At 42.6% G+C, this 72,089-nt stretch overlaps 1 protein-coding gene and 1 long non-coding RNA gene across 2 annotated transcripts; one reads left to right on the forward strand and one right to left on the reverse strand.

Moving 5' to 3' along the window:
- Window positions 1–4,755: 4,755 nt before the first annotated feature.
- Gna13 (G protein subunit alpha 13) lies at window positions 4,756–43,962 on the reverse strand. Its single transcript, XM_047544672.1, is given in 6 exon segments — window positions 4,756–5,013; window positions 5,016–5,087; window positions 5,090–5,390; window positions 10,476–10,526; window positions 40,926–41,152; window positions 43,416–43,962. Coding segments are annotated over 6 exon segments (1,128 nt in total). The 5' UTR covers window positions 43,699–43,962; the 3' UTR covers window positions 4,756–4,819.
- Window positions 43,071–50,749, forward strand: LOC124979865 (uncharacterized). The gene is made up of 2 exons (XR_007107702.1): window positions 43,071–43,566; window positions 49,389–50,749. It is a non-coding gene; the product is annotated as an uncharacterized LOC124979865 (long non-coding RNA).
- The last annotated feature ends 21,340 nt before the right edge of the window (window positions 50,750–72,089 follow it).

The raw sequence follows: 72,089 nt of genomic DNA on the forward strand, positions 1-72,089 counted from the left end.
AAAAATTTACAACAATATCAAATAATGTGCTTAGTTCTTGGAAGGTTATAAAAAATTCTATCAAAAACCCTAAGCCACAAATACTTTTATACAGAGCTAATACAAATTATGTTTTGTTAGGTACAGTATCTACGAGGTTGTTACAAAATAGACTTTTTGATAAGGCTTCTTGTGGTAAATGAGCTCTCCACAGCATGTCAGAGTAGCAGAGAAAACCATTTTAAACATTTTGCGATTCTGCTTTCAAGTAAGAGGTCAAGGGTAAATGGCATAGTTTGTTGCACTGTTATACATACTTAATGAGAATTAGTCCCTTCCCCCTCCCCTTTATTCCTGGTACCATCAGATAGCTTGCCTGAGGACAAATTCATCACTCACTAAAGGAATATCATAAACAAGCTTTCTAAATACAAACCAAAATCACATACCAAGTAAGTAGTTTATTACTATCACTGATACTCATCAACAGGAAATTCACGCCCAGTAGGTCCCAGTAGACTTCTATCCATCTGTAAATATCCATCATTTACAGATTTGTATAGGTCACAAAAATCTCTGATCAACCCAGAAAATACTGCTCTATCATTAATGCTTTGAAACAACAATCAATGTTGTGTAAAGTTCCAGCATTTAAAACCAGATGGTTAGACTTGAATGCCACCAGGGCGAACATATTAATTTAAATGCTGACCATAATTCACATACAGACATAAGAACGCTAGTGGTACAATGTACTTCAAATGATGTTAACAGTCACGGGCCAGTCCAAGGCTAATACCACTTGAAGGTACTGGAAAAAAGCCAAAGAAAAACTGGCTTACAATGTTCCGGTTTAGATGCAGACCTCAAGCTCTAGGGTAGATTGGTTAAGCCCTAACCTCGTACCATAACGCAAGGGGCATGTATGCAGCATCTGCTTCATGTGGAACACGAGGACACATCCACACCCACTCAACCTCGCCCTCATCTTTACTAGACCAAAAAGCCGACCTGTGTTCTAGCATTAGGAAAAACAAAACAACAAAACAAAACAAAACAAAAACAGTACTTTTAGTCAAGCAGCACAACGTGAAGATCATGTGATCTGCGGGACTGAACAAGCTGAAACAATGGTACAGAGGCCAGGTGACCAGCACAAGTCGGACTTCCAAGGGAAGAAAACGTGCAAAACCTTTGTTCTTGGTTCCTTTAGTAAAATTAAAAGAAATGAAAAGGTAACAGAGTGACTTTCTCTAGATTTATTAGGGAGTTCTGTTACAAATGTTTGACTGGACTTTACAGGCATGACTGTATGATTCCAACAAGAAATGAAGAGTTAACAGCTGATATTCAGCCTTCTCATTACATATACAGAAATAACATTGCTACAAATTGCAATGGAGGGTAACTTGTTTCAAAAGGCTCCTTTGGGATTTTGTCTAAATGTATCATTAAATAATGAAAGCACCAATTTGAGGGTTTCTGAAATAGTGATTTGAACTTCAAGATAAATAGCATAAGTTGCTAACTTCATTCTTCATATAAATAAGGCATAACCAGATTGAATACTAATGTTGAAAAATACATTTTCTCAAAAGCACAAGATACAAGTATTTGGGCACACACTGAAAGTTAAGATTTAACTATAGGGCACATGATTCCTACTGAATCTTATCAATACTTGTAATATCTTCTGGTATTAAGGTGGTCTTATTTCCTTCCACTTTTTTTGCTTTGTTTTTGGTACTGGATTAAATGTCAGGGGCACTTCACCGATGAACCACATCCCCAGCCCTTTCTATTTTTTATTTTGAGACAGGGTCCTGCTAGGGCCTTGCTTGGTTGCTGAGGCTGCCCTCGATCTTGCAATCCTCCTGCCTCAGCCTCCCAAGCTGCTGGGATTACCGGCGTGCGCCACCACATCTGGCCCATTTTCTTCCCCTTTAAACCAACCACTGCCAACAACCAAACAGATTTCCATCAAGGGTCTCCACTGGAGAGATTAACGAGAGAACCCTGTCTAGGTAAAGTACCCATCAATGCAACTTAAAAGAAAACAAAAACAAACGATCACTTTCATTCCACGCTGTCTTCTTTGGTTGCAGTAGCTCATTAGCTATCAAGAGCCCTTTTCAGATATAAAACTGAAATGAAGACTTCAACTTAATACAATATTTGGCAGGAAGCAACAATTCAGGCTATTAAAAATAATATTTAAGTGGCAGAGGCATGCCTTGGATTACTTAGATCTTGAATTACTTAGAACTTCAGAAAACATTTGACAAAACCCTTTCCCTATAAAAATTAAGGTCTAATTTGTGTTGTTCTATGATTTATAAGGCAACTCTGTATAATTTCTTCAAGGTCAACAAAGACACTTGGTGAGATTTCTTTAGATAAATGAGAAGGCATTCAGAGTGAAGAACAGAAAGTAATACAGAAGTAGGCACATTTTATTCCAAATCGTAACTAAAGATTTGGAAAATTGAATACACCAAAGAACTTTAAATCTGAGTTACTTTTTAGAGATTGGGGGAGGTTAGCATAGTGAAAAGAACACATTTTCAGTTCTGTTCATTAAATTTCGACTCCCTCTTCACATAGTGGTACTTTAACTCAAAGGGATGTGGCTTTCATGATATAGGTATAAGATTTCTTTCAAATGGTTTAAAAATACAGCACATAAGAACATGTGGACTGAAGCCTTTAGGTTGGACCTCACAGTTCTACTGAATGTCTAAGCAAGGCTGTATAAATTAAATAGAACTTACTGCCTCAAAATAGATTCTAAGTCCTATTTTAAAAGAACATTGATTCTGAGACATTGCACACATCAGAAGAAAACTGCAAATGACACCACATCTCATTGGTGTTTAATGTTTCTTGGTGGTAACTAAAATGGGGAAACTTGGTAATTTCTGCTTTGTCAGGCAATACTTATGCTTCTTATCAGATCTTAAAATAGCTTCAATAAGACTAAGTTGTCCACTTTCTATAGGGAACTGACTGCAGCCTTCACTGTAGTTAAATATTTGTCTTGGCCATTCAATAAAACTATCTGCTAAATTTACAGTAGGCTCTACTGAACAGACCAAATGTTACTGTGCACATACTCAGATATTTATTAGCACTGGGGTTATGCTAACCCTGTAAATTTAAACAATATATTCTATTCTTTTTGGCAAGAAGCACTAGTAGAACTATTAAAACATGCACAAATTATGCTACGAACACCTGCATTTACCATGTTGGGCTATGTGTCTGAAGCTCATGTATTACCAAGGCATGAGAACACTGGGATTCATATGGATATGACGACAGTGAAACTCCAAATGCAGGAAAAGTGAGGATGTCAAGAACAAATCCCTGGTTAGCACACTGCAAGGTCTACCTCTCCTACCCAACAGCAAGACAGAACAAGAGTCACCGTCTAGAAAAGGACAGGTGATCCACAATGTTGACCGATCTTTCAAGGACCAATAAAATACCTGAGAACACAGTCAGCTATACAGTAAAGTGACAGATATCACAGTCTTAATCACAATTTTTAGGAAAAGCAGAAAAGCTGTCAGACTTTGCAAACTGCTTCCAGCTTTGTACATCTGTATCTTGAGTCCAACTCAACACTACATACAACCGACAGGCAGCACTGCACACCAGCCACTCTGCTGATCCGTCCGAGATCAAAGCTACTCCACGGGAATGGCTGAACGGGTAAGCGAGTGGGAACTGAAGAAATTACTACTTATCCTTAGAAGCATTCTGAAAACTTTAAAATGTACCTCGATAAAGCTGGCATCTCAGAAACAATAATTACACAAACATGTAACACAGTGTATCTTTCAGAGACACACCAAGAATGAACAGGAATCTCAAATAATGCCTTCTTGAATAGTCCGACAGGAAAACACGGCCTTGGCAAGCTCCAAACAAACAGAAGGATCCCTTAAAAATGCCACAGTTTGTTGTTGCTGGGGATGGGACAGAGGAGCAAAAGAAAAAAGTGACCCACGTGGCATCCTGGACCAGGCATGTCGATTTGTTACCTAGTTGCTTGCAATCTTTATTCGTTGCTTTGGCCAAAACATATGGAACATTAATTACATGATTATGAAGTAGGAAAAAGGCAAACTGTATGCCACTCATTACTTTTGACACTATGACAGCACTTGCTTGACTTTTGCTCCCTGGTCCCATTCCCACCAGGCCAGAAATCCTTATGTAAACTTTAAACTCTCAGAACATTACCTTCAGAAATCATAGGAATTTTAAAACAGAACAACTGTGGTGTATATGGGCAACTGCAAACACATGAAGGTTAGACCTGCGTACATCGACAGATGCCACTCCTCAGATAAAACCCTTCCCCCAGTGCTTTCACAACAGGAGTGGCCCTCGGCGGGGCCCCAAGTGCCATGGCTCTGTGTGGGGCATACAGAAGATCTCGTCCCCGCACTGGAGCCTAAATTCCCAATGGCATTCCTGCAAGTATTCAAGGATGCCATCTACACTTGGCACCACAGAACTCTGTTGAAAAAGCGGAAGAATTTAAAGCCTGAAATAGACCTAGTCAGAGGTGGCCAGGAAGTTACAAGTGGACTTGAGTGGGTGCCATGGTGAGACCAATCAAAGCCTGAATCCCAGCAGACACTGGCAATGTGTGATTCTGCAGCGTTCAGCCACAAACCAAAGGCCGAAGGACTAAGATTTCCAAAATGTTAAACATAGAATCAAGACTTTTCTAATTCTTGTTGTAAACTGCTATTTAAAAAACAAGACAAGACAAACAGAAAAACAATCAAAAACACAAAAAGGTATTAAATAGCAAGTCTTTTGTACATCACTGTAGCATAAGCTGCTTGAGGTTGTCGTGAAGAATAGTATCCTTCACGTCACGGAAGACGAGGCGGATATTTTCCGTGTTGATAGCAGTGGTGAAGTGGTGGTACAAGGGCTTCTGTTGCTGGTCCCGGCGTTTGTTCCGGAAACATTCCACCAGGAATTTTTGGACGTCTCTTAAGCAGTGTGGATCCCTTCAAATTCTAGGAAATAGTCTTTGATGCTCACAATTTGCACCTTCTCCTCAAGCAAGTCTGTCTTGTTTAAGAGAGATTATGGGAGACATTGCTGAAAACCCGGTTATTGACAATTGTTTCGAAAATGTTCAGAGATTCTGTAAGGCGATTGGTCAGTCGATCTTCCATAAGCACCTGGTCAAATTCACTTGAGGAAACAAGAAAAAGTATTGATGTCACACTGTCAAAGCATTCAAACCAACGTTTCCTTTCTGATCTTTGACCACCTACATCAACCATTTTGAAAGGGGACATTTTTAATTTCAAAGTTGTACTCATGAATGCCTTGGTGGGTCTTCTGGCAAGCAGAATATCTTGCTGTGATGGAATGTAATCCTGGAAAAGAAAAAAACAGTTTTATACTCAGTAATCCAGAAGTAATTTTTAGATTTTTTAATGGACTACTAATGGATGGATATGCGAACAAAATGATCTTTAAAAGTCATTTTTTTGATACATGAAAGCATCAATGCTTAATAGTACTATTATTCTCATTAAAAAATGCCAAGAACTATTAAAACGTTAGTTGACAAAGACTGGTTCTAAATTCACTGCCAGGAGCAGCATCTACTATTTTTCCACCACTGCAAGACTGCTCAGGTTTCAGCTCAAGTCCTACCTGCAGGCTGCCCTCGGCTGCCCCCACTGCACATGCTCCTCCATCCCTCGAGGGCTCTCGATGCCCCCAGCCTTGCCATCTCCACACTGCTTCTTGCACCTCTATTAAAAGCAGTGGCGGGCTGGGGAGGTATCTCAGTCGGTAGAGTGCTTGCGCTGAAAGCAAAGTCCCTGAGTTCGATCCCCAGCACCACAAAAAAAAAAAAAAAAAAAAGCAGTGGCATCTGAATCCAATACACGCCTGGCTCTGGCCTGTCCGCCTCTCTAACCCACTCTAATGCTCCATTACTGTGCATTACCACTTCAAGATGCACAACGAGCCCCAAGTACTGCTGCCGCTGTATCACCTGTGTGGAAAACACTTCCACTACTCACACGTACTTAGAGCCACTTGCTAAGGTTGTTCCAGGGTATAGTCCAAGTAGTTGTGTTCCAATTTTCTCATTTACTGACCCAAGAACTCACAATAGTCACTTTGTGTGTCAACACCAGTGCCTGTGAATTGCAAGGAATCAGACCTGGTCTACGTGCCTTGGAGGGAAGGCTTTTGCAAAGATGGAGTGAGCTCTTCCTGGGCACTAAGATCTTGACCAACGGCAGCTTCACCCTGATGGCACACTTCCTGAGGCCGTGCGCGTAGTCCAGTACGCCTCTGCAACTCTGACACAGGTTTTTGGTAGTATGTTAGCAGGAAAGGTCTTTATGCTTATCACCACAGTCAAAATATCTTTAAAAATCAGGCAGAATTTAAAACAATGCTGCCATTCACAATGCTGCTTGCATTTTATGTCTTCCCAGGTAGTGTAATGATTTTGAAATTTCATTACAACATGACCACTCACTCCTCAAAAGATGCCAATAGAACTAAAGATTTTTAAAAAAGCAGTTCAGTTTTTGGTTATTGGCAATCCCAGCCCCTCATGAAATAACTCGAGGACTCCAATAAAAGTGTTAGCTTTTTCATGTATTATTCTAGCTATGGTCCACGTACACAGGTATTTTACTGATAATGAGCACATACACAGTTTTGAGCCTGCCTTCATATTTCTGCTTGACATTTTATTATGAACTGTTCCATATGTACATGCTGTCCTCTCATTTTTAAAAACTACAAATCACATCAAAAGCATTAATGTGCTATAATTTACATTAACATTCTTCTACTAGTGGGTTGTTGCCAATTTTTTGTTGTAAGTAACAGATATACTGCAATTAAAATTCTCACACATCATTTGGACTATTTCTTAAGATGAAAATAACCAGGGATAAGATTATGAGGGGTACATAATGATCCTGGATACTTAAAGTCCAATTGCTTCCAGAAGGTGGTCCTGGTTTACATGTTCTGTCTGTGCCGCCTACTTCAGGAATGTCAGTCCTGAGCATTCTGAAAACCTTCTAATTCCATAAAAATCAAAAGTTCTCTCTTATTGTCTTTATAATGAGCGAGCAATCTAGTCAGGAATGTAAAGTCTAATTTGCATGAAGCACAGAATGCAGGACAACAGAATCAAGTGCTAAATGGCAGAAAAGAGTAGGCTGATTAGGAATGAGACTCCTGCAGCCCGCTGGCCACACCTATGTGACCCTGGGCAAGTGTTTCAGTTTCTTGTTTGTAAAGTAGAGATGACAGGCAGATGGTCGCTTTAGGACCAAGGAAGTTAAAGGGGTGAAGTGCTTAAGAGCCATGTGTGGCAAGTAGTCTGTCAACTGTCACTGCTGTGTGGGCCACACTGGCATCACTGCCACTGCAGGAAAGGGGGAGTCAAGGAGGCTGGAGGCCTCGGGGCACCTGCATTGGAGTCTCTCATTTTTAGATGCTCGCCAGTCACTTACACTCGATGATCTTCACACATACTCACCAAGAAGCTCATTTCCTCCCTGGTCAGCTCCTCTCAGCCCCAATCGAGCGCTTCCCTTTCCACTTCTTGCCTTTCTGTCCTCCATCACTTGGACTCTCCCCATCATCTCCTATTTTGTATCAAATCTCGCAGTTCCTTCTTTGACTCTCTTAAGTGTTCCCTTTCTTCTCTATTTCCACTCCCCCATTTGTTATCATCTCAGGTATGGCCTGTCTTCTCAGCCCTGGTTTCTCTGCCTAGAATGCGCATCTCTTGCCCTGCCAGCCTCTCCCAAGAAACCTCCTGCATCACAACCGCAGACCTTATGATGGCCTCCTCACTGTGTCAGATCCAGACTCTGCTGACTGGCTTCAGGGCTCTCCATACCCTTTTTCTGCGATCAGCAGACTCTGTTCTGCACTGTTCAAGCTCAGCACAAAGCCTCACCTCGGTATCATTACATCTTAATCCATTTCAACAACAGTGCAAGTTCAGTGCAATGGATAAACACCGAAGTCAGTGTCTTCTGCAAACGTTTTCTCATGTTAGAACTGCACGCATCCTCCACCAGACAGATGTGCCTAAAACTAAACACACCCACCTGTCTCCTGCCTCATTGGGCCACATCTCCTTACCTGTCCAAATCCGCCCCACCCTTCAGGCAGTTAGGTTCACTTACACTAATGCACTAGCTCCAACTGTTTCAGAAAGACACTTTTCTTCAGCCTATAAGCTAATATTATCTTTGTGCTCAGTATCATTTAATGGTCTTTTACTTGTTTAAGTATATTAGTTCTGTCTCTGATTAGACTGAGCTCTTAAAATGTAGAGATTAAAAAACAAAATAGCAAACACAGTGCACCTGCCTCATTTCTACACCTTCCAGGCTTATTTTATGTAATATTCTATATCCCTACAAGCTGCATTCTCTTACAAACTCATGTTATGGACGAAGAAACTGCAGTTTAGAGAAGATCACATGGAGCCAGTACACAATGGAGCTGGGACCCAAGTCCTCATCCCCTGTGTTGTTCCACCTCTAAGAATGTCTTAGGGCTAAGTGCACAGCAGAGCTTCAATGGCCCTGGGACCTAAGTCAGTCAGTGCAATCCTGTGACTTGTCTGATAGGTACAAAATGGGTGACAGAAATACACCCAGGTTTATTTTCCCCCTCCTTTACAACTACTGCTAACCTCAACTCTTCTTTTTATTCCAGATGTGGCTTCAGAGTCATTGTCAACATAAGATTCTAAGTAGGCACTACCAATTGGTTAGAGTTGGCTTAGAGTATTCATTCAAAAGCTACGTGTTGGGCTGTGGTTGTGGCTCAGTGGGAGTGCTTGCCTATCATGTGCAAGGCCCTGTATTCCACTCCAGCACTGAAAAAAAAAAAAAAAAATTGAAGACTATTTGTGGAGTGTGTACTTCATGCCAGGCACTGACTCCAGATACCAGGGCTCAACTCTTCAGGATCAGGAGATGAGATCTTGGCCCTTATGGAAAGATATGGGTAAAAGGTAAACATAAAGTAGTTGTCCACATAATAATAATGCAAAGGAGGAAAAAATCAAGGCCTGACACTGAGAGTCAGGAAGAGGGACCCAGTGGAATGGTGGGCTCAGGGAAGGAAGGCCTATTGGAAAAGTAAACTGACAAGAGCAGGTCAAGTCGGCTCAGCTCTGTTTTGACAATATGAAATAACTCTTAATAAATAGGTCATTGACTAAGCCTTCTCTCTAGTTGATTTGTATTAAAAAAAAAGGTTTATACTCTGACCAGATAGAATGAGTTAAAAAAAACAAAACAATAAAAACAAAAATAAAAACAGACCTTAAAACAAAGTTTTACTGATGTACTGAATGAGTAAAAACATACATTTTGGAGATCTCAACTATGTGGGGACACCTGTGTCTAGGAAACTACAGGGGTAAAACATACTGGCTTAAAAGCAGACAAATGCAATTTAAAAAAATAAAGATGTGAAAATGAACCTGCTAGGAAAAAGAAGGTACAGCTTCACATGCCTACATACCCCAGCAGCATACTATCTTCTTACTTGCAACAGGTTCATTGTATGCTTTTCTTCAGTTATATTTCCAAAGGCAAAAGTCTCAAAGAACCCACAAAACCATATTAACATTTATAAAAGATAACTGCTTTAAAAGGAGGCAAATGAAGCTATACTAAATTTAATAAGTAACAAAGACTCTAGGACAATGGTCTTCAAACATTTTCTAAGCAACAGAAACCCTAATCCTAATGACCTCTTCTGCACTAGTCCAACAAGGAGGACAGCCAAGGGGTGCTCTGCCTGCCATGGCCCGGGAGCCAGAGGAAGCTCCAGCGCAGCCGAGTCGCTGCTCCAAGGAAGACCTGCCAGGAAGGTACAAGACTTTTCAGGTGCAACTTCTCCTCCTACCCTGTGGAGTCTCTTCAGCAGGCCCCAGGATCAAGCCTCCCATGCTGCAACTCAGCACAAGGGAGTCCTGAACTGGAAAGCAGACTTTGCTAATGTTCCAGAAACAAATCGGTCCACCGTGTTCTTCCTACTCTGCTTACAAATCCCCAAACCACACTGAAAGATAGTAGATAATGGCAATCTCATCTTCAAACATAAATCTCTTTCAACAGTTTTACTTCCATGAAACAGTGGGTAGGGCAATTCCTCAAGGAAACTGGCAGAGGGCTAGGTGGTAAAGGGAGAAAAAGTGTCACAATTGGAAAAATTTTTTTTTTTTCATTTTGAAAAATTACAAGTCATTCAATATTTTTAGCTACCAATCGCTCTGAAATAAGACAGGATGAGTCAGACCACTGCCACTAGGAAAAAAGGAAGAGGCAAATAGCTCAATACATATTTTTTCTAAATTTCTTAATAAGCTACACCAAAATAAAAACATTAATATCCTGAGTACTGCTTTTAGATATCAACAAACATAAACATCCAGTTTTAAAACTTACTGGTTCTCCAAGTTTATCCAAGTTATCCAGGAAATATTTTACAGATTCACCCTAAAAACAAGAAGAAAATAAATAGTTATGAAGGTTCAGAAATAGAAGATCTTGTCACAACAGTTTATATTGCACTGTCTGGTTGTACACTTAATCCAAACATACTCTGTTTAGTCACCAATTCACAATGAACTACAAACCCTTCTAAAAATGTGCAAGTCTGCTCTGTCAAAGCACTAAATCTGCAAAGGCTGATTAATTTCATAATTGCTCCGCAGAAATAATGCCCCAAATGATCATCTACTTGGATGGGATTACAGGTAAGAGTTTTTGATAGAACTAAGTCCCCCAAAGGGAAGATGTAATTAAAAGGTGAAAACCGCTTTTGAGATAAACACAAATCTACAACTAAAACTGAAATGAGATTCTTTTTGTCTACATTTTCTCTTTTGAGTTTATAGCAGTGGTGATTATCTTCAGGGATGAGAACAAACAGAGGCAAGGCAAGAACCCGTATAACATCTTCCTGAAGTAGGCGTATGCCTGGACAGACACAGATGCTCCCCACGATTCTGGGGGCTTTGTGGGTTTCACATCCCTGATGGGTCTTCTTTTCCTGAGTGGCCTACCCCTTCTGAGATCAGATTTTTATTAGACCTCCAAGGAATTTCAAACAGCTACCTAGGACTTCAGAAGGAGGGAATGTGTTTTGGGAAAGGAGGCTGCCCTGGGTCTGAGTCTCAGGCCCTCGCCCTCCATGTTTCAACCTGCCCTGCTGTGTGCAGCTGCCCTGTCCTGCCTGAAGCTGTGGCGGTCAGAGGCAGCACTCCTGTGCGCAGATCCTCAGGCTGCAGGGTCTCACTTAGCAGGTGAGGGTTAGGCTCCAATGCCTGCACTGCCAAGGACACCCAGGAACACGATGAGTCACAAGACTTTAAAGCAGCAGTTCTCAAAGTTTTTGGTTTCAGGAGCCCTTTATGTGTCTTAAGATTCTTGAGGAGTCCCAAAGCTTTTGTTTATGAAAGTCATAGCTATTGCTATTCACCATATTACAGAATAAACTGAGAAATTTTACCAAATACTTTATTTCATTTTAAAACACCAGTAAGTCCATTACATGTATGCTAAAATATTTTTGTATGACTTAACAGATGACAGTGAGACTCTCATTTGCTTCTGCATTTGAACTGCTATGAACAGGTTATTCTGGTTGAAAAAAATGCAGACATTCTGGCCCTATACAACAGTGGTATTGGAAAAAGATGAGTGTTCTAATAACTTTTCAGATAATTATAAATATTCTTCTTTGTTATCATACCAAAACTTGGTGAGTGGGAGTTTCATAAAGGTCAGCTCCCTGGGGAAACCTGACCCAGGAATTTTCACATTCCCTTAGGTCAAAGTTCACTGATCTATCCTGTGCTCTTTATGGATCTTTTATTTATCTACAATTCTGTAACATCAGATATTGGTCATGTGGAGCACAGAGTCACTAAGTTATGCAGATCTTCCAAATGTTTCATTACAAAGTATTTTAAAAATCATATTTGTTAATATCACCTCAATCTTATCACAAGTCTTTGGGAAGCTGCCAAGTTCACAGTGGCAGGCAGTACAAGTTCTCCTGAATTCTCACTTTCACTCAAAAGTTCAAGTTTTCTCACTGGTAACAGAAAATCACAGTTATTTTTCATGGAATGATGAGCTAATAACCTCTAAAAACCTCTTAAAAATGAATGTCAGTTGTTCTTCCAGGTAAAAATGGCACTCCACGAAAGGAAGCGAGCGCAGCACCCGCACCCGGCCACTCGCAGGCTCCTTCCCGGGCCCATCGGCCTGCTTCCCATTTCAACAGAAAATACTAGAGAGACAGGCAGTCAAGGTGAAGATTTAACCCACTAACAATCTTACAGTTCATTCAAGGGTAGTTTTAAATAAAACTGGTTTTGTTTGTTTGTTTCTGATTTTTTCACCTTGAAATAACATAGCGGTGAAGAACACAACCAGTCCAGCCTGAGACTGACACTGATCTGGTGCCACAGCGTGGGCGGTTTGGCCCACCGGGGCACTTCGCCCGCTGCTGTTCCTTACCACCAGGGTTAAGTGTCAACACACTGGAAAATGGAAAGGCATCTAGTGTCTAACTCAAAGTCTCCTGGAAAGGGTTCTGGTGACCCCCAGCACGGCCCGGACGAGGAGCATGTGTGCAGCAGGTAGGGACTGCGGGTGATCTCCTCAGGATCTTAAGCAAAGGTAATTAGTAATTATTTTTTTCTGGACCAGGAAAATTGGTTCAATATTTACAGCATCTAAAGATGATTTTTCAGAGAATGGAAAAATAAAAATGTCCACTGATTCACTTTGCATAAACAGATTATTTGGTCAAACCCATATGAATATTTTGGATTATGTCACTTGTTTTAATGAAAAAGTAGTATTTTCATTTAAAGAGTCCTCTGGGAGTCATCTTTAAGTAATAACATCACTGTTTACTTAGAGTTTTATTTGCACAACCCAAAGGAGGTTATAAGCTTTAAGTACTTAAGAAGGAAATAAGCAGTAACTTAACTTCATCACTCAGCAATAGCCAGTTAAACACAAGATGTTTCCTTCTGACCATTCTTAATGTACTTATCATCAAATAGTCGAAATAACAGAGGCAGCTCACACTCAGGTTTTCCACTTAAGCAGTTATTATTATTATTCTTTGGTGGCACTGGGGGCTGAACTGAGGAACATTCTACCACTGAGTACATCCCAGGCCTTTTTAATTTTTGAGACAAGAGCTTGTTAAGTTGCTCGGGCTGGCTTTGAGCTTGGATCCTCCTGCCTCGGCCTCCTGAGTTGCTGGGATTATAGGTATACACCACTGCACCTCATTATAAATAAATTTTAATAGTTATAATAATTTAAGTATATATATGCTAAAAAGCTAAATAAAACAATCTAATGTTAGATATTTGATTTATTTATTTTAATAAATAGTTTTTAATATTTTCAGAATAACACTGTGAGAAACAGTTTTGAGCGTACAGCTCTAAGGGCTTTTGGTGAACATCTATAGTAATCACAGGAGAGTGCCCACAGCACTGTTAAATACTGTCAAGGTGCCTGCCACCTGCTGCACAGGGCTCTCCCAGCCCCTCCTACCCCGACAGGTAAAACACTGAGCTGATTCTTCTCTTCGGTAGTGTGTCTGGGTGAAGGTAAATTAAGCCAAGATCATTTAAGAATGTTTGTACATGGTTCTATAATTTACTAAAGTGCAAACTCAGAGCAATTCCACATTACGGTGACTGATGTTTAGCATTTTAGGGACCCCAGAGCAAGGGAGCTCTATTTAAAAGAGAAAATAAGTCCTATGTCCAAATCAACAATAAAGTTCAACTATACAAAATGTCTTTCAATTAGCATTGTTGATCTTAACTAATAATCAGATAAATGAAAAGTTAAAGTAATCTTATGAATACATTGTTTGTGAGGATACAGAGAAACTTGTTCCCCAATGCTAGTGACCCTGCAAATCCACAGACCTTTTAGAAAGTTAAGAGTAGCATGATCCATAAAACTTTTAATGACTGTTGGTTCATTTTAAGGAACTTACTCGGCATAAACAAAATGATACATATGAAAGGATATTGACTCAGTGCTACTTATGATACTAAAATCTGGAAGTACACTTTCCTACTAACATTAGGGGAGCAACTTAATAAATCTTTGTATATTAATGCAACAAAATATTATAGTTAAAACAATTATATCTGACATAACTGTCACATGATTTATACTGCATACTAAATTAAAATAGTATATTACCAATTGTAGGTCTACAACCCTGATTCACAAACTTTTATTGCTTTTTGCTTCTACGACCTCATCTGAGAGCAAAACCTGCAATGAATTAACATTAGGCCCCTTGCAGTCTGTGTTTATCCTATCTATTCAAATATTCTTCTACACAAAAACTGGATATTACAATGTCAGCAAAGTCATATACTGGATTATCTTTCTGACATGAAAAGAAAATTTAACTCCATAACACATTGGACTCAAGGATTCATAAGACTATGGAATGAATTATGTACCATTTTATTTTAGCTATTTCAAATACAAGCAAAAGTAATTTTGTGGCATCTCTTTTCAAAATAAGAAAAGGGAAGAAAAATCACTCCTATTTGTTTTCTTGGTATTACAAATATTATTAAAATGATTTCCTAAGCAGGGATCTTGTCTTTGAGTCTGATTACTACATGACTTGTTTATTAGAATTCATAATATCACCAAATCAAATGGCAATAATTACAGAAAAATGTTTGTGTCTATGATTAAATCTCAACCTCTACCCAAAGTTGTATATCAGAATTTATCAAGTCCTTTGTGCACTCAAAGCTATAAAACTGAAATTAAAATATTATCTTTTCACATTTAAATATATGAATGAATTGTTTCTAATATTTCAAGTTCCAAGTAAGCCAGTTCTGCCAACTGACTTTAGTTTGCCTTCTCTCCCATCACTTATTCAGGGAGTACACACACTTAAATTTGTGTGTGTTGGGGGATCAGGGTGCTGGGACTGAACCCAGGGCTTCAAGCATGAGGTAAGCACTCTATCACCAAGCTACACCCCAGCCCACTTTTAAATACTATTCCTATGAAAAATATATTTTAGTTTAAAATAACACCCCAATCAAAAAAGACATACTAATTCACCATTTCATATCACAGGTGCTACTACAGACCTTCTATTAGTAAGCAGCATGGTGAGTGGAAGATATAAGTATGGGCTAACCTATTTTTAATGTGCATGACTGTAAACTGAAACCTCAGCACACTTAAGAACAATAAAGTTTAAATGTAGATTTTCTACAATGTATCAAAGTATCCAGATAAGATCAAATGCTGAAGAACAATAAAAGTTTAAATGTAGATTTTCTACAATTTATCATAACTATCCAGATAAGATCAAATGCTGATGTTCTTCCAAATTAAAATGCTCTGAAACAAAGATCTAAACACCTACCTGCACACGTGTGTGCACAGGCATGCTGTTATAAAGTGCTTTTTGAGTTAGGTAATTTGGGAGGTTTTATTGGAAAATTTTCATCATCAGCTTTTAAAAGTTTTACTGAAAAAAACAAAAGACAACAGAGATAAACTCAGCTTTCTGCTATCTCAAAAATCTGCAAATCAAAAAACACAAAATTTGTGTCACTTCCAATTTAACCTCAAAGGACTTGGACACAAATGATGGTGTGTCTGTACGCAGGAGGCCCAAGGTCTTCTCTCACTTCTTTTTTGTTTGTGCTTCGAGTCCTCATGCAAATTTATACTCATTCAGTGCCGGGCATCTGGCAGCCTCTCCTCCCTCCAGGAGTGTTGGTGAAAAAAGAATGACTTCTCCGGAAAAATTATCCACAATTATTTTTTCCTATCAATTGTAGAAGAAGTGATGAAGAGAGCTGATTTCCTAGTATCAGTATCAAGGAAAGGATGGGAATTTCTGTCCTTTCTCTAACACTGAGGAGAGCTGGCCAAGTCTCACCTTCACCAGGCCTTGATTTCCCCAACAGGATAATGAAGAGAATTACAGGGTTCAATGGTGGGAGAATCTTTTGCGTTCTACCCAAAGTAACAAGTTTGGTTTGTACAAATGTTTTAAAGTTAGATTCTTCCTTCCTTATTTGCCATGTGTCTATTTATCTGAAATTCACGTCACAGGTTCATTATTCAAATTATGTAGCTCAGTTTTTTGTTAAAACAAAAGTAAAGGCTTTCAAATATTAGGGAAGAATACTGTGGGTTTAAGACTCCAAGTTTAATGGTTATAACAAGAGTATTCAAACTTTTCCTGGTTCATTTTATGTTACTGAAGGGAATTTTCAAAAAAATTCTAAAGAAAATTCATTTCACAGGTAAGAATTTTAAAATTGAAGATATTTTATGCTACTTAGTTCTTCTCTCTGTCCAGGTTACTGTATCGGGCCTGAAAAAACCCAAAGCAGCACGGCACTGGGAAACACCTTCCAGTCATTGTTTAGTCTGTGGACATTGAGATTCCATCTAGACAATGGCACAGTGGCAGGCAGACCAGGTTCGAGCCATGAGATGGGCTGACTGTTGTCAAAATCCATGAAGACTGATACGCTTCAGTTATTGTTTGAGTTTAAATTCTAGGAGGGTCTATGAATTGTATTTCCTATGTGTTTTAACAAAATTGTGTCCAAGTGGGAATGGCCCAATGTTATATCCCCCATTCACAAGAACTATTTGTTACAACATTACTTCTTTGCTTGTAAAGACAAAATGTGTCAGAAGCCCTAAATTTTAAGTTAACATAAAAGCTGAGAACACAAGTTAGAAAATAATTTCTACTAAACATATTGTTATAAAGAGACTTAACAGTTTACTTGCCCTGATATTGGACAAATAACAGATTTATTCAATGCTCTTTTGCCCAGCTGAAATATTTAAGGAGAGAATTCCGAATGTATTACTTTAAAAGGATATGGAATTTAAGCTGAATAGCCAAAGAATACACAAGACGAAATTATCTGCTTTATTGAGAACACAGTCAAAAATACTGGCAGTTTTATATCAATAGGAAAGGGGCAACTCTACTAAAAGAGGTAAAAAGAAGAGATTTTAACTTCAAAGTCTGCTCCATGCCTGAAGAATATAATTTCTAAAGTCTATAAAGATGAGGATCGAATACAGTTTTTTTTTTTTTTTAAAGGCAAGGCATATTTACTCTAGAAAACGATCTGGCAACATGGATCAAATGTATTAAGACATATAAAAATGACCCTCATCACAGTACTGCTGAAAAAGTAGTAACAATGGTAGTGAATTACTACTACTGGTTCAGTCACTGGATTTTACTATTATTTTTTAATCTATCTAGACTCTAGACCAGCGTTCATCCACAAATTAGCCTGCAGGCCAAATTCAGCCCGCCACCTGCTTTGAATGGTCCATTTCTAACTGGCTGGGGGAAAAGTTAGTGGACTACTATTTCATGACATGTGAAAATGACATGAAATTCAGATCTTAGTAAAGTCCGCCAGTCAAATGCACCAGAGCACAGTCACACTTATGTGCTTATGCTTCATCCCCGGCTGCTCTCAAGCTCCATCAGCAGAGGGTAGCAGTGGAGGCAGAGGCCATGTGGACACTCTTCCAGCTCAGTACTAGCACTCAGGGCACTATGGACTGCAGTGACAAAGTAATAACCTGAAAATGTTTCAAATGTCACCAGTACTGCCAGACCATGACATTGAAAAAATATCAGTAGCAAGTCCATATCCGCCCAAAAAAGAAAAGAAACGAGAACTCTGAATGCCACACTTCTATTTTTGGTGCTGGGGACAGGTCCTTGCACCTGGGATTTTTGGTCCTCATTTTACCAGTGAGCTGCATCCCCAGCCCTTTTTATTTTGAGACAAGAGTCTCACTAAGTTGCTGAGGCCAGCCTTGAACTTGTGATCCTCCTGACTCAGCCTCCTAGGGTTGATGGGATTATAGTTGTGCACCACTGTGCCTGGCTGAATGCCACACTTTTAAGGAGCACAAGAAGTAGATAATTTTGACTGATGGTAAACCTGTGTTTATTATGCAACGACACTAAAGTTACACTAAAAGAATATACAATATAGCTGGGATGGGGGCACACACTTGTAATCCCAGTGATTTGGGAGGCTGAGGCCGGAGGATTTCAAGTTCAAGACCAGTCTGGTTAACTTAAAAGACCCTCAGCAACTTAGACCCCTTCTCAAAATTAAAAAAATAAAAAGAACTGAGGATGTAGATCAGTGGTAAAGCATCCTGAGTTCAATTCCCAGGACCAAAAACACTCACCAATGTACATCAATATTTACAGACTAAGCACTCTTTACCATATTTCTAACTCATAGGAAAGCAACAACAACAAAAAATCACAAAATTTAAAATGCAACAGCTCATTTCAGAACTACTTTGCAAAAATGAAGAATGAAAATGAGACTCATCAGTTTTCAGATGGCTCATTTGTTAGTCAAACAAGGAATGCCATTTACCACTAGTGAGTTAAATTATTATTAGTTTGTTTGATTACAGAAGTCAAAGAAATAGGTTCAGCAAAATAAGACTATTAGGCCAAGCATGGTGGTGCACACCTGTAATCCCAGTTGCTCAGGAGGCTGAGGCAGGAAAATTGCAAGTTCGAGGCTGGATTCAGCAACATTTAGTGAGGCCCTATGCAACTTAGCAAGATACTGTCTCAAAAAAACAAAAATAAAAAAGGGCTGGGGATGTGGCTCAGTGGTTAAGTGCCCCTGGGTTCAATCCCTAGTACCCCCTTCCCCCAAAAAAAGACTATTAACCTATCAGTGAGAACAGCTGCTCAAAGCTGAGGACATCAGGAACAACCATCAATGTCAATTAAAAAGCAAGACAAATGGTTTCAATGGCTTTCTAGACTGTTCCTGGGTTCAGTACCAACAGTAAACGGAAGAATCAGCCTGTAGGAATGGTGTGTGGGGGAAAACTACATGAGAGTATTTTCAAAGAAGGTGAGCAACAAGTAAATAGGTGCAACCTAAACTGAAGTACAAAAGGCTGTTACGATCAATGGTGGTGAAAATACGTATAGGGCAGAAAAGGATTTCACTGGAAGCTGAGCTGCTTTACTGAAGTGGGAAATACAGGAGTCCACCAGGTGCTACTGAACCTGCAGTGTCAAGGAGGAGTTTAATTGGTTCTTGTGAACTAGACCAATCACCAATGCCGTGAATTTTTGGCAGAAATAAAAGGTGAATATTCTGACTTGCCCTGTCACAGTTCAATGGCTTAGCAGTGGTAAAATTTTGCTGAAATTTTTTGAGCACAGGGATCACTTAAAAAAAAAAAAAACAAGAACTACCCTTAACCTTAACTACTATTGTTGAATGCTGATTTGGGAAATCAGCTTCAGGGAAGAGTTAATTCTATTTCTGAAGGAATTCAACCCAAGACTATTAGGCAAATGGTCTTTCTGATAAAGTTTATACTCTGGCAAAGTCATTTCAACAACTAGCATTCTTGGATCACGAACAGTATCAAACTGCTTTCCTATTTTCTCCGCTCTCAAAATTAAAGTAAACCTCCATTCCCACCCCATTTGCAATGGACATATATTTCCAAACTCAAGCTAAGTTTCACCAGCATCTTTCAGATCCCAGTTCAAGTACAAAGGAGCTCTCCATTTTTCAAAAACCACTGAACTGTAAATAAGGAGCTTCCCTCTAATCTTCAACAGCACGTGGCTGTGCTGTAATGATGACATGCTAAGAGGCAAACACTGAGAAGAATCTAACAGAATCCTACAAATGCCTTCCACGCAATAACGATGCTCAATCAAATCACACGCCCACTTGGCAGTATCTATCTCTGTATAAAGACATTTTCTCTTCTCACCCTCAGTTTTTTTGATGGTGCTAGGGACTGAACCCAGGGTCTTACATATGTAGGCAAGTGCGCTACCACTGAGTTATACACCCAGCCCAAAGACCTTTTCAAGGATAAAATGTACAGAAATCTCATTACGGAACAGTGAACAGCATTACTGGATGAACATTTGCAACTGATTTTGAAGGAACACCAATTATCTAGCCTCAATAAGCAAAATGTTATTCCCACCAAAAGAATCCCATTCTTCACATCAGTAAGATTATTATACAACTATACACAACTTTATTACTATATTTTGGACTTCACTGATAAAAAAAAATCTGTAGAAATTTGCGTTCTTTTTTTATAGGAGTACTTAAAATAATGCGCTTCACTGTGTATCTTGGCATGCAGAGCCTAAAATTTTATACCATCTGGACCTTTAGGTAAGTTTTCTGACTGCTGTTCTAGGCCAATGGTTTGGGGATGTTTCTGAGACAGAGTTCCATTATGTGCCCACACTGGCCTGGAACTCCTGAAGTAGCAATCCTCCTGCCTCAGTCTCCCAAGTAGTTGAGACTACAGGCATGTGCTACAGCGCCTGGCTTAGACCAACGGTTATTATTCTTGGTAGTCCACCAACTACCTAATGGGCCTATTAAATTGCAGCTTCCAAGGTTTACCACAAATCTGCCAAGTCAAAATCTTAACGAGCAAGCTCCAAGAGAAATGATTCAGATGCAGTCATCTCCAGCATCATTTCAAGCATGGACATATTTTATTCAAAATTGAATTTTAAACTTATCTTTTGGTATTGATTACACTAAACTAACTTTTTCCAGTCCTTTTTGTTTGTTAGTTTTCTACCAGGGATGAGTTAGGCCTTGTGCACACTAGGCAAGCACTCTATCGCTGGCAAATTAGCTTTCTAAAAGTCTCGTAAAAATACCAAAACATTAAGAAATTAAATTACAAATTTAATTTACTTTTATCTTATTGCAAAAGTAAGTTTAAGTAACATTTTACATTCTTCACAATTCAACTAAGTCTCACACACACAAAAATTATGATTTAATTTGGGATACATGGATTATTAATAAACAATAAAATTAAATCTACATGTAGTTTTTTTTTTCCTTTTAAATAAATTAATGAGTCATTTTGGACAAACTTTATTTTCCACTTTACTATAGTTCTAGCTACTACCTGTCCTCTGAAACCCATTTCCAAATGTCCACCACAGTCCACAGACTGCAAACCTTTAATCTTACTCTGAGGTTTTGTGGTTAAAAATTAATGAACCTGGTCCTCCAGATATCTTGTTAAGCTGCTAAAAGAACAAATGAGAAAAATTACTACAACCACTAATTATATTTTAGCAATAGGACCCTAAGGAACTTGAACCTCAATTGAATTCATTAATTTGCTTTTTAATAGACACTTTCTAGTCATGAAATAAGACGAAGGGAATATGATGGGGCCTTCTCAGCTAGGTGTTACAGCACTCACCTGTAACCCCAGTAAATCAAGAATCTAAGGGAAGAGGATCCAAAGTTCAAGGCCACCTCAGCAACTTGGCAAGGTCTCAAAATAAAAAGGGCTGGTGAAGTGCCCTTGGGTTCAATCCCTGATTGGGGGCAGGGGGAGGAAGGAGCCTTCTTGAATTCCCACTCTGTTCTTCTGCTCCACACTTTTTTCTTCCAATCTGTACCCTACCCCGCAATATATACTTTCCAGAGAATTATGGTCTCCATGCATGGCCTCCAGAACCTAGCCTTTCCTACTAGGTAACAGTTTTCCAGAAGAAATACGAGTTTTGCTTTTTAAAAGGAAGCAGGGTTACTGACAAGCTTAATACTGAGTTCATCAAACTGAGAAACATTAGGGACGTTAGGGAAAACTGAAGTATGATCAAGCATACAATTCATTTGTGCTGCTTGGTAAAATCTATTTACGAAGAAATACTTAAGATGGGAGAAAGGACAGTCTCAGTGACAAATGCTAAATTAGAGTTTTTTATGTCTGAATTCTCTAGTTAGTCCCAAGTGATCACATAAACATTATCTCCTACTATTCTCTACAAAAACGAGCTCCAATCAAGAATCGTCTCCCAGTGCTTCTTGTAAGTGCTGTGCATCTTCCCACCACCTCTATCTAACGCTGTTCTCCTCACACCCCTCCTTCCATCTCCTATTCTTAGCATCTCTTTGTGTGTGTGTGTGTGTGTGTGTGTTTGTGTGCGCGTGCGCGCCAGCATCTGAACCCAGGAGCGCATCCCCCACCCTTTTTAAAATACAGGAAGAAACCGTGTGTGCAGAACAACTAACCTTATCCTCCAGTCTACAGGTGAAAATTCTGAAGGTCAGAGAAATTTGGTGGCTTATAGCCAACAAAGCTATTTTAGTGGCAGAAATGGAAAGAAAACTATTTTAGTTTTCTGAATAAAGAATTTCAGGTATACTGATTTTTAGTCTAGTTTCTTCCCACCTCCACTTTAACATCCCAACTCAGTAATCACATTCTTTATTCAATCTTTTGAATTGATGGCTTATACTGCTCAGTAAGTTTTATATATAGTCCTTTCACTACACCTCTCTGTATCCCAGAATAGGAATATTACCTTATACACGGCAATAGCCTAAACAAACATCTGTTGAACTCCCTGTATTGTAACTTCCCCTTTATAACATCCTGTTTCCATCTTATTATTCTGCAAATGTCAATCATTACAAGCGCAATATATTGAGCAGGAAGGTTTCTAAAGTAACTGTCTCTCACTAAATTCTATTGTTTATAAAGATGTACATACTAATGGCAGAAAATCAAGAACTGAACTTGAATTTATACGACAGTTATTCCAAGGAATGAAGTGCATCGCCTTTTGGGGAAATGTCTGAATACTACGAAAAGTACGATGGGCAATGGCATGGGAAAGATGCTAAGATAAAATGGGAAGATCCTATTCCATGCAAGCCAGCGTTAAATGTCACCATCCATCAAAAGAAACACACCATGAAAGAGGTAAAGTATCCACGTAGTTCAAACAGAATAAAGCTTAGATAGTATTTGGAAGGGTATAAAATGACGATGAATACTCAGAATTGCTTTTGCTGAGCAAATGAGGAGATTTCCGAGTATTTCTAAAACAGCAGGATGTGATAGCACACACCTATATTCCAGCAGCTCAGGAGGCTGAGACAAGGAGGATCGCAAGTTCAAGACCAACTTCAGCCACTTAATGAGTGAGACCTGTGACTCAAAAAGAGAAATAGGGATGTGGCCCAGTGGTTTACGCACTCTTGTCAATCCCTAAGTACAAAAAAAAAAAAAAAAAAAAAAAAAAAAAAATCCAAGTAATGACCAGGTAGGACGGGGTCTGCCCAGGACTGGATCTCCAGGGATGATGAAGAGTCAGGTCAGACAGAATTTGAAATGGTTTTTGTCACAGTAGTGTATATCCTAATTACTAGATCTGGGAAAGCTGGTGAATATTAAATTCTGATAATGAGAATTTCAAGTAATATGTATCACAGATATAATTAACTTCATTTTACTGGATTATTTTCTAGACTGTGATGAAAGTCAGAAGACTACAGCACTGAAATGAGCCGTTGGAAAGTTTGTTTGTTTTTTTTTTACTAAAATGAACCGCCACTGCTTAATCTTGTAAAATGTCAAAAATTCAGCGGGCAAGTTAATTAAGTATGCCTGTAAATGGCAAAAAGTTCACTTTGAAAGAAAATCACAGAGAATAAAATACTGAATTTTAAAATATTCAATTTTTTATGCACTGTGGCCCTTTTATTATGAGACTGGTACCATCTACAATAGTCTTCTGTTTCAAAATAAACAGCAGTTCAAGAAATATTATAATTTTAAAAATGACAGTATCAAGATAATTAGCGAAAACATTTCTTCTGAAACCTAAATATACATGTGATTCTGCAAATGATAGAATAACTCAAATTAATATGCAGTTTCTCTTCATATAGAGAAAATCAATGAGCCAAGTGCTATAAAAGAGCAGAATACTTCCTGAAGCACAAGGATACTACAAAATAGGCATTTGTGTCCTTGAACAGTGGTCAACACACATTCCACGCATATTTAGTCCTTCCATTTCCAAGTCCAGAGTATTTGGGCAAAAAAATAAAAAGATAAAAGAGACAACTAGTTATCTATACTTATTCCCGAAATTATCACAACTGTGAACTTTTAGTGTTAAAGTTTTGTACACTATAATATACCTTTAGTTTTCCATCAGGCTTACAATTCCCAAACAAATTCAGGTTGAAATGTCTTCTGAATACTAATTAGGCAGGGTTCATTAAGTATATGCTTGGGGAAAATAAGAAACTTATTAACTTGCCTTTTTTTAAGAAAGACCTAGAAGCAAGCTTCTGTCAATGATTCACATTTGCATCACTACGATTTCAATCCTGAAAACATCTCCATGAAGTTTAACCTAAAGAAGAAAGCTTTATCCTATATTATCCTATATTCTATGAATAGACTCTATAATGTAAGCTCTTCCATCTAGCTTGTACTTACATGAATTTTTTGGCAAGAATTAATGTCAAATAATAAGGTACAACTGGGAAAAGTCTGGGCTTAAAGCAAGTTAATGAATCAAGACTTGTCATTTCACCTAAGGATAAGGCTAGTAACAATGACAGAAGGGAATATTTCTTATTATGAAAATTCAACTTCCCATTCTATCTGTTCTTTATTGTCTTCTACATTTTCACATATAAATATGAATCATACCCTGATACTGCTCTGCTTACACTAATGACCTAAAATCTAACATTACTTGTAATTCCTCAAGGACATAAATACAAAACAAGGACTGATTGTTAGTTCATAGGTTAGAAAATCATTGTAAAGTGAAAAAAACCTTAAAACCATCACATTTCAATTATTTGAAATAAACTAGCTCTTAAAAAAAAAAAAGGTTCCATGTCTCTTCCACTTCAGTTTTTATTACAAATAAAATATGACAAGGAATTGCTTGAGAAGGTCTTAGAAGGCGAGCAGCTAGTTTTACACATAAGGCAGGCAAACAAACTCTCCTTCTGGCTCTCTGAGCTGGCCAGGGACCAGTTCTACTTCTTCTTTCATTTAAAGCCCTTCAACATTCTCATCTTGCCTGGTTTCCACAAAGAACCTTTTTGATTTTTCCTTATCTTGAGATTGCCCCCCCCGCCAAATGATTTTGTTTACTCTTTGTTCTCCGGGGAAAAAAGTGATTCTGATGTGATGGAGAGCTCGTGCCACTTCTGCCATTAACTGTGCGTATAAAGTGTTACCACGAATGTCTTTGTGGTTCACGAAGAGTAAGACGGTTTTATTTAAACCCAAAGAAAAAAATAATTTCCTTTGCACTGTAAATATATAAAATTTAGTAGACTCCAACTAGTTAATGCAGTTTTAAATTTCTTATTAGCATCTGCCAAGTGTATTAGTTAAAATTTCCAAAAGAGTCCAAATTAGTAAATTACATTAACTATCTCAATATTTGAAAAGTTTTTGCAAATAAAGTATCTTTCCAGATCATCTGTAATAGTTTATAATAGCCTAAGTCAAATTTCCCAAAGAATACTATCTTTGTCTTGTTTAGGCTAATAATTTATTTCAACTTTTTCTACCATATAAACTATAAAACTTGTGCTCAATATTAAAAATCAGAGATTTTTAAGAAGCACTAAGTTATTATTTTATAAACTCTTTTTTACTTGCCACCACTCTCAATTAACAAATTTCTCCTTACTATCTTTTATTGTTTTTTTTTTTTTTGTTTTGTTTTTTTAATTGAGATCACACATGCACCACTGTGCCTGGCTAACTTCTACTTCATATCAAGTTTCTGTCAGAATTATCACCAAAATAATTTATGACTATAATCTTCATGATCTGAGTTTTCTAACAGTTATTTCTCTAGTCTGACCAATTTTCAATTTCCATATAAAATGTGCAACACATTTTGGAAATAAGAGACAAAGGTTAGCTAGAAGTCTAATAAGTATTTGTAAATACATATGTATCTTATAAGATGTTCAATCTTATTATTTTTGAAAGTAAAAGTACAAAGTTTAAATGTGAGACAGGAGCTTCATACTGCAGGGATGGGCTATCTCTGATGCAAAACATACCACGGACAAGGTCACAACGTGGCAAGATTGATAGTATCCCACATGCGGCCACTTAGCACAACCACCTCTGTTCATAAGAATTCCCCATTTAAGTCCAAAATTCCCAACTATTTCTAAAGAAGTCTCACTGGTCCTCTGAGAAAATCACCTCCAGGAAATGCTAATGCTGCAACATTAAATGAGCAGGATATAAGGCTGTACAGAAAGTACAGAAAAGTTTATCTCAACATCCAAAGTCACATTCAAATGCCGGAAGGAAATACACCGAACTGTCAACAAAGATGTCCTGAGGACGTGGTATGGTGGCCAACTGGACAATTTTCTTTTTTCAATGAACATGGATGTTTTAAAATTTACACTTTAAAAAAAAAGCTAATTTGAACTCTGGAGCCTGTAAGTCAGTCCCTCAAAACAATCCAACAGACTATTTTCCTACTTTTGTAGGAATTCAATTAAGTTTAAGTTCTGAAGCTTGAACATTTTCTCAACATTTTTTGAAAAGAGTCAATCACGTATAATTGCCAAGAGCACATAAAGAAATATTTAGCTTTACCAGAACAAGAACTCTTTAGTAGTAAATTATTTTTTCTGATTCCCAAAAAGAAATGACCTCAATTGTTTAAAAAAAAAAAAAGATACACAGTTCCAGCATAGGACATTCTTCCCAAACACAGTTTCAATTCCCCTGCTATCTAAACAAAGTCCTATAACACTATAACAGTTCTTCGTAGTATCCCCAGTTGTCAGAAACGCACACCAGAAGGAAAGCTCTGTTTTATGATGGTGTGTTACAATACTCCAAAACTCAAACACTACACAACCATTAACTAATAAAAGTAGTTTTTCCTAAGATCACACAAGAGCTAAGAGGAAACCACTTCTTTCCAGGTTTACCGTTCAATTCATCACCTCAACCTCTCCCCAGCAGAGAAGGTCCACCCTGCCCTCCGGAGCATTAACTTCTTTCTCAACGCTTCCTTACATCAAGCATTTCAGACAGCAAAGCAGTGCAATCTGCAAAAAACTTTGCTTTCCCCCTGTTCCTTCTTTCTTTTCTGGTGTGGTACTATGAATCGAACCCAGGGACACTTTACCCCTGAGCTGTATTAACAGTCCTTTCAATTTTTTTTTTTTGAGACAGGGTCTCATTAAGTTGCCATGTATGGTCTCGAATTTGCGATCCTCCTGCCTCAGCAGCTGGGATCACAGGCATGTGCCACTGTAGCTGGCAACCTGCAAATATTTCTAACACTGCTGAATATGGAGACTAGCTCAAAATTTATACTGGCACATCAGTTCCTGTTTCCAAGTCACTCTCTGGTTTATTTTGCTATTGTGGGAAGCAAGGAAGCATGGTATTAATATCAGACTTGGGCTAAGGAGTGCTATGGCCCCGAGTTTGTATCTTGCCTCTAGCACCTAACTGGTTGTGTCCTCAACCTCTGTGTCCTTAACTCTGAGGACCAAAGCTTTATGTACAAAATGAAGTGATGTGGGCTACATGCTGTCTTAGGTACTTCCAAGGTTGATAAAAACTTGATGATTCTGAAAAAATAAAAAAAATTAACGATTCGTATCCTCATGGCAGAAGAGTTGCAAATGCAGTTGACAATAATAGCATTCACCTTATCACCTGCCACCACTTACCACTACTTGTTGATGGGTCTGCTCCTCACTGGACTAGGAGCCCCATGAAGGCAGTCAGAGAAGTTCACTTGAGTTTCTAGGATCTAGTCTGGGCAGGTATACTCAATATGTTTGCCCAAGAATGAACCAACTTCAGGTGAATAACTGATCAAGTTACTGACCTCCCTAAATGGGAAGTGATCATATGTAAAATAATGAAGTATAGTCGGCCCTCAGGATCCGCAGATTCCACATTGTGGATTCAATCAACCACAGGCTGAAAATATTCAGAAAAAGAATTCTGCTGACATGTACTTCTGTCATTATTTCCTAAATAACAAAGTATAATGCCTATTTGCAAAGAATTTACTTTGTTATTAGGTATTATTAATTTAAAGTATATGGGAGGATGTGGGTAGGTTATATGCAAATATTAAACCATTTTATATAAGGGACTTGAGCACCTAGATTTTTGTGTCCCAGGGGGTACTGGAACCAGTCCTCAGAACAGTTGTACAAAGTGAAAAACTCTTCTGTATTTACCTAGTCTAACAGATCAGCAATATTATTAACTGACAATAAACTCTTCTGAGTGAGATTAAAGAAACTGGTTAACATAAATACAATGTCCTCTTGAACTTCAAAAAGGTCTAAAAAACCACAACCTGTTAAGGCAGGTGGTTGAAAAGTGCTGCAAAAGGGAAATGAGAACAGTCAGCTTGACTTCAAGTGAATCTTCTCCACTTCCTCACCTCTCTTCCCTCTTCCACTCTGGCCTCTCCCTTGCCACATCACCTGACGGTAAGCACAAGTCACCTTCCTGTTGCCAAGATCAACAGAGTTGTCACTCTCCACCTTACCAGAAACCTCAGGCACACAGCACCACGGACCACTTTTTTCTTCTGGAAACACTTTTCTGGCTCCATGGCTTCATGTTTCTGAAATTCTCCTCTTTCTGCCACTTCTGCTAGCATCTCTATCTCTGAACATTCTCAAAAGCCATGAAGACTTCTTAAGACTCTACTAGGAGCCCAAATCTTTCTCTTTACACCCTTTTCCTGAGAATCACATGCATTAGACAGGCTTTAAATATTACCTGGATATAACTAACTCCTAAATTTCTACTTCTAGCCCAAATTCTGTTCTGGATTCCAGTCTCAGGTTATCAAACTGTGCTTGGCATCTCCAACCTGTATGCCTCAAAGAGATCTCGACCTATTATGCACAAATCTTTCCCCTCAGAGTTCCCATATCAGTAAAAAATACCAATATCCACCTAGTTGTTAAAACCAGAAACCCACATCCCCTGTAATATATGCCTTTCTCCTTCATCCCATGCCCATCTGTCAGTTCCAATGATTTTCCCTACAAAGGAGATCTTTTTTAAAAATAAATTGTTCTAATTAGTTGTATATGACAGTAGAATGCATTTATACATTTTGATAAATCAAACATAAATGGGAGTATAATTTCTCATTTTTCTAATTGTACATATTACAGGATTACATCGGTCATGCAGTCATATATGTCATGAGGTAATAATATCTGTTTCACTCTACTAACCTTCCTACCTCCAACCCCTTCCCCTCCCTTTACTCCCCTCTACCTAATATAAAGTAACCCTATTCCTCCCTAGCAACCCCCACACCATTGTGAATTAGCATTCGCATATCAGAGAAAACATTTGGCCTTTGGTTTTTTGGGTTTGGCTTATTTCGCTTAGCATATTTTCCAACTCCATCCATTTACCAGCAAATGCCATAATTTTATTCTTCTTTAAAGCTGAGTAATATTCCACATTCTCTCTCTCTCTCTCTCTGTGTGTGTGTGTGTGTGTGTGTGTGTATACAGATCACATTTTCTTTATCCATTCATCCGTTGAAGGGCACCTAGGTTAGTTCCATAGTTAAGCTATTGTGAGTTGAGCTGCTATAATCATTGATGAGGCTATGTCACTGCAGTATGCTGATTTTAAGTCCTTTACGTATAAACCAAGGATTGGGATAGCTGGGTCAAATGGCGGTTCCATTCTAAGTGTTCTGAGGAATCTCCCTATTGCTTTCCAGAGTGTTTGCACCACTGTGCATCCCCACCAGCAATGTATGCGTGTACCTTTTCCCCACATCCTTGCCAACACCCATTGTTGCTTGTATTTTTGATAATTGCTATTCTGATTGGATTTGCATTTCTCTAATTGCTAAAGATGTTGAACATTTTTTCATATATTTGTTGATCAATTGTATATCTTCTTCTGTGAAGTGCCTGTTCAGTCCTTTAGTCCATTTATTGATTGGGTTATTTGTTTTTTTTGGGTTTTTGAGTTCTTTATACATACTAGAGATTAATGCTTTATCTGAGGTACACATGGTACAGATTTTCTCCCAATCTGTAGCAAAGCAGATCTCAAACTCATTTTCTTTTCACTTCTCTGGTCACCACTAGATGACAAGCTGCTCATTTTGCAAGTCTCTCAACTCTGGAATTGGTTGGCACCCAGAATAGGACCTAGCGCAAGGGCTCTCTCCACTCCCACTTAACAGCCTGAGTAATCTTGCCTAAAATCCTTTGGTGGCTTCCTAATGCATTCAGAGAAACCCCAAAATCTTCAACGTGGGCTACAGGTCGAGCAGGAACTGGCTTCGGCCTGCTGCCCATCTGCTACCAGGTCAGACACCCCTGGAGCTCCACCCTCACCAGCCGTGATTGCATTCTCTGACAGCAACAGGCCTTTCTATCTCGTACCTGGGCTCCTTCTTTCTCCTCCACGCCTGGCTGGCAGTCTCAGCCATGGGGTCTACACCATGTCATGTCCTCAGACCAACCTCTTGGTATCGTGTTGCTTCCTTTTCCTTCAGAACACTGATCACACGTATAATTATATTGGTTAGTCTGTCTCTCTAGCAAACTAGCATCCAACTAGCATCCACGGTCAACAGATTACTTTCATTGGCTCCCTAGCAAACACCTAGCCTGCAAACTGGTGCCTACTTCATCCATGGGTGAGAAAAAGCATGTAATTGCTGCCAAATCTGCCAAAGAAAGTTACCAGACCTGATACAGAATTAACAGGGTTCCTGTACTCTGCTACCCAGGGCTTTCCTACCCTCACTTTTTACAGTAGAGGAGAAAAGAGCTCAGATAACTATAATGAACTGGATACTCTTAAAGCAACTCTCTAAACCTTAATGCTTGCATACAGAAGACACAGGGTCCTATAAAAAATGTATTTCTGCAGAATTAACTTTTTCATAAAGTACTGCTTTTTCAAGTGAAGGTCACCAGGCTGGGTTAGGGAAATAACTAAGTGGTAGGGCATTTGCATAATATTCGGGAGACTCTGGACTCAATCTCCAATACCACCAAAAGGAAAAAAAAAAAGCCACACATTAAGGCCAAACCTGCAAAGTACTGTTCAACTGGGGGACTTAGGTTCTCTTACTAAATTGTATTATCAATTGTCAAGTTGGTTGCATTTAATCAAAACATACCATGATTAAAAAGTCAAAAAAAAATTAAGCAAGTGTAACTCTCCTTGTCCTAGTGCAGAGGTGAAACACACAGAACCTACACATAATAGTTAAAAGTTCCTACCATTATTTAAGCTGTAGCAAAGACAGACTGTTCTAATGTAAATGTGATACCATTAGTAAGAGTCAAAAATAGCACCACATTTGTATTACCAAATTTTTATCTGAAGTGGTCAAACCACATTATTCATTTGGAGACATGGTCCCAACCATGTTGCCCACACTGACTTTAAACTCCTGGGCTCAAGCAATCTTCCCGCCTCGGCCTTCCTAGTAGCAGGACTACAGGGGTGTACCACCACGCCGGGCTCACATTATTCTTTTAAAAACTTTGATTATGATAAATAGTATTTACAGCTTTTATGAATTTATAGTATCTAATCATTTAGGTTTATAAAAATGAATTTAGCTGGGTGCAGTGGCACACACCTGTAATCTCATATCTGGAAAGCTGAAGTAGAAAGATCTCAAGGTCAAGGACAACCTTGGCAATTTAGTGAGACACCATCTCAAAATAAAAATTAAAAAGGTCGCTCAGTGGTAGAGCACCCCGGGTTCAACTTCAATCTCCAATACCTCCTCACAAAGAGAATTTAGAAACCATCTTACAAATAATTATTAGTAATTTTATTTGTCTGAAGTATATTCATGTATACATTCTCATTTGTTGGGTATATCACACCAGAGCTGACCAGGCAACAATCTAGCATGTCGCTCTAGCAACTGGGAAAATGGAGGAAAAAGTTGCTCATGGCTAGGAACTTCAATGAGTTTTTCTTTTCCTTAACATTAATGAATAGTATAATCAAACTTCATATCATGAAGACCACATTAAAAGCACTCGATATTATCGATCCTCTCTATAACTTCTACTGAGATAATGTACCCTGTTAAACAGAAAAATAATTTTTTAAAAAGTTACCCATAGAATAGGAAAACAATAACCAGGATGTTGAAAAGGAAAGTGAAAGTCTCCCACTTCAATTATTCATTATTTCAGTTCTTTTCTTTAACCTTTCTGAAATGGCTTACAGAGATGAGAAATGTCCTGTTTACAAACTAAATATAGCTGTTCTGGCTCAAAGAACCCAGACACAGTTACACTTTGGGATGTAAGGTGGTATAGAAGAGTTCTGTTTGACGGTCAACATTGGTTTTCAATGCTAAAATCAAAGTTTTTTCTTTATGGGGAACAAATCTGAAATTTGTTTATTTTGCTCTCTGGTAAAAGGTAGGAATTCTATGTTAGACTAAAGTTTTTAATTGGTTTTTACATAAAATGTTCAGGTGCTATAAGAACTCACCAAAAGCAACACAGAACCTTAAAAAAAAAAAAAAAGGCATTCTGTAGTTTACAAACAAAAGGAACTTTTTTTTTTTTAACCTTGGATGAAGTCCAAATGCCCTTTTTAACCTGAATACTCATTAAGCCTCTGCCAAGTCCTAGGCAGGAAAATGGTGGAAAGGGAGAGTACGTATGTGTATAGGTGTGGAAGGGAGCCACAGAGATGAAGGGGAAGGGAAAGCAGAAGAGCCAGACCCTTCAGTGGGTGGCAGAGCGACTGCACCTGTGCTAAAGGTTATCTTGCCACACTCCAGTGGGAAGATAAGGATTTGGTCAGCTCTGCCTAAACAACTAACGCATTTCAGGAACACATGCTCCAAACCATTAGATAATTCTGGCTAGATATCTCATCGTGAAGATGAGCCCAACCAGCCCCATGTGGTGGTGGCACACACCTGCAATCCCAGCTACTTGGGAGGCAGAGGCAGGAGGATCACAAATTGGAAGCTAGCCTGAGCATCTTAGCAGGACCCTGTCTCAAAATAAAAAAATTTCACCCACCACATTGATTTAAAAATCTGATTCATTTTTCCAAAAGTGATACCACCACTGCAAAAGATCAGTAACTTTGGCCAAGTCCACGGAAGACCAGTTCTCAAAACAAAACTAATTCCTTGACCTATAACAGTCCATTCTTTTTTTCTTTTTCTTTCTTTTTTTCCTCTGGTAATAGGGATGAACCTGGGGGTGCTTAACCACTGAGCCACATCCCCAGTCCTTTTTATATTTTACTTTGAGACAGGGTCCCAAGTTGCTGTGATAATACACATGTGCCCACGCCCAGCCATATCAGCCCATTCTTTTTTTTTTTTTTTTGCGGTGCTGGGGATTGAACCCAGGGCCTTATGCATGCGAGGCAAACACTCCACCAACTGAGTTATCTCCCCAGCTCCATATCGGCCCGTTCTTAATACTGCTCTCTGCCCATGGCTCTAGCAATTTGTTTTTTAAAAAGCATCATTAAAGACGACTCACAATATAAAGAATAATATCACCCAGATAGGGAAACAATGAAGCACTTTCAAGCAATGAAATACAAACCACTGCTAATTTACAGGGAAAAGAACCACAGTTTAAAAATTAGGCTGTTTGTGACAAACTACAATGTGAGGTGTTCACATGCAGTACAAAAACTGTGACATAATTACATAAAAAACTTCACAAAAACAGAAAGTTTCAGAAAACTTCACAAAAACAATAATGTTCTGACATCCCTGTCTCCAAAACAAAAACAAATGTGAACAATTATACATAGGGTAGGTGCTAATTTCTGACATTTTCCTAGAAAAACGTATGGCTGCCTTACTGACTGCCATTAAACTTCTGTTCTTCAGAGTACATAAAAGCCATGTTCACTGATGAATGATCAGCTGAGGACCACTACTACAGTGAACCGTCAAGAGGACTTGGGGCTGGGGAGATAGCTCAGTCGGTAGAGTGCTTGCCTTGTAAGCACACAAGGCCCTGGGTTTGAACCTCAGCACCCCGCCCCCCCCCAAAAAAAGAGGACTCAACCTGAGCCTTTACCAAGATGTATAAGGGACAGGACACACTCTAAGTTGTTTTATTTACCATTAAATGTCACTTAAGATTATTTATATCCTAACTATAAGTTGGTCAGTAAAAAGAGAACAAATACCACAGAATATAATGAAAGTTCAGAATATGTAAAGAATCACATGACTACCACTATAATATCAAAGACTCAAAAAAAGTTTACACATACTTAAAATAATATACTAGAACTTAACAGGGGATGCTGATTACTTGTGTTGGGGGTGGCGGTCAGAAAAGAATGGGGATGAACGAATGCCCCAGGGATATGCTTGAGCCCTTGCAAAATGGTTTAGCGGCCAGCACTGCAGACCTGGAATCAGCAGAGTCCCAGAGTCAATTCTGTCACTTACTAGGTCTGTGAATGAAAACATCTCAAGGAACCCGTGTCTCAATATTTTAATTTGTAAAGTGACAACAACAGCATGTATTTTGTTTCTCTCACAACTTTTTAAAGGATGAGATGATAATGTATATGTTTAGAGCTTTGAAAAGTACAAAGCAATTATTATAAACATGAAGGTATTGGACAGTGATTTTAGGTATCAACATTGAAAAGTAATTATCTGAAGAAAGAAATCGGCACCTGTTTGGGGCCAATATGACTAGATCCCCTATCTTGGTTGGGCTGCTGACCATTAGCAAAAGATGAACAGGGAATATTCCATCCAGTGAGTTACAGACCATTATGCTTTTCTTTAAAGCAAGTCCACAAACCTTCTTCCTGGATTAAGTCCACACTCAGTTGAGTTCTGAACTGAAGTCTTGCTTTCATACAACTATTTCCTTGTTCCATCCTCCTGTTCTTTAATAAACATTTTCAAAGCAGCGTAAGCTACTGTACCAGAGTTCTGTTTAGCAATAAAAGTAATACAGAAAGCAGCACAGTAGTTTACAATTCCCCTTTAGCACCAAGAGCCCAGATATCCCAGTAAAGTTTCCAGCCAAAAAAAAGTAAACATGAAAATGTCAACATAATACAAGTGATTAAGCCTATATGCACATGTGCTCATGCACCCACCCATCACAAAGTTATATTAAAACTATAAGCACTTGCCAAAACATCCTCTGTTTTTAAAGTAAATAGTACTATGGTTCTGGGTTTCAAGATTTGGATGAAATAAAGAGCAAACATTCATACAGTCGATCAAATTCACCCAAAGGAAGTTCCACCTACAGAGACCTAAACTAAATCTCTACCATCTCTGATGCTATATAATCCTTATATTATATAGGCCAAGAGACTCTACCCTAAACCTAGAATCAGTAAACACTCAACAGGTTTTTAGCAATGGAAGTCGAAGTCCTTCCTTGGTTTTACTGGGAGAAATTGGACCAAATTCTACAACAGAAACAGTATTTTACACCCGAATGAAATAACTGAACTTTTTAAAGCAAATCCAAATCAGTGTTGATGAATAAATGAATCTGATTTTACTATATTTTAATTACATGCTACAGTGCAAATAAAAATATTTTAGTCAAAACAGAAGTTTCTAGTTCTTTGGTTGTCACTGAGCTTCTTTTTATAGGCCAATCATGAAACTAAATAGTTACTTTGTTACACAGACTGAAGGGAGAAACTATGTCTTCCTGAATAAACTACTTTATCAGCTTGGAGAAGTACAACCATCATCAAGTACAAACTGTATCCCTTGAGTAAGAAAAGTCAAGTCCAACTAAAGTTACCATAATCAACAAAGAAAACAGTTTTGGTTTCAGGAATTGAAAAGACTGGCTGTTGCAGGAAGCTGTATTAGCCCTGACAACGTTAAACCATTTACCTAAACTAGGAAGCTATCGGGTACTCTGCCCACTAAGGCACATGCTGTTCAGTCTTGTCCTATACAACCAGTGTTGCTTACACTTCTCAACAGGAACCACAAATCAAACAAATGAACCAGTTGGCAGTGACTCCCAGTCACTGTGTTGGTCTGATCCATACTGCCATTTGCATCACATAACCCAGCTAAGCCTTAACCCCCATATCTCTTCTATCACCCAAATTGCTACATTGCCTAGCATTTGTCACTTCATTAGTTTTTTTAAAGACATAGTATCTCACTGGTGTAGTGGCAGGCTACACTCAAAGTAGGGTATTACAAATATTTAATCCAGTGCTAAAAGAACTGCTTATTATTCTCAAAGTGCAATTTATAACTAGGAAGTTACCTACGTTTTAACAAGAAATGTGAATCTTAGATTTTTATTTTCCACAGAAAACTATTTAGTTTACCCATAATGGGACTAACCAGAAAAGGAAATGTTTGCCTTTGGGAACTTAGGAAAGGAAACATTCATGTTTGTACTCAAAGTTATTACTAACAAAAGAGTGGTCTTCTCTGGAAGGTCACTAGATAGAGTAGGCTACTACTCTATCCTTTATCCAAAAAATTGATTAAAGGGTAGTTATTCATCTTAAGCAAAACTGTTAATTATGGACAGTTTTAAAAACTGTCAATAATTTTTCATTTCAATTTGCACTGAGTCTAATAATCAATCATCGGTTGAAATACAAAGATTCATTTTAATTTTAGTTACTCTATCTGCTAACTCCTTTCACCTCCTTGATAATTACTTGTCCTATCCAAAATTCAAAATTCTACATTTGTAAACATTACCAAAAGACAGAAAAAATTATGATTTCATATAAATATACATACATGTGTATGTGTGTGTGTGTGTGTGCATGTATATGTTTTGGGATACTGGGTATTGAGCCCAGGGGCACTTTACCACTGAGCTATATCCCCAGGCCCTTCTTAAATTTTTTATTTTGAGACAAGATCTCACTATTGTTTAGGGCCTGGCTAAGTTGCTGGAAATTACCTTGAACTTAGGATCTTCCTGCCTCTACCTCCCTAGTGGCTGGGATTTCAGGTGAACACCACTGCACCCAGCAAAAAATGATGATTATATAATACAAAAACTTTTCACTTCCTGGAAAATTCACAAACTACCGTAAGAACATAATTTATATTTCCCAGAAATAACTTAATGTAGAATGTTTCCTTTTCTTTTCTTTTTTATTTTTTTTTAGAAGATCTTCATAATTCAGAATGTCACTAAAAATGAGGAAATAAAGTGTTAGGCCCTAGGCAAATAGAAAAGAAAAAGACTAGTGAGGCATACCAAGGGGGCTTCTTCTTCCACATTAGGCAGGAGCCAAACATGAATGTAAGCAACTCTACTGCACAGGAGGGCTTTGATGAATACCAGAAGCAAGCACACTTGGGAGACTAGAGGGCACAGAGAGACACATTCCAGCCTCAAGGACTGGGGAAGCTTCAAATAAGACGTGTTCCTAAGACATGGAGGGGGGAGCGGGTGACAGGAACAAGTTCATACAAATCATCTATGGCTGTTTGCTGAAAATACAGATGACTGGGTATCATCCAATTCTAGAAGCAGATACTCATAATCTGGGAATCTACTTGTTTTAATAAGCATGCCAGTAAATCTGAAGCAAGGGATCCATAGACCACATTTAGTCACATTAAAATTTGATTACTATTGCTCTAAGTGAAGGATAAGAGCTGATGAACAGATAGGGTTCTTGCAGAAGGACTACGTGAGAGCTTTATGGTAACAGAGAATCAGGGCATGTGGGTATTAAGAGGTTATAGGACACCAGGCACGGTGGTGCACACCTGTAACCCAAGCAACTCTGTAGGCTGAGGCAGGAGGATCATAAGTTCAAAATAAAATATAAAAAGGGCTGAGGATATGGCTCAGGGTTAAGCACCCATGGGTTCAATCCCTGGTAAATAAATAAATAAATAAATAAATAAATAAGGTTCCAGGGTGTGTTCAGCTGCCTGATAAAACATGCTGTCAGAATCAAAGGTAAGGTACTAGAGTGTTGACTCCCACAACGAGGCTCAACTGTGTTCTGGAGGCAATGAAGAATGATTAAAGCTTTCTGAGAAATGCCATGCTGTGTTTGAACAAAATTACTTTGGAGTCCACACAAGAGGAACAAGGACAATAATGTAAAGGAAGGAAGGAGGAAATGGCTGGGTATGGTGGTGCACCCCTGTAATCCCAGTGGCTAGGGAGGTTGAGGCAGGAGGATAGCAAATTCAAAGCCAGCCTCAGCAACTCAACAAGGTTCTGAGCAACTCAGCAAGACTCTAAAAAAAATATAAAAAGGGCTGGGGATGAGGTTCAGTGGTTAAGCGTCGCTGGGTTCAATTCCCAGTATCAAAAAAAGAAGGAAATGGATGCAAGAGACTTTATGAATGAAGAAAGAACAGGATTGGGGATTTGCTGTGCAGAGACAATAAGAGGGAACTGACAATAACCTGGAGGAAAATTTTAAATCAGCCAAGTGCCTTCTTAGTGTCCAACACTATGCCAAGCACCACAGAGAACCCACAAGGATGAGTGTAATTAAGATAACATAAAAATCAAGCACCCACTATATGGGCCAGTTCTATTAACAAAGCCAAGGATATACCCAGCTAAAAAATCCTGTCTCCAGTTTAAAATTAGATCTCGCCCTGTTCCTCCTTTTTTGTGCCTTTACTTCTTATTCATGAAAAGGGAATTTTGTTGCCTGCCTTTCTCTGCCTTTCAGAACTTTTTGGCTCCTGAAGCATTAGCTGGCTCAGGTCAAGGGCATCCTCGTCTTCATCCTAAGTAGTTTTACCTACAAGTTTCAATGACTAAAAAATATTTAGAATTTTTTTTTAAATCAACAATTATATGAGTCTTAATGTGTGACTAAGATGTGAAAGCCCAACTTCAATTAGATGGACTTAGGGCAAATAAGGAACTTTCCCACCGAGAACTTTCAGGTACAGAGTTGTTTGTTTATTCATTCAATATGTACTGAATGCTCATTACAGATGGCTGTTTCTTTCCTGACCTTGAAAGATGAATAAGAGCCTGAGAAAACTTAAGAGTGGAAAATGTGGTCTGTCAAGAAAATGAACTAAGAAGAACAAGTAGCACTTAACTGTAGGGATGGAGAAAGGTGATGACAAAGGGTAAGCCAAGGAATTCATTCGAGCAGGCCCAGTGAAAATAAAATAATACCAACCAGAAATATAGGAATTGAATGGAAGTCACCTGTCAAGTTAAATTCACAATTTTCAACATGCACACTGCCCACTACTCAATTTTAACAACAATGTGAGACAGCCTCTGACTTTCAGAAATGCACAAATTATTTGACAATGGGCTGAGGTTGTAGCTCAGTGGTAAAGTGCATGCCTAGCATGTGTGAGGCACCGTATTCAATTCTCAGAACCACATATAAATAAATGAATAAAATAAAGGTCCACTGACAATTGAAAAAACAATTTTTTTAAATTATCTAACAAGATACCTACACAAAAGAAGATGATTCTACAAGATAGTACGTAGTTAAACTACAGTTACATGACACACACAAGAGCCATAATTCAAAGAAAGTCAGTTTAAGGTATCAGTTCTATAAAAAGATACCAAGAACACTTTTCTAGAACTCTGGATAGTTAAGATTGCTTCTGAGTACAAGCTGTAACAGCAAAGCCTGCTGGCTGTACATCCTTGTATAGCCGCACCCATAAGTGTGGATCACTTTAATGCTGGTGACATCATCAACTTCCTAAGCGGTTTTAACTGTCACTTTATTTTAATCATATTATAGTAGAACACTCAGATCTGAACTACCTCCAAAGTGCATACAGTCTAGACTGCTATCATTGTTAGAATCTTTCTGGTCTTTGGCAAATAAAACCCAGAACACAGGCACTTACAACTAAATTGTAATACATTTGATTTAAAAATCTGTCTCAATTATTATTTGTCTCAATTATTGTTTTTGTATCTTTAACCTGGACTGTATCCTTTCTTTTCTACCCTTTCTTCAAGGTTGTATAATAGCCACTAAGTATTTTATGGGCACTCTTACCTAAGACCGAGAAGAAAATTAAATGTAAAATAAATTGTTTCTCATGTGAAACCTAAGTACAAAAAATATCGCTTTTTAAGAAGAAACATTTTCCCCATCATTATGTATTATTATAATGCACAAATAAAAAAAGGTGGAAAAAAGGGCTGCGGTGTAGCTCAGTGGTGAAGCACTTGCCTAGCACACGTGAGGCACTGGGCCTGATCCTCAGCACCACATGAAAATAAATAAATAAAACAATATAAAGGTACTGTGTCCATCTACAACTAAAAATATTTTTTAAATGTGGAAATAATAAAAGAACCATTTTATAACATGCACCGTAGAGCCTTAAGAAAACACAAAAATGCAAAGACATCAAAACTACATTTACTGTTAACATTAATAAAGAGTTTAATCTCTATATATCAAATTCTGTATCATGAGTACCCCTAAAGACTAAAAAACACACTTGAACTAAGTTCCAGTTACTGAACTCCAAGAATAAAAGGCCAATTTTTTCAGAAGGATGAACACTATTGCTAGGGTTGGGAGAAAATCAGTTTCAAAAAGAGAACAAAATTAGAAGAAAGTGCCTAAGAAAATCATGATGACCTCACTTTCAAAACTGAAAAAAGAAGCAGGGCAAGGTGGCACATTCCTATAATCCCAGCAATTTGGGAGGCTGAGACCCTAAGCAACTTAACAAGACCCTATCCCAAAATTTAAAAATAAAGGGCTAGGGATGTGGCTCAGTAGTTAAGCGCCCTTGGGTTCAATTCCTGGTACCAAAAAAAAAAAAAAAAAGGAAAGGAAAAATGACCAATTTTTCTCTTGCTCATATAGCAATACAGATAACTGAGGCTAAAATTTTGGATACATTATATTGTGGAAGTCAGTGAAAAATGCAAGTGAATCAAATATTATTAAATGTCATTAAAATAAAACCTCATTTTAAAAAACCAAATAACTCACCAGTTGGAATTCTCGTCGCCGGTCATAGGCATTTTGTATGCCGCTGTCCGCCCATAAGGCTCTTATAGCAGGAAGATATTGTAAAAAGACCCGCGTCTCCACCATTCCCTGGGCAGCCATGGGGGCCCGGGTGTCAAATGCCATCAACTTGTCTCCATGTAGCTGGTTTTCGTTATCTCCCCAAGGAATATGAAGCTTCTCTCGAGCATCTACCAGGACCCTCATACCTTTGTTTAAAAAAAAAAAAAAAAAAAAAAGTGTGGGAAAGAGTGGTTAGATACTACTATAAGCTTTTATTCCGGTTTCTTAAAATTTTAACTACTCAGGCCCACCTCCTCCTAAAGTGGAGACCAGCAACAAATCAAGCACCTATATCTTCTGGGGGTGGGGGGGACGGACTGTTGCTCACCTTCTTAAAATTAGAACCTTGAAGAGCAAATACTATTAAGGCAATCGCTCTTCCTGAAGAATTTTACCATGCTGCAATTTATAAAAATAATTTCTGGAGTGGAAGGTGGTCAAAACCAAACTAGAGAAGAAAAAGATTATGCTGCAGAGCCTAATGCCCAGACTCTTGAAGACAATGGCTGCAAATAAGATGTTATGAGCCTATCTAAAAGACATTTACTTACAAAATACTAAAAATTGTATGTTGTAACTGTCTTCAGTTTAGTTCCTTAGTACCCAACACTGAATCTCGAAGGAACACATTCAGAACCCCAAAACTCCCAGACCAAGTTTCAAATGAGTGTAAGTCAAAGAATGGCCTCAGATTTCCCTAAAAAGGGAAGATCAACTGAAAAATGATATAAAAACAGATGTCAACTCACAAAGGTTAGTTCGAACTCAGTATTTCTAACACTAAACTGTTACTTTTGGTTCATCTTAACAATCTATTATGAAGTCATTTGTTTGGATAACTGAAAAAAAACCATTTTGCTATTAATTTTCTGATTGTGCCATCTCAAAAAACCTGGATGCCTAGTGGTTTCACCTCAGAATGATGCTCAATATAGGTCACATGTTTAGTTTACATGAAAAATCAGGTGTTTACCTAACTCACAGTTAACATGTTGACTCTATTCATTAACACAATTCCTTACATTCACCTGCACTGGGATACAAAAGTACCTTCAATTAAGGACTGGCAAGGTAGAGTCTGGAGTTCTGAAAAAGACATTAATTAGTTTTGTGCTAAACGTTGAGGCAGGCTAACTACAACGGTCTTTTACAGTTTAACTGGTACCAAGGTTAAGAGCTGGGGGCGGTCTGTGCACTCCTAGTCTAGTGTTCTCCTATTATTGCCTCACAAACCCTTCCTCTCACAAACCCATGGAGGGGGGAAAAGTGACAAGAAGGAGTTGCTTATGTACTTCCTGAAAGAAAAAACCCCACTTAAAAATACACAGCTTGAAAAGGCCTGCCATCCGCAGCAAACTCCTAGACAAAATGTTCCCACAGATAACATAAGGAGAATCATGATGCACCTGACATCAATTCTGTCAATGCCTTTTACGTAAAAAATATCTGACACTAGAAAAACGAGAGCTGGTTCTTTTTCAATGACAAAATAAAAACCATTTCTCCCATTTCTTTGTACAGAAATAAAGACCTGGGTATTTTTCACTTGAGAACAATGTTTAATTTTCAAACATACTGTCAAACAGGAGCAGAGCCTATTATCCAAACAGTGATTCACGGACTCCGCCTGCACAGGCTCCCCATCACTTTTAGACCAAAGAGTTGTCACAGTCCCACACAATTTCATTTCAATAGATGTGGGACCCCTTTTTCTCTTGCCTCCGGTTATTTAGCAAAAAGAAGAGTGAAGGGGGTTGCAGGGTGATCACAAGCACACATCCTGTAACACTGGGGCGAAAAAACACTCGTGCTAGTTTTTCTAGATAAATTGCACGGGTCTAGATAAACTGCACTGCCAGGACAGTGAAGGTGACACACTCGAGTTTCACAGCTTTGCCTAAAGGGGCCGTGGGGGCCGTTCACCCTACGCCCTTGACAAGAGGCAAAAGTTTCCTGATTGCAATGGTTTCAGAATTCCCTAGCTCACCAGCCGGGCCAAGGAAGCCCGGGAACTGGGAGCGCCCTCGACCTTGTGACTCGGGTCCCCCACCCGGCGCCGCGAGGCTGGCACGGGGGTTGATCTCGGGTGGTCCTGCCCGGCCTGAGCGAGGACAGGGGAGGTCAGCCCGCACCCCGAGACGCCCAGCTCCCTCACTTCCCTCTCGGAGGGGGCGAGGCCGGCGGCAGGGTGTGGGGCTGGTCCTGGCCGCCGCCCGGGCCCCCTCTCACCTGGGGGCGAGGGCACCCCGGCGGCGGGCGCGGGGTCCGGGCGCGCCCCCTTCCCGCCCGCCCGCCCAGCCGCGAGCCGGTGCCCCGCCGGGGACCGGGCGGACGAGGGCGGCGCCCCGCCCCGCGCCCGCCGCCGCCCGGGTCCCGCGCCCCCGGCCGCGCCCCCGGCCCGGCCGGCACCTTTGATCACGTTGCTGTAGATGGTGGGGCGGAACTCCTCGCGCGCGCGCTGGTCGAAGTCCTGCCCGTGGATGATCCGCATCTGCTTCAGGAAGGTGGACTTGCCGCTCTCGCCCGCGCCCAGCAGCAGGATCTTCACCAGCCGCTTCACGTAGGTTTTCTCCCGCGACAGGCATTTGTCGATCTCCTTGGACTTGCGCTGCTGCTCGGCCTCGCCGCTCGTGAGCACGCAGCCGGGGAAGCACACGGACAGCACGGACCGCGACGGCAGGAAGTCCGCCATCTTGCCGCCGCCGCCGCCGCCTCGGCGGGCCCCTGCGGTTCCCTCCACCTCCTCCACGGGCGGCGGGCGGCTCCGGCACCGCGGCTCGAGGGCGGGGAGCGCTGCGGCGGCCCGAGCGCGCCCGGGGAGGGAGGGAACCAGCGAACTGACTCGCAGGGCGGGCCGGGCAGGGCGGGCCAGGCGAGCCGGGGAGGGAGGGAAGGAGGGCGGGCCCGGGAGGGGCGGTGGCCCCGGGGCGTGCGCGCGCCCGCCGCCTCCCGGGGGCGCGCACGCACTCACGTCGCGGCCTCTCCCGGGCCGGCCGGTCACGCGCTCGCCCCTTGGTCCGCCCGCCCGCTGGCTGCTGCCGCCGAGCGCGCGCGAGGAGGGCCGGGGAACTGCGGTCACGTGGGCGGGCCTGGCGGGCGCCCACGGAGCCCGACTTTCTGTTTTCCTCTATCTGCGCCCACTTTTGCGCGGAAGGCGAGCCCCAGAGGACCGACGCCAGGTCCCGAACTCTGCCCTTGGCTGCGTTTCTCCCCAACGGCTCCCGCCGCCCTTTTCCTTAGGTAGCGCATCCGCTGTCTGCTGTCACTTCCTCGTGCCTTATTTTGAGGCCACTGGCTGGGAAGTTATTCCAGCAGCGGGCACGAGCCTTGAAAGGTGTTTGGTGCATATTTTTTTCAGGTTACCACCTTGACATTGTGTTCCAACACTTGAACGATAACTAGATGAATCGATCCTAGTCTTCCCATCCCTTTTTGGCATTTCCTGAGCCCTGCAAAGGACCTTGGTTTGAGAAGAAAGAACTGGAATTGATGTCAATCTGAGAAGTGCTAGGAGAGGTCGTTAATGTCTGAGTGTGGATTCCCACGCACGTTAGAACTTGGGCAGTGCTTTAGCTCGTTGAAATTAGTGAATGAGGAGGAGGGTGAGGTCATGGTGAAAATCCCCCTGAACCGGACACTGCGATGCAGATTCTTCCCAACAAGGAAGCAGATAAGCAAACAGACTGAGAACTGCAGCAGGCAAATTTTAGGTTTCCTGCCAGACTACAGAGGATATGACCAGCAAGAGACTTTTTTTTTCTGTCCTAACGGCAGATTCAGGCCAGGACACCTGAAAGGGCTTCCAGGAGACAAGCAACAAGTGACAGCTGGGTTGGCAGAGTGACTATAACAAGGACCCCAGAAGCCGACATTTTCAGTCTTAGTATTTAGCTTCAAGTGGAAAAAGCCAAAAGCTGTTTTGGGTCTTTCTAGTTTTGGCAGTGCAACATAATGCTCCTTGGTTTGGGCTTCAGAAACTTCCTGTGTGTTAGGGAGTTGGGGTAAAAGGTCAGCACTCTGAGAGGCTTATGAACAAGTTTAAAAATCAGTGCTAATCAGTTACTGTCTGGGTTGGGTTAGTGACTGAGAAGCCTCATGACTCAATACATCGTTTGCAGTAAACAATGCCTGTAGTTGGATTATCTCTTGCTGGACTAACCAGGTCCATGGGGTGGACATTCTACAATCTACAAAGTGGGGTAGACTCACCTCTGGTATCTGTGGGTTACTAGGATCAGGATCACTGGTCAGTGCTTTCCATCCAAATGTATGGCAAAAGTCACCTCTGGTTGGAAGATTTCCCTGTGGTCTCAACTGATGTTAGGGAGACCCTGTGCTTAAACCATGAAAGGACTAGCCTCTGCCCAGGACAGGGACATAGCACAGGCCCCCAAGCCCCGTTTCTGCTTTGAATGTAGGTTCTAATCCAAACACTTCAGCAAAAAACAGGAGGGAAGCCTCTTTTTCTTATTCCTGAAGTGTGTGCAACATAATGGGATACAAGAATGCCTAGGAGGCAGGAAGATATTCCTGCCCAGCTAGTTCATGTTGTGACATGTAGAGAGCAGAGAAGCTGCTTAAAGCCCTGCGTGGAAATCTGCTTGGCTCACATCAGGCCTGGCTGCTCTAAGCAGTGTTTCTGACAGACATCTTTCGGAACAGCCCAGGGTTTGGCTGTAGCTATCTACTTCTTCTAACTGATGATCAAGACATCTTGTGAATTGTAACTAGAAAAATGGAAAAGAGTTTGGTGGTGCCTTTAAAAGTTTAAACATAGGAGCTGGGCTGGGCATGTGACTCAGTGGTTAAGTGCCCCTGGGTTCAATCCCTAGTACAAAAAAAAAAAAAAAGTTAAACATAGATGTGACCTAGCAATTCCACTCCTGGGGTATATACTCCAAAGAGCTGAGATGTTCAAACAAAACTTGCATATCCATGTTCATGGCAGCACTACTCAAAATAGTCAAAGATGAAAATGACCAGCAGAATGATTGGTAGACGGATATATCCGTGCAATGGAATTATTCATTCATTAAAAAGGAATGAAGTACTGATACACACTACAACATGAACTTTTTTCCATATTTTTTAAATTATTAGATTATAGTTGTATATAATGATGGGATTTGTTGTCATATACTCGTACATGCACACGATATAACAATATAGTTTGGCCAATATTACTCCCCAGCACTTTCCCCTTCCCTCCCTTTCTCCCACCTCTTGGTCCCTTTCCTCTACTAATCTCCCTTTGTATGACATGAACTTTGAAAATATTATGCTAAGTGAGGGAAAGAAGGCCACAAACATATTGTATGGTCTGGTTTATATGAAATGTCCAGAGTAGGCAAAACCACAGAAACAGAAAGCACATTAGTAGTTTCCAGAAGCTAGGGATGAAGGAAAAATGAGAAATGACTGCTTTAACAGATAGGAATTTTCCTTTGGGGGTGATGAAAGTGTTTTGGAACTAGATAGGGGTGATAGTTGCTGAATACTGTGAATGTGCATAATACCACTGATTTGCACACTTTAAAATGATCAAATGTCCTGGCTGTGGGTGGTGCATTCCTATTATTCCAGCAGCTCAGGAGCCTGAGGCAGGATAGTGAGTTCAAAGCCAGCCTCAGCAATTTAGTTAGTCCCTAAGCAACTGAGCAAGACCCTGTGTCAAAATAAACAATAAAAATGCCTCGGGACATGACTCAGTGTTTAAGCACCCGTAGGTTCAATCCATGGTGCCAATAAATAAATAAATAAATAAATAAAATGGTCAAATGAAGAGTTTGAGGCAGAAGAATCATGAGTTCAAGACCAGCCTGGGCAACACAATGAGACCCTGTTCCAAAATAAAAATAATTAAAATAAGTGAATAAATAAAATGGGGCTGGGGTTGTAGCTCAGTAAGTAGAATGCTTGCCTAGCATGAGTGAGGCATTGGGTTTGATCCTCAGCACCACATAAAAAAATAAATAAAATAAAAGTATTGTGTCCATCTACAACTAAAAATTTTTTTTAAAAAAATGGCCATGTACAAATAGAGAAACAACATGTATCCCATTTGTATATAATAATAATTAAAAAAAAAAAAGTAAAATGGGCTGAGGTTATGGCTCAGTGGTACAGCACTTGCCTAGCATGTGTGAGGCACTGGGTTCGATTCTCAGCACCACTATAAATAAATGAATAAAATAAAAGTCCATCAACATCTACAAAATATTAAAACATAAAATGGTCAAATTGTGAGTTTTATGTTATGTGAATCTTGCCATAGGAAACAACAACAACAACAACAAAACGAGTTAAGGAAAAGGTGTTTTCCTAAGTCACTGGCATCATTAACTTTGAAATTATGGATGTAGGGCTGGGCACGTTTTCGCATGACTGTAATACTAGCTGCTCAGAGATGTAGGCAGGAGGACCACAAGTTCAAGGCCAGCCTCAGCAATGTAGCGAACTTGAAGCCCTAAGCTCAGTGGTAAAGCTCCCCGGGGTTCAATACCTAGTAACCCCCCAAAAAAGAAAAGTGTCACAGTATGCATATCATGAATGGAAGTGTCATGTTTTAAAATAGTACCTATGACAATCTTAATTATTTACACCAGAAGCCAATCTACTAGCTGCTTCAGATTGCGTTATGGGGATATTGATATTTTCATTTTCAGATATATTATTTCATAAGTGGAAAAAAAAAATCCCAAACTTTTTTAAGGGAGTGTAGAGTCTACTGGTTAGAATTGAATCTGCTGGATGCTGTCTCCAACAGATCCAGATGTGGATTTATTGGAAACATCTGTTTTGTTGCTAGCTAGTTAATCCATATGCAAATGAAAGATTTAGCTGCCCCCTGGAGCTGTGTTAAAAGCATAGGAACAGTTGATTAGTTGCAGTGTTTGTTCTTGCTGGAAACTCAGTTTAGTGGCAAACAGTCTTGCAAGATAAATACTGAAAGGTCTGACTAAAAACGAAACACATTTCCAAATGGCTTTTCTCCTCTTGTCACATAGGATGGAACAAGCCCTTTCTAATAATCCTGTTATTCTTGAAGTCTACGATTGGTATTCTGCTCTTGGAACCGAAAGAAAGGCTTCTATTTTATAGTCACGAGTTATTTTCAATTTTTAAAAATGGTATTACTTAGCTTCTTTACCATCTTTTGTGCCAAATAACTTTGGGCTGTTTATAAAAATCAGGATTATCCACAAAGGACAAAAATGTGTCACCCTCAGACACAGTCAAAAGAATGTGCCAGAGGGTCCCGGAATGTTTCCAATGGGGTTTTTAAAAAGAAATTCTTTTTCTGAATGATGGGAAATATAACTTAAATAAACGTTTGACTTGCCAAGGTGACTACTCACTACTCAGAACAGGACAACACCCATTTAGATGTGTTTATTTAAAAATCAGTCACATTACTCGATGATTAAACCTTAGGTTAATTTTCTAATGAGGATGATGACATATCCTGCAGCCTCATTACCCAACTCCCTTCTGTCTCACCATCAATACAAAATAGGTGTATTCTAAAGCATTCTTACAGATAAAGCAGCCATGAACTTTTCCTATTCTTCCCTTCCCTGCCAGGAAAGCAAGGGAATTCCCGAGCTGTCCCATACTACGAACCTCTTACATATGTGTGATGGTTTAAGTGCTTCAGAGCACTCTGACCTAGTCATCTCATTCACTGCTCACAGTAGCCTGAGTAGGGACCTCGCAGCGTTAACCTCACTCTCCTGGGGCACGGGGAGAGGCCCACAGGAGGAAAGGCTTAGATGACTCTCTCCAAGCCTCCTTGACTGTGGCCAGTCGCACAGCAGGAACTGGAAGCTCCCTATCTTGACTCCATGCACTGCGATTTCTTATATGCCAAAATAGCCCCAGCGCCTGAAATGTCTAGGTGTGTGAAGTTCAAGCTTGAAACAAGAAGCTAACTGACTGCACTTTGCCTGGAGGCACCAGGGAGTCCAGTAGTTTTGTTTGTTGGTTGGTTGGTCTGTTTTTCCAGCCCCCTCCAGGCTGGCTGCCACCTTGAAGTTCCCCAGCTGTTGGGCTGATTCTAGTAAGATGTTCCATACTTTGAGCTCAGGCTGTGCTTGTAAAACGTTCCAGGTGGCTGATGGGGAAATACGAAAAGAGGAGCTGAGCTAATCGCAATGTGTACCTGGTGTGTGAGCCCCACGCATTATTCACTTAACATGAGTTAGATCTGAAAGGGCAACTTTTTTGGTAATGAAATTCGATGTCACCCATACCAAAATAAGTTTTTCACGTGGAAAGTTTCATATGAAACTAGACATGTGGAATTGAATTGTGGGTGGTTTTGTTTGTTGTTGTTAATAATGGAAAACCTGACTTTAATTATTGGTTATATTTTTTTCTCAGCCTCTGAAAAGGATCCATGAGCTGCTGATGATCAGCTGTGACCTCAGCTCATCAGAAGTCAGAAGCTGGTATTGTTTCAAAGACATGCACCAGCACCCCTAGAAGCAGCGGCACCTTGCTTGCTGCATCAGACCCCTTTACGGGCCATCTGCGTCTGTCTGAGACTCCTGAGAAACTAGAAAGGTCCTGCTCACTCCTTCTCTTTTATTTTCCCTTGCCACTTTTGTAAAGGAGGGATGCTTTCAGTATTTTCTTGCCTGTAAACACAAGTCCTGTTTCTCCAGAAAAGATCAAGTCTGCAGTCTTAATTTATTCCCCTGGTAGCAGCTTTCTTTTCCTGGGAACACTGGGGTAGCAGGCTTGGACCTGCTGCTTCCAGCAACTCCTGACTGGCTGACTGGTCTACAGGTAGCCTCGCATGTCACAACCTGCAGAGCCGGACTTTGCCTCAGAACAAAACGCCAGGGAGTGTCAACTGTTGAATTTATCGAGCAGGGAGAGTTCATCCATCGGTGCCCAGAAATGGTTCACGTGGCCTTTTTCAGATCGCTGCAGACGGGCTCCCAGAATAAATCAGGTCATCAATGAGTCTTTCTCCAAATTCCTGTATCAGCTGCAAAGGAAGAAAAAAGGCAAGCTCATAGAAGGATTCAGGGAACAAGAGCAACTGCTGAGTCAGAGTAACAGCATCGGAGACCTGAGAAGATGAAGCATTGTAACTCAGCTCCTCCTTCTGCTCCAGTTATTAGCTTTCTCCTGATACATCCCAACAGGGAGAAATGGGGGCGGGGATAAAAGCCAGGAGAAGTGACTTCCTATGTGTATTTCAAACTCGTGATGGCTTGAACTGTAACAGGAAGAGATCCTTACGTCGAGAGGGGATCCACTATCCTGTCTACACCAGCATGACTCCTGTCAGACTGTTCACCATTCATTTTGTTTTCCAGAGAAGGAATGCAGCCCAGTGGGAGAAGGAACTTGGGTGAGAACTCAGTTAACAAAGCCACGCCTCGCCTTTCTTTCCTGTAAAGTGGAAGGAGTTACACACAGAATCCTCAGGAAGATTAAATTATAGGACAGGTGCACTCAGTGCCCGTCCACAGATGGGAGGCTTGACTGAGGAAGAAGCAACCAAATGCCTTTAGAAGCCCGTTGGAGGCTTACCAGGGCCGACAATGACGTTCTTCCTTTATCTTTCCTCAATCTGTGCTTTAAACCTCTTGCTCAGGTATGCTCACAGCTGCCAATGTGTCCCCCGGCAGGATCTGTTTCTGGTTGCAAGGTTCTGATGACAATAAGAAAGACGTGCAAAAAAAAAAAAGAAAGACAGACATGCATATGAAGGGTTGGCCCCCGCAAATCTCAACTCTGAAGAGGGGTGGGGTTTATATTATCCACCAGAAGCCTGGGGAGTCACCTCATCAACCAGAGACCAGAGGGTCAAGTGGAGATGTTGGCAGCGTACGTTAAGAGAATGGCTTTGGCCAGACACAGTGGCGGACACCTGTGATCCCAGCAGTTCAGGAAGCTGAGGCAGGAAGATCACAAGTTCAAAGCCAGCCTCAGCAACTTAGGGAGGCCCTAAGCAACTCAGTGACCCCCTTTCTAAATAAAATATAATAAAAGGGCTGGGGATGTGGCTCAGTGATTAAACACCCCTGAGTTCAATCCCTGGTACCAAAAAAAAAAAAAAAAAAAAAAAAAGAGCAGGAGCTTCATTTTCTAATCTGCAAATCTGCGATGTGGGCACAGTAACCTCAGAGTGCTTCCATCGGGTGATGTGAGATGGCAGAGCAGGCGTCCAGTCAGTTCCCTTCCGACAGAATGCTTCCTTGTCCAGTGGATGAGCTGATAGCTATCATCAGGCCCATGGGCAGTGGCAGCGGTGACTCCTGGGCTTGACTGTTCATTCTGCACGTGGCCCACACCCCTATGCTCTGTGTGCACACAGACGCCGCTGGACGGCTGTCAGGCCTAGACCCCTTCAGGACAGACCACACCCAGGGAAGTAGGCTCGGCCCGCCTGAAAAAGGAACCTGAGGTCCTGGAACCTACAGTTCAGTCTGGGAGGAGGCACAGTAAGGCAGTCAGGCAGGGGCTTCTCTTATCTGGGGCGAGTGTGGCACTAGCTAAAATACGCAATGAGTTACCATCTAAATGACCTCCTTTCACAAGGGCCAGACTAGATCTCAAAATACTGCCCAATCCCTAGGATCTCCAAGTGGATCCTAATGGGGACACTTTGAATGTACCATTGAAACATTCCATTTAAGTCATTCACTAGCCAGTCCTTGGTCAGGGGCTGTTTGTATTCCTCCCAAAGGAGCCTGCTTAAGGCTCTGGTGGTCCCTGTCCTTCCCAAGGCCATTAAGGGCAGGAAGCCAGAAAGCACTATGGAAAAGCAAATATATAATGTTTTGAACTAAGCCTCAGTTTTCCAATCGTCCTGGATTTCTGCAAAGTGAAGAAATATCCCCGAGGAGCTAAGCATGCTTCAGGAGGAGGTAACCTCTCCTCCCCCATGGATTGGCCACAGGCAGTCATGATACCTCTAAGGCTTTCCTCTTATAAGCCAGGTGTGTGTTGAGAAGGGTGGAGAGGTGGTGGGGTATGGCTCAGCAGCACAGTGCTTACCGAGCATGTTTGAGGCTAGGGTTTGATTCTTGGCACTGCCCCCCTCCCCAAAAAGGGGGTGGCAAGTTGCTCAGGTTTAAAAAGAATAACAACTACTGCCCTAGGTGTTTTTCTCTCTTGGAATGGAACAAATACTGAACTCTAATATGTTACAACAATTAAGGAATTGGGATTTGGGGATGCTGTTTAACTCTTCTTTGGACAGTCATGTGTTGCAGTAGACTCACCTGGGGAAATACAATGATTTCTAATGGAAAGTCTAAAACTTCATATCTATAATTTATGTCTTGTTTCCAGAAAGATTTACCTCTCTGTCCCCTATTGTTAATTATTTGATCTTTTCCTGAAGTGGGGGAACAATAATAGTAGGGAGTACTTTATCGATAGGAAGGAACTGCCTATAATCCTAGCAACTTGGGAGGCTGAGGCAGGAGGATTACAAGTCTGAGGCCAGCCTCAGCAATTTAGTGAGACCCTCAGCAACTTAGACCATGTCTCAAAAAAAATAAAAAATAAAAAAGGGCCGTGGATGCCACTCAGTGGTAAAGCACACACACAAAAAAAGCTAGAAACTGAGGTTCTCTGAAAAGCTTTCCCCCCTTGTCCAGCATAGTCTTCTCATGGAGTAACAACATTTCCTTAGTGAGTTGTTTCTACGGACAAATTGCTGTTAATTGTTGCCCATCTTAATACTTCTAAGTCATTTAGCTAATATGGCCAGCAGTGTTAAGAAAAAAATAGAAATAAAAAAACTAACGAAAGTTCTCCCTGTTTTGACTCCCAGTCCACCTGTCTCCCATTCTTCCTAGGCCTTGCTTCTTGGGTCTCCCACCCTGGGCTGGTCAAGGTTCCTGGCATCAGGTTCTATGGCATCCTTACTTCCAGGCACGGTGGCACTTGTCACATTAGATTACAATGGTCCCCCACTGGCCTTCCGTGCCAGAATGTGCACGCTTTGAGGCAAGGGACGTGGTTAGCTTACTCTGTGTCCTTAGCATTCAGTGTGACATAAAGTCTCTCACTAAGCCAGCGTGATTGCAATGCACTCTCCACCTTCACCAACCCTCTTCCTGAGTCTCTGAGGGTGGAGAGCTGGATTTGCTGTCTGCCAGGACTGTAGTGACCCAGGCAAGTAACTAGAGAGGGGACTTTGGGCTCAGCCCACTTGTCAGAACCAAGACCCTGGGTCTTGCTGTGCACAATGCTAACTCAGAATGGCTAGATAGACATTATGGGTGACAGAGTGACTCCAAGTTGTGTCTGTGTTGGGGGGGAGTGAGGGGTTACCTCAGCACTAACAGGCATCGGTTGAGTGCCCTGCTCCAGGGGCCCTGCTGGGCCGAGGTCAGCTACATCTTGGGCCATCCACGGCAGACACTTAGTGGAAGCCCACTCTGAGAGCTGACAGCTGAGAGCTGGGTTCTGGAAGAGCCCCTGAGAGGTAGGCAGACGCCCTCAAATCCCTGTTCTACCACCTCATGGACATGCTGTCTTGGGTCCCCTAAATTCTCATTCTCCCTCTCTCTCTCCTGGAAATTGAACCCAGGGGCACTTAATCACTGAGCCACATCCCCAACCCTTTTTATTTTTATTCTGAGACAGGGTCTCGCTAAGTTGTTTAGGGCCTTGATAAGTTGCTGAGGCTGGCCCCAAACTTGTGATCCTCCTTCCCTGCCTCAGCCTCCCGAGTCACTGGAATTACAGGCGTGTGCCCCCACACCTGGAACGCTTCTGAGCAGGGGTGGGGGGGACACATGCCCTGTTTTAGGTGGAATCTTCTAGCACCAGGGCCCATGAGAGGATGGAGAGAGGAGAGACACCAGCCAGGGAAAGCAAGATGGAGGCAGCGGTGGTGACTCAGGTGTGGACTAGTGAGAGTGAGTCTTTACAAAATCAGAACCCACAGGACTCCAAAGCCAGCCAGGCTCTTTAGAGAGAGGATGGTGCAAAAGGGAGAGGTGGCCTCGCCGGGGACAGGGGTTCACCCCGGAAGGTTTAAGGAACTTGGATAGTTCTGCTGGTTAGGAAGTGACTCCAAGCAAGCTCCGGAGTCTTTCTTTTTTTTCCTTATGGATTTTTTTTTTCAAAGCAAAGGTATAATTTTTAACTCCAACCCCACCCTCTGAATCACAGGGCAACCCTGGACTTTGCCCCTGTCTGAGACTGAGAGAGACACTCCTTAGTTGCAGAGAACTCTTAGAGGTGCTGGCTCTGGGCTGGGGCCAAATCAAGGGGTCTTGGTCCTCAAAAGTCAGGGAAAGGGTTGGGCCGAAACCTCTCTGTTCCCTGGCTGGCTTTCTCTTAGTGTTAACTTCTCTGGGAATAGTTTTACTTCCCAGGTGAATTCTGGCTTTGTTGCCAGGAAGGAGGCTCTGCTTCCCTCCCCCCGCCCCCAATCCTCCTGTCCTGAGTCGCAGGGTCCAGATCGGAAGTGAACCCCTGGGGGCTGCTGGTGTGGCTGGGGACTGACCCACGGACCATGCTTTCTGTGGCCTCAGACAAGCCCAATGCTGAGGGGCGTGCCCGCACTGTGCCGGATGTGGGGGAGGCGCCAGGGACGGGGGTCATGAGCAGGATTGACGGTAGGTACAGCAGCCTGGCCGGCCCACCACTATGTAAGTGCTCTGTGTCACTGTGGGGGCAGGGACAGCCGCCCAGGGCTGTGAGAGAACATAACCAGCCTGGGAAGTGGGCGTGAATTTTGAAAGAAGAGAAGGAGAAGAGGAGGAACTCTGGGGAGGAACAACATGGGGTGAGGATGTGGATGGAGGACGGAACACGGGGTGCAGACGGTGGTGGTTGCTGAGCTCTTCCTGTGTGGGGGGCACTGTCCAAGGGCTTCTCACCTCTTAGCCTTCTCCCCACTTTCCAGACTGGGAAACTGGAGCTCCCAGCAGTTAAGCAGTAAAAGTGCACTTGTCCAAGGTCACCCTCAAGGTCTGGGGCTGATCCAAACCCATAAACGCCTGACTCACGCAACCTCCTTAAGCAGCCCGGATCTGCAAACCACCAGGCATCCCATCGGGGGCACTGAGAGGACCCACACGGATCTACGAATGTTAGGTTTTATTGTTCTGACGAGGGGACCAAAGTCGCGTACTCCCTGTTGCTAACTGGAATGAGCTAGAAGAATCAAGCAGGTAGTTCGGTGCTCGGGATGTGAAGGGGATACCTAAGTCACTGTCGTTCTGCTTGGTCACAGTGTGGGGTCTGCAGGGTGCAGGGAGCCCCCACCCCTGCGTGTCCGAGTGACTCTGAACACCAGGGCAGGGTGGGTCTGGGCAGGCACTTCCTCCCACCGCTGGCTGGGCACTGGGCCCAGACTCGGGCTTTTCTAGGTCAGGAGGTTCTATCTTCAGCCTGGCCCGAGGATACAGCTTGTGTAAACTGCAGACATGCCGACATGCTGTGTAAACAGAGACTATCTCCCACTCCAGCGTTTCCTCCGGGGAGGCTCCTCCAACTGGGAGAGTCCATTCCGATTTATCAACTTGAGCTTCCTACTCTGATAGGTGAAAGTCCGCTTCCTGGTATTGCCTTGACCCCACGACCACACGCTCCTGTGGAAGCAAATGCCCCATAGAGGAGACGTTCTTCACCTCCCCAGATCCATTCCCCAGCCTCAAAGGCCCCCCATCAAACAAACCTGTTGAAGTTTTGAACACGTTTTCAGCCAAACCCTCAGCCCAGCCCCTTTACACATGGTCGCTTGGCCTTCTGGGCCCTCCTGGAACAGCTCTGCCTGCCTCTCTCACTTTATTTATAAACACGTTTCCCTCCCCAATGTCCGTCTCCTCGTCCGTCCCCTTACAGAGTCCCAAGTACCCTGGGAAATGTCTCCTCACACTTCTGCTCCCCTCTTGCCCTTCAAGTCCTAGAGGGAAAACATGGCGGGGTTGTCCCTTGCAGTCTCGCTGAGACTGATGGGAAGTTCCCCTGCACTCTGACCTTCCTTGTGCTCGCTGTCGTCGGGACTGCAGAACCCACAGCCTCTGCCACACAGTTCAGTACTCATGGTGGCCAGCCTCCACGATGGCCCCCGCCGAGCCTCTGCTCCTAGTGTGCCTGTTCTTGTGCAGCTCCTCCCCAAGTGGACAGGACAAACCTGTGTAACCAGGACACTGTGGCACAGAGTGTGGCTTCCTAAAGACCTCATGGCTTCTACCTGGCTCTCTTAGGTTACCTGCCAGGGGAGAAGCCGGCTGCCATGCTGTGAGAAGGCTCAAGCCACTTTCTATAGGCGACCGTGAGGGGAAGAATCAAGTTCGCCCGGCGACCGTACTGTACCAGCGTGGCAGCAAGCAAGCGAGCACCTCAGAAGCAGACCCTAGTCAAGCCCTCGGCAAGCTGGTCTGTAATCTCATGAGAGACTGTGGGTTAGAACCATGTCTCGGTAAGTTGCTCCCAAATTCTTGACCCACAGCAACTACGTGAGACGATAAATGTTTATTGTCACGTTCAGCAGCTAAGTTTGGGAGCAATTGATTATACATCAACAGATAACTAATTCAGAACTTAAGTAGTAAAAATGACAATAGTAGCTGTTGATAGGACTGAGAGTTTGATAAGATCCAGACACTGATTGACACTTGACATGAATATCTTATTTACCAGTGTAGTCAATGCTGAAAGCAAGTGGGGTGCAAAGGTCCACGCCTGTAATCCCACCGACTCAGAAGGCTGAGGCAGGAGTATTGCAAGTTTGAGGCCAGCTTCAGCAATTTAGCAAGGCCCCGAGTCACTTCACCAGACCCCGTCTCAAAATCGAAAACAAAAATAAAAATGGCTGCAGATGTGGCTCAATGGAAAAGTGCCCCTGGGTTCAATCTCTGGTACTAAAAAAATAAAAAAATAGTAAAAGCAACAATTAACACGGACAATGTGGCTGTAACTGTCCTAAGTGCTTCGCATACATTATTCCATGAGGTCCTCATGATGGGCTCTGAAATAGGAACTATGATTGTCCTGTTTTATATGTAGGAGGCCCCCTATGATTCCTCTTCTATACTCAATTGTCCCCATCCAGGGGGATGGATTTCAAGATGTTCCAAGTATGCCTGAAACCTCCACCAGCTCTGAACCTTATACACAGTTTTTTTTCCACCATATGTACATGTCTTTAATGAAGTTTGAGTTATACATTAGTCACAGTAAGAGATCAACAGCACTAGCTAATAACAGGGGCTGGAGATGTAGTTTGGTGGTAGAGTGCTGGTCTACCACGTGGGAGGCCCTGGGTTCCATCCCCAGCATTGTGAACAAAACAAAACCAAAAACAATAGCTAATCATAAAATAGAACAATATATTGTAATCAAAGTTATTTAAAACTTATGAATTGTTTATTTTGGAAATTTCCATTTAATATTTTCAGAGAGCAGTTGACTTCAGGGAACTGAAACTGAAGATAAGGATGGACCGCTGTGCACAGCTGGCCCTCCCAGGCCTCAGCTTCTGAATCCACAGGTCCAATCAGCTGCAGATTGAAAATATTCAGAAAAAAGTCGTATCTGCAACTGAAGACGTACAGGATTTTTTTTTTCCTGTAATGATTCCTAATCAATATAGTATGACAACTATTTACATTTGTATGGTATTAGGTGTTATAAGTCATCTGAGATGATTTAAAAAGTATAGGGGAGGGATGGAGATGTAGCTCAGGGGTAGAGCGTTTGCTTGCCTAGCATGTGTGAGTCCCTGGGTTGGATCCCTCACACCACACGGGGAACAATACATAGGGGAGAATTGCATAGGTTATATGCAAACCCTGTGCCATTTTATATAAAGGACTTGAGTGTTGGAGGACTTGGGTGTCCTTAGGAAGTCCCAGAGCCAGTCCCCCAAGGATCATAAGTGATTCCATTGCTGAGTGGTGGTCGGGTACTGGGAGTTGAGCACTTTGCCATTGAACCACATCTGCAGTCCTTTTTGTTTTTGTTTTTTATTTTGAGACAGAGTCTTGCTAAATTGCTGAGGGTGGCCCCAACTGAAAACCTCCTGCCTCAGGCTCCTGAGTCACTGAAATTATAGGCACGCCACTTCAGTCAATAAGTGACACCTTTATGAGGAAAGCAAGACAGAGAAGTTGAATAACGTGTCCAGGGCATGCAGTTGGGGCCTGGAACCCAGCCTATCTGGGAGGCCTGTGCTGACCCTGATCCCTGTGGGTGGTTGTTCTGAGCACGGTCTTGGATCTCCTGCACTCTGGACTGTCTTTTGCTGGTGACTGTGTCTTTCATCTTTGCTTTCCCACCATGGTGTGGCCACGATAAGGCTAGATGACTCTGTCAGCCGGCTGCATCCCCAGCTCAGGACCATGCTTCAACTCCACTGTGAAAATGGGGGAAACGTTTACTGGGGTGAGGAGATACCACGACAATGGCACTGCACAAAGAAGTGCATTCTTATTGATTAATTAATTTCTTCGTTTATTTTTGCAATACTAGAATTTGAACCCAGGGGTGCCCTACCATTAAGCTACACCCCCAGCCTCTCTTTCTTTCTTCCTTTTTTCTTTCTTCTTTCCTTCCTTTCCTTTCCCTCCCTCCCTCCCCTCTTTCTCTCTCTCTCCTTCCCTTCCTTCCTTCCTTCCTTCCTTCCTTCCTTCCTTCCCTTTCCTTTTAGTACTGGGAATTGAACCCAGGGACTCTTTACCACTGAGCCATATCCCCAACCCCTTTTTATTTTTTTATTTTGAGAGAGGATCTCACTAAGTTGCTTAGGACCTCACTAAGTTGCTGAGGTTGGTCTTGAGTTGTGATCTTCCTGCCTCAACTGGAGATGTAGCTCAGTGGTAAAGTGCCCCTGGGCCTGGGTTCAATCCCAGTACCAAAAATAAATAAATAAATAAATAAATAAGAAAAACACGATTTCATTTCACCCGACGTTTGTTGAGCTCCCATTCGGGGGACTATACCACAAGGACTAATCTGTCAAGGGCCCTGCCTTCCTAAGCATGGTTAGAGAGGAAGACTGATCAAAGCGTAATGAATTATTCAGATGGTTCTGAGGGCCTGAACAGGGGCCGGGGAGGGCCGGTGAGAGCTGAGCACGGAAGTTGCCCGACTTGGGTTTTCAGGTTGGAACATCGTGGTCACAGCCGCCCCAATGTTACCCATCGACAGCTCAGCCTCTTGCATCTGGAAGCAGGATGTCAGGCTAGATGGAAAGTGCTGCTTTTACATCCTGTTCCAAGGGCTTCCTGGAAAGACAGAAGAAAGGAGAAGAAAGCACAGGCTGCTGAGTCCCAGCCCGCTTCTCTCCACGGAGCCATGAGTCACCCTTGGGAAACAGGCAACAGAACGCAGCAGGGAACTCGAAACGTGACTTGGTCGTTTTGACCATGGCAGGAGACTGCAGATGTCCTGGAAGCTGGCCTGTGTGAATGTGCACAGGGGCTATGCCAGGCTTGGGGACAGTCCCATACCCTTCTCAGACTCCTGGTGCCTTAGCTGAGCACAGTGTCCCGCCTCCAGAACCAGCCCTGGCAGCCTGTGGGGCGTCAGGCCCTGAGCTAGGAGCTGAAGGTTCGAACACGCTTAGGATAGATCCCTGGGGTGCCTCGGGTTTACAAGTCACCACAAGTCATAGATTTGTGGGGTCCCTACATCCAGTAGAAGCATAATTTTAACATTCCCTGTAGAACCCCAGGTAGACTCCACAAGCAGTTAGTATTCTGAGAAACCCAGGTTCCCAATGAGGAGGTACTGAAGCCATTCTCAGGGCTAGCTTCCTCAGCTACCTGCGTTTCCTACGAATACTAGGACAAAGTGCCTAAATTGGGTGTTTAACACGACAGGCATCTAGCAGGGCCAGGCACCATGTAACCTCGGGTGAGTCAGGAGGTTCAGACAGGAGAATTGTAAATTAAAGTCCAGCCTCAGCAATTTAGTGAGACCCTGTCTCAAAATAAATTCTTAAAAGAACCAGGGATATAATTCAGTCATAGAGCATGCCTGGGTTCGATTCCCAGAACTGCAAAAACAAACAAAAGACAGAAAACAAAACAGAGATCTAGCGTCTCACATTCTGGAGGCTGGAAATCCAAACCCAAGGGGTTGGCAGGATGGTGCTGTCTTTGACAGCTCTAGGGGAGAATCCTTCCCTGCCTCCTTTTTCTTCTAGTGTTTGCCAGATCCTTAGCAAAGTTCCCTTCACATGGCCATCAGAAGATAGCCCTGTATCTTCACATCATCTACCCTGTGTCTTGTCCAAATTTCCTCGTATAAGAACATACGAGGATTATTGGATCATATTGGATTAGGGCCCACCTGGCCTCATTCTAACTTGATTACCTCTTAAAGACCAGAGTTCCAAATAAGGTCCCATGTGGAGGTACAGGGTATTAGAACTCCAGTGTATCTTTTTTGCAGGGAGACAACATTCAACCCACCACACCGGGCTCTTTAGACTGTTCTTGGCAAGAGTCACAGTAACATGAAATTGTGACCAAAAGTATGAATTGTGCAGCTAGAAGGACTCGGTCTGACACCAAGTCAAAACTTTTTACTAGTTCTCTGAACTTGGCACATTACCATAACCTGAACTTTCTGATCATCCTCTAAAAACAGGGACAATAATACGTAGCTCACAGCTTAGAAAGAGGTCGCTACTGACGTATATAACACCAGCTCATAGGTGTGTGAGCTCGGTGTGGTGCACACACCTGCAATATACCAGGGACTTGGGAGGCTGAGACAGGAGGATCACAAGTTCAAGGCCAACCTCAGCAATTTAGTAAGCCCCTGTCTCAAAACAAAAAAATACAAAGATCTGAGGATGTAGCCCATTGGTAGAGCACCCCTGGGTTCAACCCCCCATACTGCAAAATAATAATAATAATGTGACACCAGAAATAATGGGGATATGTACAAAAAGCATAGTCGAAGTAGAGAGGAAAGCCTGGGAGGCTTCCTAGAAGAGGTGACAACTGGAGAAGGGTTTCAAAGGTTAAGAAAGAGCTCAGCATAGGCATGGAGGCATAAAACAACTCGGCCCATTCAGGATGTCACAAACGGCATTGGCATCATAGGTCTGGTATTGAAGGGAAGGAGGGGCAGGGGAGTAGGTAGGGGACAGATCATGAATGACTTCCTGCGCTCACCACAGAAGCAGGGACTCTATCCATCTCCTTGGGTGATAGGGAGACTTCAGGCTTGGGCCATCAATCAAGCACTGCAGGGAACAGAACCAAGAAGAGGTCATATACGGACTGCCTACGTCTAAGGGTTTGAGAAGGACCTGGAGAAGTGGACTCGGGCCAGGGAAAGGCCCTGTGCGAGCAGCAGCCGGGAACTGTGAGGGAGCAGAGGAGAGGGGAGAACTGGAATCTCCAGCACTGGTAGGAGCAGCCACCTGACACGTGGGCTGTGGTAGGGGGCGGCCGTCCACATCCCTCAGAGCTCAGCCATTGAACTCCCATCTCTTCCCACCAGTCTCCTGGTGGGAAGGAAACAGGCCCGGGCAGCAGAGTCTGTGGAATGCAGCTCCCCAGGGTGCCATGTGGGAGAGGGCGGAGCTGGAGAAGCAAAGGAGTGATAGGAAGCCCTGAGTGTCAACTGATGGCCCCAACGAGGGCGGGTGCGAGTGCGAGACCAGAGCGGCTTTGAGGCTCAACTAAAGCTTCAGAGAAGGCTGGGAAAGGCAAGGGCAGGCTTGAAAGAGAAGGAGAATTGACCCTGCTTGGTAACCACAGCCCTGTGGAAGATGAGGGAGAAGCAGGAGTCCAGAAGTTTAGGCTGTGGGGACACACCGGTCTGTTGATACTGTCAACTCTGGAAGAGAAATCCAGAGGAAGAGAGGTTTTTCACTTTGCTCGAGGGCCTGGAAGTGGGATGGGGGGTGGTGTGGTGCTAAGAAGCTCTTCGAGAGTTGCCCAGTAGCGATGGCCTCCTAGCCCGGATGTCCTCCACGGCTGGTGAGGCACATCTAGAACCGCACTATCCAACATAGCAGCCACTGACCGCGTGTGGCTATTCAGGCTTAAGTGAATTAAAACTAAACAACAGCCAGGCACAGTGATGTCACTCCTGTACTCCCAGGGACTCAGGAGGCTGAGGCAGGAGGATTGGGAGTTCAAGGTCAACCTGGGCAATTTAGCCAGACACTGTCTCAAAAAATATATACGGGGCGGGGGGAGGGAGGAAAAACATAACAGAATGAATTGAAAACTATTACCCTAGGTAAATGTATGATTACACAAATGGTATGCCTCTACTTCATGTTCAAACAGAGAAACAAGATGTATCCCATTTGTTTACAATAAAAATAAATTTAAAAAAAGAAAATAACAAAAAAAAATACATACAAAGGGCTGGGGATGCAGCTAAGTGGTAGAGCGCTCCTGGATTCAATCTCCAGTACTTAAAAAAAAAAAATTAAATAACATCTAGAGTTCAGTCCCTTGGACAGAGTAGCCACATTTCCAGGGTTCAGGAGCCACATGGGGCAAGTGATTGCTCTCCTGGACGGTGCAGTTTGTAGAACATGCTCATCATCATGGCAAGACCTGCTGGACAGTGTTGACCTCGAAAATGTATGGTGAGGACTTGGGGTCATTACCTTATCAGGTGGTTGTGCCTTGTGGATGGACGAGATGGGCTTGGAGAACGGGGAGGGTGAGAAGCGGCTGGAGGGTGGACCTCAGGAGACATAGGAGGAAACAACTCGAGACTCACACGCACGGCTGGAGAGGGGCCCTGGAGAAAGGCACCCGGGGCAGGTGGAGATGAGCCCGTGGTGGGTAAGGTTAGGGGCTGGGCTGCCAGCTGCTTAGCTCCTTGGCTGCCTGCTGAGGTTGGGGGATTGGAGGTTTGGTCAGAGACTTGAGAAGGGACACTGTCATGGGAAGGAGCGGAAGGGGGAGCTGTCAAGTTCAAGAAAGGGATGTGCAGTGTGGAGACCCCGACCAGAGGATAAGCCAGAGAGTGTCTTGGCGTTGTCGGGGATTTGAAGGTGAGTCATCAGAACCTCCAGGGTGGGAGGACCTGGCCAGTGAAGGAGGTGGAATCTGAAATGGTCTAAAAATAGAACGTGGAGCCGGTGGATGTTCAATAAAATTCTCACAGGTGCCGGTGTCTTCATTTCCTCTGTAAGTGCCGGAGAGTCATCTTCCTGTACCCTTCCATTCCCAGGAAAATCAGAGGCAGCAGGCAGCAGGGATGGGAGCTCGGAAAGTCCCGGCTCTGGAGAGTGGCCACTGGACGTGCCTGCTCCAGCTTCAGATCTGCAGCTGTGGGGGGAGGGGCTGGACACCGGGGGAAGACCGGGCCCGAGCCTGTCACAAAGAACCTCAGGGTCACCCAAGCCCCAGGGGAATTCTTGGTGGCCAGTGTCCTGGGGGTGGGAGGCGGGCACCAGTTACTGTCCGTTTGGCCCAGATAGCCCAGGGTGGGCTTAGGAGTGTGGACTCCAGAACCAGCTGGGCTGGGGCAGAGCTGCTGACCATTCAAGGCCACTGGAGCAGGGCAAGTGATCCCAAGCCTGTGGACTCATGCTAAGTGCAGTTTTCTCATGGGAAAGTTGTGAGGATTGGATGAGTTGAAGGGTGTAAGGGCTCAGCACCCTGTGGGCAGTGCCACTCCCATTGGCCCTGGGAGATCTGACAAATAGGAGTCCTCTGGGACCAACTGGCAGCCCCCACCAGCCAGGGTTTATGTGGCACCAAGGCATTTAGGACTCTCACCCTGGGGCCACGGTCCTCCTTACCTGAAGCATGGGCAGTGTGGGAGGTGGGGACCATGCCAGCCTCAGGCAGGGTGTCTTGACTTGGGGATCCCATCAGGGAGGAGGGATCTATCTCAAGCGGTCGCCACTCCGGTTCAGCTTGGCAGGTCTCAGCTTAGAGGGGCCTTAGCGCTGAAACTCATTCCTCTATTTGGAGCACCCTTAGGATCCTACTGAGTGGGAGGACTCTGCTGGGGCAGCCTGGACTGCCCCTGTCCGCTGCCTGGGTTGGATTAACAGAGCGTGGAAAGAGCACTTATATTTCAATAAAAGTTGTGTCATCTGGGTGCGGGGAGGCTGAGGCAGGAGGATCACAAGTTTGAGACCAGCCTCAGCAACTTAGTGAGGGCTTAAGAAACGTAGCGAGACTCTGTTTCAAAATAAAAAAAATAAAATGGGGTGGGAGGTGGCTCAGTGGTTAAGAGCCCCTGGGTTCAATTCCCAGTACCAAAAAAAAAAGGTTCCGTCGGATTGCTCAGTGGGCCTACTGCTACCAGGAGGTCCTCCACCTGGTCAGGGGCAGCTTTGCTGGCCCAGGGCAGGGCTTCGTAGGGTGGAGCAAGATGGAGCAGATGTTGAGGCAGGAAGCTCAATGCCTAAGAGGAATAGCCAGCAGTTTTTCCCAAATTTACTAATCCAGTGAGTCATCCACCCCCTCCAGGGCCCATTCAGGAAAGAGGCAGTGCTGGGGGCTTTACGTCCAGGGGTCTCAGACTTGAGGAAGAAAATGGCAGGAGAGAAGGGAAAACCAGCCTTCCCCTGAACACCCAGCAACTCGGCGCCTCTGTGACTTTCATACTTACGTGAAGGAGTGACGGGGCAGTGGGGTGGGCTGCTGGGGTCTGCCGCAACCCTCTCACTTCTCTCAGTTGCAGCCATTCATTTGGGGAAGAAATAGGACAAGGGGGATGAAGAAAAGACAAACAGAGAGAGAGAGAGAAAGGTGGGCAAGGTGGGCAGCCGAACTGACGGAGTCGGACTGACGCAGAGCTAGCGCGGCGCGTTCATTATGTAGGTCTCATCTAAAGGTTATTTGTGGGAAAGTTTCAGCGAAGCGGGCGATCTGAAGGACACAGGATGGGAGAAGCAGAGCTATCTTGTTAAGCTTAGAACCCTCTGTTCCCGGGGCTTGGTGCCTGAGCTCACGGTTCTGACTGACGGGCCTTCCCCTGTAGCCCACGTGCCTCCTCTGGCCGGGCATCGCCGTAGCAACTGGGCCATCTTGACCTGCACCTTTGCACAGCAGTGCCCAGCACAGATACAGCCATGAGAGAGCCAGGAAGACCAACCACGACTCTCACAGGCTTGGATGGGACCTCTGCTCCTTCCTAGTTCTGTGTCCATCAAACAGCCTGGGACTCTCACCTGGGGACCAAGTCGCCTTTCCCCACTCTCCCTCCAGGAAGTGTCGATGAAGATTAGAGGAGAGTGCCTGGTTTACAGCAGGTTGTCTCCAGCAGTGCGCCTTATGGTCTTTACGATCATGTGCAAGGCCTCAAGGGGGTTTGAAGAGGGAGAAGCCTAGGTCTCAGCACTCGAGGGAGAGGCAGGCTCAGACCACCTTAAGCAAAGGAATTTTAATGACAAGTCTGTGCTTCCACTGACAGCTAGGGGAGGGGCAGCCGAACTTTTCAGGCACTGGCACTGAACAGGCAGAAACCAGGCTCATGGATCCCTAACCTGTGCTCTGCATGTTTACAAATCTCCTTCTCACCTACATTGGTTGAGAAACTGCTCTACCCATGGCATGGAGCCAAGAGTTGAGACGTGCATGTGACTATGAGAATCCAGAGTCTGTCCCCAAAGGGCTGAAGAGAAAGCCTGTGTGGAGATAATCACATGATAACTCTCCACATTGTAGTAGACTTTTCTTCCTTTTTGGAGCTAAATAATATTCCACTGGACATACATGTAACACATTTTGTTAATCCATTTATCTGCTGATGGATTCTTGGGTTGCTTCCAAGGGTCCTTTGGGTTATTGTGACTCATCTGCCATGAACATGGGTGTACAAATCTAAACTTCTTTTCACAAGTGAAAAAAATTATAGTTAAGCAAAGTGAACCCCAAAAATGGCATAATGGAAGGACCTAACCTAGTAGAGGGAGAGAATCCACAGAGGTCTCCCCTCTGAGGAAGTAACACTTTGGATGGAACCTAAAGGATGAGAAGTCATCCAGGTAGAATGTAACTGAAGAGTAGTTTTGGTCACACGTGGCAGCCCTGAGACTATAAGAGACTTGTGTTGTTCCGGAAATGTAAATGGATCTGGTGTGACTGGGGTACAGAGACCATGCGAGAGAGCGGGGCACGGGATGGGCCAGAGGGGTAGGCAGTCTCCAGACTCATTGTAGGGCTCATTAAAAATGAGCTTTTCCCTGGATGGGCATGATGGCGCATGGCTGTAACCCCAGCAACTCAGGAGGTTGAGGCCGGAGGATCGCAAGTTCAAGGACAGCCTCAGTACCTTAGTGAAACCCTCAGCAACTTAGTAAGACCCTGTCTTTACATAAAATACTTTTTAAGAAAGCTGAGGATGTGGCTCAGTGGGTTGAGCACCCCTGGGTTCAGTCCTGGTACCGAAGGGGAAAAAAAAAAAGAGGATTTTTTCCTAAAAACTGTGGTACATTATGGAAGACTTTTAAGGAAAAGAGCAAAATGTCCAAATATATAGTTTTGTTTTGTTTTTTTTAAATCAGTCTGACCAAGTGGGAGGAATGAACTGGAAGTTGGAAAGGAGTATGTGTCAGGAATGATGCAGGAAGAACAATTAGGCACCATGGTACTCCTCGCCCAGGCAAGAGATGCTGGTAATCAGGATTTAACTGGTGACAGTGAAGAAGACAGAAATAGATGTATTTAGAGACATTCAGGGCCAGGCACGGTGGCACACACCTTTAATTCCAGCGACTCCAGAGGCTGAAGCAGGAGGATCCTAAATTCAAGGCCTCAGCAACCTAATAAGATCCAATCTCAAAATAAGAATAAAAAGGGCTGGGGGTATAGTGCAAGAGGAGAGCACCCCCGGGTTCAATCCTCAGGACTGAAACACACACACCCAAGAAAAACCAACACAAAACCATTCGGGAAGTCAGCATAATTTGATAATTGATTAAATTTTAGGAATAGGGGAGAAAGAGCTATCTGGTCAACCTCCAGGTTTGTGAGAAGAACATGGCGTGTGTGTTGGTGTTATTTGCTGTGATAGGGAACCATGAAGGAGACAAGGGTTGGAGGTGTATAGAGATTATTCACTTGGTGTTAGACATCCCAGGGTTGAGATTCCAAATGACATGGTCATGGACTTGCTGTGTAGACACAATGGGCATGCAACTCTCAGAAAAGAGGATGTGGGGGCTGGGGAGATAGCTCAGTCGGTAGAGTGCTTGCCTTGTAAGCACAAGGCCCTGGGTTCGATCCCCAGCACCCAAAAAAAAAAAAGAAAGAAAAGAGGATGTGACATGAGGTATAGTTGGAGAGGCAGGCTGGGCCACATTTAAGGTAATGGTAACCAACAATCACCAAGCCAGATATATAAGAGTTATTATTGTTATTAGCTTATAGATGGGGACATTGAAATATAGAGAGGCTCAAAATTACCCAGGGTCAAACAATTCACAAATGGTGGTCCCTGGAATCTAGACCCAGGTAGTCCAGCTACCATGTGTCCTGTTTATTCTAAGGTCCCAGAATACTAGCAGAGCAGATGTGACTAGTCCAACTTTCCTTTTACAAGTGAAAAAAAAAAAAATCGCCTAGGATGAATGACTTGCCCAGGAACACCCCGGCTGGTGGTAGCCAGAGATTGAACCAAGTTTCCAGTCCACGTTTTCTCTCGTTACGTCCCCTTGTACCATGCATGCAATTTCAAGTCTTTTAACTTCTTTTCTCAGATTTGATATTATTAAATTCTTAAAAAAATTTTTCTTTATTTTCCTCTTTTTTTTTTTTTTTTTTGTACCTGGGATCAAAACCAGGGGCCCTTAACCACTGAGTCACATCTCTAGCCCTATTTATCTTTTACATGGAGACAGGGTCTTACAATGTTGCTTATGGCCTTGCTTAGTTGCTAAGCCTGGCCTTGAACTTAAGATCCTCCTGCCTCAGCCTCTTGAGCTGCTGGGATGACAGGTGTGCACTACCATGCTGGGCAAGACTAGTTCTTGTGATGACTTTCGACAACAATTGGAAATCCTAACATTGACATTTGGCCCTGATGCTGATTCAGTGTGGACAGTTGATCAGTGCTTGAAAGCACACTGGCTTACTCTTAGATTGGCAAGAAGTTTTGGAGGCAAATGCTATTTTCTAAGGTAATAGTTATTCCTTTCTTTCACCTCTTTGTTTGACAATGTGAATGTTGTGGATCAATGTTCAGTTTTGAGTGAATCTCAGGATGTGTAACTAGAGACCTCGCTCTCTGCCTGCATTGGTGACTAGCAGGAGGAATTGGGGCAATAATGAGTCAGACCCCATTCCACTAGTCCTCAACTGATCTGTTTGTTTATTAATTTAATTTAATTTAACTTATTAATATTTTTTGGTACTAGGGATTGAATCCAGGGGTGTTTAATCACTGGGTCACATCCCAGCCCTTAAAAAAAATTTTTTTTTTTAAATTTTGAGACAGGGTCTCCCTAAGTTGCTTAGGCCCTCACTAAGTTGCTGAGGCTGGCTTTGAACTTGCAATCCTCCTGACTCAGCCTCCTGAGCCACTGGGATTACAGGTGTGCTCCATCATGCCCAGCCTATTTGTTTATTTACACCGTGTCTGTTTTCACTTTTGAGCCAAAGAGGCATGCAGGAGATGCATAACCTAAAATGGTAAAGCATAACTGAAGAACCAGGGCGAGAAAAACAAATTAAATGTGGAGTCAGAACCAGGGTGGGTACAGCGTGAGGTCAGATAGAATGAAGATATGATCATCGTGAAATCGCACTGTTGTCCACATTGGCTGCAACTCTGGGGTTGGGCTTCCTGGAAGGGAGGGGACACAATTCACTCTTTTCCCTTTGATCGCAAATGGCTTGCTGAAATACAGCTGAACTCTTCCACAGCATCACCCTCATCTGTAGTTCATTACCACTGTGAAAAACTAACTGGGATGATACAATTTGCTCTTGTGACCCAGCAGTAGCCCCAGTGACCTCCATTTCCTTCCCTCCTTCCCTCCCCCCTCCCTTTCCTTCCTTTCTCTTTCTCTCTCTCTCTCTTTTTTTTTTTTTCTGCAGTACTGGGAATTGAACCCAGGGCGCTCTACCACTGTGCTACATCCCAGCCCTTTCCATTTCTTATTCTGAGACAGGGTCTCACTAAGTTGTACAGGCTGGCCTTGAACTCACGATCCTCCCAAGTCGCCGTGCACCACTGTGCCCTGCCTCCACTTCATTTCTGAGTGCTCTTGGGGCATCTCTGCACTGCTCTGTGCCTCTGTTCCCTTCCCACTTCCACTCCAGGCTCCTGCGGCATGTGCAGAGTTTGTCTCCCTTGCAGCGTGAACTCTCACATGGCTTTGTCTCATCATGACCTGATTCCATCTTGGGGTCTTTTCAAATTTGCCTAATTCAAGTTATTGACTATTTGCAAAAACGATAATCTGTTTGGTCCAGTCATCCTTTGATGCCTTGCTCCATGTTATAGGTTGATAACCAGTCTATAGGACAAGCCTCTCATCCAAAATATGAGCCCAGGGGTGGAGTGGGGAAGTGGAAGGAGCTATGGGGGAAACGGTTTCCTTGCAGTGAGGTTTAAGTATGGCAAACCACGTCTTCTGTTCATCTGGGAGAGGGTTTGGGCACTAGCATGGGAAAACAAGTTGCCTGCTTATCTTTCTTGTGTTGGTTTGTAAAATACTTTTATCTTTCTGCAAAGCTGTCCTGGGTTTCCCAAGTTCCTGGGGAGTCTTGCAATAGACAGTCCCTCTTACACGTATTAAACACAGGGATTTCTGAGGGTATTTGACTGTTAGATCTTTGCTGCGCATATCGAGGTCAGCAGGGGCATTCCCTGGCAGCCTGTTACAAATGCAGAATCCCAGCCTCTCCCATACCCACTGAATCAGAATCTGCACTTCAGCAAGACTCCCAGGAGACCACATAGGCATTAAGGTTTGAGAAGCACGGACGGCAGAGCACACTTTGGCAAACACTGAACATCTCCAGTAAGTGAAGGAGGCTTCCAGAAGCATTGTGTCTTGCCTGAAGTCCCCTAATTGTCAGTAGTAGATTTGGGATCAGAATCTGGGGTGTAGAATCCTGGTCACACTCACTTTGCACCACCCGATGCTGCACCTTCATTTAGGAAAAAAGGAGCCTCCACTTGGTGCAGTGGCACATAGCTCCCAGTGACTCAGGAGGCTGAGACAGGAGGGTGGCAGTTTTGAGGGTAGCCTTAAACTAAATCCCTAGCAATTTAGTGAGACCTGGTCTCAAAATTAAACAAACTAATAAACAATGACAACAAAAAGAAAGAAGGAAGGAAGGAAGGGAGGAAGGGAGGAAAGAAAGGAAAGAAAGAAAGAAAGAAAGAAAGAAAGAAAGAAAGAAAGAACTGTGTATAACTTAGTGGTAGAATACCTCTGGGTTCAGTACCTAGTATCACACATACACACACACACACACCTGATAGGGGAGGAGACAAAAAGCCTTTATTAGATCATTGTTAGAGTAGTAAATTAACATATAATTTGAGTGACCATATGACTTATCCAAATATAGTCACTTTTAAATACTCCACGACAATAGTTATAATCTGACACACTCTATATACCTGAAGTAGTAGTTTTCTCTCCCTTTCTTTCTTTCTTTCTTTCTTTCTTCCTTTCTTCTTTCTTTTTTGAACCAGGGACACTTAAACACTGAGCTGCATCCCTAGCCTTTAAAAAAATTTTTTTTGAGACAGGGTCTCACTAAGTTGCTAGGGGTTAGCTAAGTTGCTGAGCTGGCTTTGAAATTGCGATCCTCCTGCCTCAGCCTCCTGAGCAGCTGGGATCACAGGCATGTGCCACCACGCCTGGCACCTGAAGTTTTTTCTAGTTTACAGAGTCCTCTCACATGTGGTAATTAATTGATTAATTATTATTACTGTTTGGAGATGGGGGTATTACTGTATCACCCAGGCTGGCCTTGAACATGTGAACTTCCTGTCTCAGCCTCCAAAGAAGCTAGGATTGATTACAGGTGTGTACCACCATGCTTAGCTTGTTAGCAAAGGAGCACAAATACCCAGTGACTGGATGGTCTTAAAGTTCTAAGAAAAAAAGAACCCTGATCCCCTGGTGGTGCACACCTGTATTCCCTGTGATTTGGGAGGCTGAGGCAGGAGGTCAGTAAGTTTGAGGCCAGCCTGGGCAACTTAGTGAGACCCTGTCTCAAAATTAAAATATAAAGGGCTGGGATGTAGCTCAGTGGCAGAGTGCTCCTAGGTTCAGACCTCAGTATCACTAAACAAACAAACAAACAAAAACAACAGCACCCCCCACATACACACACACAAAAAGACCTAATTATAATAGAAAAAATCAGTATCTAATCAAATTGAGAAAAGATGGGCAAATTAGCAAAATAAGCTGCATTCAGAGATGTGCACAAATTTAAAATTGCTTTGCTTAATCTATTCGATAAATTTGAAATGTGAATTCAAATAAATATGAGAACCTGGAGGAAGCAGTAGTTTCCCTGCTGTTGGATGGTGACATACAGCATCTTGGTTGCCTGCCAAGTCATTTCCCGATGAGTCAACTAGATTTCAGAGCCAGCTTTGTGAACTGTTATTCCCGCACTGTAACTCCGTGAAGAGGTCTGGGGAGCTTGGCAGGCCTTGCCTCTTCAGTGGAGTCCGGACAATCTGAAGGGGCATCTGCCAGGCGCACCTCTCAGGACAAATGTCCACCCTCCCTCTTCTGGCATCAGCTTTATCTGCCACACTTAGGCCACCCAGCTCTGGGAATGAGAAGCGGGCATAGTCCTTCATCCTGACAATCCTGCAAGTCAGACCTGGGACATCTCATCTTGTCATAGGGTTAGTTAGCATTCCAGATTTTGTGCTCTGTTTATGATTCTAATATACATGTGCATACACATATATACACACATATAAATGTTTACACATGCATGCATGCAGGTGTATGTGTGTGCATATATACACGTATACATACATACATGCTTAGGGTGTATTTCAGCAGTAAAACAGTGCTTGTCCTGGGAGACGCCCTGGATTCTATCGCCAGCACTAGGGTGACGGATGGGACTGAGACCATGTGTGTGCAGACAGTCAAGAGGCAAGAGACAAAGGAGAACTCATTACTCACTGCACACTCATCACGTGTTATTCCTAGTTCTAAAG

The sequence above is a fragment of the Sciurus carolinensis genome, chromosome 3 (genome assembly GCF_902686445.1).
Source record: "Sciurus carolinensis chromosome 3, mSciCar1.2, whole genome shotgun sequence".
NCBI lineage: Eukaryota > Metazoa > Chordata > Mammalia > Rodentia > Sciuridae > Sciurus > Sciurus carolinensis.